This window comes from Martes martes (assembly GCF_963455335.1).
Source record: "Martes martes genome assembly, chromosome: 1".
Classification (NCBI taxonomy): domain Eukaryota; kingdom Metazoa; phylum Chordata; class Mammalia; order Carnivora; family Mustelidae; genus Martes; species Martes martes.
In genome coordinates, this window is record NC_137888.1 from 64,429,270 (window position 1) to 64,500,039 (window position 70,770).

Genomic DNA, 70,770 nt, shown 5'->3' on the forward strand with positions numbered 1-70,770 from the left:
ATGAACGAGCCACTGACGCCAACTCCAACCTAAACTGTCCCCAACAGTTCTAGCAAACAAAGCTGTGGTGGCACAAGCCTGGTGACATGCTCCGTTCTGGACTTGGGGGGTACAATGAGGCGGCTGGTGAGTCCCAGGTGAACCACACAGAATTAAGGAAGATGGGCCCCCAAAGGAAGGGATGTGAGACAAATCACATATATCCATTTAACATATATATCTACTTGTGGGCTTAATCCGTCCCAGACCCTGCACTCAGTGGCAAGGCAAGGGGAATCAGGAAGGTGGATATTAAAAGCTGATTTGACCGCCCATTCCTCTCCATCTGCTCATGCCTTAATCATTGCACCAGCGAGCTCAATTCCCACTCAGTTCCCACTCCCAATCTGCAGCACCTTTAACCAGCTTCTCCATGCCTGTGGCTGGATCCCTCCTTGCTAACCTGTGTGGGATTCCTGAGAACCTAACCAACCTTGTGCCTCCATTCAGTCCCGGGACCCTGGATTTTATTTTGACGGATTGCCTGTCGGTCTTTCCTTGCCGACGAGTGCCCAAGTCTGGAGCTTACATTTGTTCTGATGCTCCAGACCAGTATACTCAGGCTTGGCTTTTTCATGCAAGTCTCACTGCCCTTGAGGGGCAAATTCCGTCCTCCTGGCTCTCTCCTGACCACTGAACTCCAACAACAGCAGCAATTAGAAGAATAATCAGAAGAGACTGTGCGATACGGAGAATAATAGATTCAAATCCCAGCTCTGTGCCTTAGTGGCTCTGTGATGCTAAGCAAGTTAGTTAACCTTTCTATGCCTCAATTTCCTCATCTCCAAAATGCAGAAATAGGACCTACTCAGCAGGCTTGTGTTACAAATTAGATACGTAAATACACAAGACACGCCCAGAAGAATCTAAGAGTGTATCACGGAGGGTCCCATCAGGGAACCAGAACCATTATGACTGACGTGGAAGAGGGTTTTATTACGGGGATTAAAGCCTACACGATCGTGGGAAGAAATGGGTAAGTAAAGGTGAGCATGGGGAAAACTGAAGGATAGGACAGTGTTATCTAATCAGCAGCCACAGAGGGTTGCTGGTAAAGGCTACTGCAGAGGATACCGCCCCTGCATCGGCTGGTGGCCTGAAGCGCCAGGTGGGAAGAGCAGGCAGCTGGACCACAGCAGAGGAAAGCAAGGGAGACTGGAACCCACGACTCTCTCGAGCACGTTTAACTCACTCATTGCCGCTGACCCGGAAAAGGGGGTGCCCTCCTCGGGGCTGCACACGTGCCTTACAGGAACTCGGAGATCTCGCAGGGGCCTGAGGAGCCCCCGGCCCAGGCGCTGCTCCACTCAGACAACGTCGAAGCGGAAGAGCGACGGCAGCACGCGGCGCCCCACGCACCAGCCGCTGGGTCACGGTCACGTGCGCCCTGCAAGTCTCGCGTGAATCTCCCATGGCCAACCGCAGCCCAGAACCACGCCCGGAGGGATTCTGGGGGATACCCTCCCACTTGAGCGGAAGCGTGGGCGTGTGAAAGCCCCAAGTGTTAGCTAGGATTATTACCGCTGCCAATATTGGGCCTGTGTCTTGTGTCATTATCAGTTCTCGCCTATTTTCGGCGAGTGTAAGATCCGCGAGGATATCTGAGCATGACCTTTTACACAGTTTGCAAGCATTGTCATCTGTTACTTAACCCACATAACAACCCACTTGCTCAGCAAGTTACGTTTTATGACACACAGAAAGGTTACAGAGCTGAAAGGTGGCAGGGCACAACCGACTGTGGTCGCTTGATTGCAAGTCCAAGGCACCCCACTAGGCCCCGTTGCCTGTTAGGCCACACGGTGGCAGCACAGCGCACAGTGTGGGCGCTCAACCATATTTATTAACTCGCTTGTAATTTACACGTGTACATCAGTCAAACAAAAACGCAGTTATTTCGTGCCACAGTGAACCTGGTTTTCATGGGAGGTTTTCGGGATCAGTGTCCTTACTAGCCCGTCATGCCTCAGACGCCGGAGGAAACCCAAATGCTGAATTTTTAGGAGATACACTTCTTAGAATTTGCAGCAGGCGTCACCGTAGAGCTACTGAACAATCAATTCCTGATCATCTGAAAGCATCAAGGACAAACCGTGTAATGCACATCACGTAATGCAAGACACTGCCTACATTTTAACCTGGACAAAACAATAGAAAACAGAAAAGAAAGAAAAACCACTGCACCATTTCATGTTACTTTGCATATAACAACTTTTTAGTAGAGGATTTCTCTGCACCCTTCTTCACTTGACTATCAATCAGGAAGTGTCTATAGAACAACAGCTATATGCTAAATGCTAGGGGGTGGCAGAATTTGAAGTCGATTTTTCAAGCCCAGTTCTTGTTCTGTTATATTGTGATATCCACAAGTCCTTGTGATTATCACTCACAGTTAGGATCCTCTCCAATGCTATCCCTAGGAACACACAGTCCTCTCTCCCTGCCTCCTTTGCTCGTTTGCGGAATCAACAGTCCTGACGAACTCAGCTGTCCTTAGGTCTGAACAAGCCCTTTTAGACCCTTATAATATCATGGCAGATAATAAAAACATTATATTACTTTTAACCCTTGTACTTTTCAAAATATTTTTCACATCTGTAATCTCATTGAAATGTATAACCACCTTGTACAATGAGTACGGCAGTGGTTATTGTACTCATTTTAGAAAAGTGGAACTAGGCTGAAGAGTTTAAGGTAACTGGTCAAAGTTCCACAGCTGGTTAGCCAAGTACTGTGTAACCTGAATCTAAGTCCAGAACACAGTATGCTGTTATTATTGAAGAGGGACTAGAGCCTTGTGTGTACAAATTAGTATAACTTACACATGTTCCATCCTAGGTAGATTTATTTTTTTAAAGATTTTATTAATTTATTTGACAGACAGAGACCACACGTAGGCAGAGGCAGGCAGAGAGAGAGGAGGCAGCAGGCTCCCTGCCGAGCAGATGGCCTGATGCAGGGCTTGATCCCAGGACCCTGAGATCATGACCTGAGCTGAAGGCAGAGGCTTTAACCCACTGGGCCACCCAGGCGCCCCTAGCCTAGGTAGATTTTAAATGAAAGAGAATAATCAGCTTCAGTGTTCTCAGTAGCCATAAAACCATAACCTCCAGTTAATCAAGAATCTAAAATGATAAAGGATAGAACTTTCTGGTCAGTTCGGAGGGCCATGCATATCTACGATTTGTACTGCCAGGATGGCTTTCTTAATAGTTATTTCTGCTACAATTTCTGGAATGTAAATTTCTTTCAGGGACAAACTTCATTTTATTTACTGAAGCATCAAGAGCACCTAGAAGAATCCCTGGCACATAATAAGTACCTAATAAATATTTGGTGGGAAAAAATGATAATGAAATCTACTAAAAGCAAAGGTGGAAGGAACACAAGTGAAAATGTGTACTGTATGCTATTAAATAATTCAGCTTTTTTTTAGGCTTGTCTCAGTTATTTAGCATATGGAGGTAAATGTCTTCCATTTTATGTCTTAGTCTATTTGATAAACAAAACTACAGAACAAGAAACTGAGACTTTTAGCAGTAGGAAATCCTGCCTTTTCTCTGAGACTTAGTCATGTCCCCAGCACTCATAAATGCCATATTCAAATATTAAAGTTTTTCATGATATTTCTCCAAATCAGAATCTTGTATCCCAGATCAAAGATCCCACCCTGCAATGGTATTGATTTATAAGTTTTATTCATCACAAATGTCTTCCTGAGTTTTTGAGAAGGATGTAGTATGGTTAAAAAAAAAAAAAGTATGCTTCTTTCTGAATATAGGTCTCATGTCATCACTTCACTTTTCTGCTTTCAAACCTCATGGTACTACAGTTCCCAGAGAATAAAGACCAAAAACATAGTAAGGCATGTAAAACCCTTGAACTCTGGCCCCAAGCTATTTGACTAAATTCTTGCTTTTTTTCAATAACCATCCCTACACAATGCTACCTGCTATTTCCCTGTAATAATAGGCACTTATGGCATCCCCAGCCCAATTCCTTTGATTATTCTGTTTTCTCTACCAGGAATGTGCTTTCCTTCTTCACTGACTAGCTGGGAATGTTCATTACTCCAGGCCTAGCTCTAAAACATCACCTAAGAATACCATATGTTGCTTCTGGTATTACAGATTTCTATAATCTTTCTAGATACTAACTTGGCAAAAGATATCAAGAGGCTAAAGATTCATATTCTTTGACCCAGTTGTATGCCATCTCTATCTTTGCTAGGGAAGCAAACTCAAGAAATTATCCATGGAGAAATCCATTACAGTATCATTTACAATAGTAAAAAATGTTAGGTAACCTAAAATGTCCTGCTGTTGGAGGATGCTTAAAACAGGAGCTTTTGAACTTTTTTGACTATTGTATAAATATATTCACATACCAAACACACTTTTGCATATACATACACAGTGTGAAACAAGTTTCATGAGATAATATTCTTGCTGTATTCCTACTACATACAATGCATCCATTATACAGTGTCATTGCAACTCACTAAACCTACATATTAATAGATGAGGAGCTACAGTTGGAGAAACACGAGATCAAAAATATGGTAATCATATAATAGAATATTATTTAGCTACATAAATACTTCTTAAAATAACACCTAATAAAAATATATTAAAATGACATTAAGTGACAAAAGCCAGAGACCAATTCTCTAAAGAGCCTGATTTTAGTATTTTTTAAGTATGTATGCTTTGAGATGGCTCTCTAGGGCCACAGTGAAGAGATTGGGCACTCCACTGTATTTATAACTTGCTTAATATTTCCATGCACTCATTTCTTACAGAGGGCAGAAGAGCATGGAATTTAGACAGTTCTGCAGTTTTGTGTAACTTTGGGTTACCTGTGAAAAGTACATTCATTTTATTCAATAAACATTTATTAGCCATAATCATTATGTACTCAGGACTCAAAATGCATAGTGCCTCAACTCTATCATGGGAAGGCAGACATTTAAACAAATGAATGGACTGATGTTGCAAATGAACACCAGACGAACGTACTGCGGGGGCCCAAAAGAGAGAGTGTCCTCATTTCTCTGGGGAGGTGATTCCTGATCTGAGATTTAAGAGGAGTTCACCCCAAGAAGTCAAGGAGGAAAAGAAGAGCATTTCAAGTTGAAGGATGGAGCAGTGGGGTGCAGGGACAGGGAAGGGTGAAACTTCAGAATGAATGGGAGGTGTCAGGCATATTAGGTCAGGTCTCATGCATGACTGGAGCATGAAGCCAGGTAGGAATGGGGTGGGAAGTGAGGCTGGAGTGCTGAGCACAGCGGGATCACGGAGGGCCTGGTGTGCAGAGCTGAGGAGCCTGGAGGCTCCAGGCTGCTAACTGTTAACAAGAATGCACATTACCATCACCCACGCGGCTGTAAAAACTATAGATGCCCAGCTCACCCCCAGTAATACTGATTACTTGGCCCCTAATGAGATCTACCATTTCTGAATTTTTACTCCCCCTCTTTCTGTAGGCAACGAGGGCCTATTTGAGGCATGCAGTAAACATAAGTGTGATATCACATTTCCATCAGCAACAATGTGGAGATTGGACAGCAAGTGGACAGACCGAAGGCAGGGAGCTCAGCTAAAGAGACCATCGTGATAGTCCAAGTGAATATGGGGGGGGGGCAGGAAACACAGGGTAAAGGAAGAGTGGTTGGGAAGGAGAGGGGGAAAGGGTAATGAAATGTCAGGGCTCCAGCTTGTAGTCATGTGGAAGTAGTGGTGTCTGGTTGGGGTGCTGGGAGGTCTAGCTCTCCCATGATCTCCTGCAGCCCCCCTCAATAAACAGGTAAAGTAAAAACATTTGCTGTGCTAACAGAATTACAGGAAAAACCCTCCACCTTCCCTTCCTCCTCCTTGCCCACTTTCCAGTAGATTGGCACCCCTAAGTAGCTCCTCTTTCTGAAGCCGCAGCTAGCAACTGGGGGGGGGGGGGCGGAAAGGGGGACATGGAGGTGGAATGGAATGAAGAATGGCTGCTTTTTTTTCAACACATCAAGGAAAATAATACTTACCTCATGAATTCGAAGTGAGAATAAATAAGATAATGTATGGGCTGTGTCTGGCACATCGTGGGTTCTGGATAAATCATTTCCTTTCCCCACATGGGAGTGATTAAGACCTGAGTCCTCTCCCTGTCTGACCAAAAATGTCTACCCAACTCTGTTTTCTGCTATTAAACATATTTATAAGTTTTCTAGTGCAAGACTAAAATGACAAGTTTTCACTTTCTTTTTTAGAAAAGGCAGGGGAATTTTTTTCATCATATGGAATAATTAAAGTCAGAGCAAGGTGAAAGATTTTCCCCCTTTCGGCTGTGTTTCAACAACTGAGAAGAAATTCTCTTTCTTGATAATCCTCCCCAAAAAATAACATTCTTTTCACCCTTATACTCAATGGAAAAAAAAAAAAGTGCTAGCAGCAACACATCTGATGATTCCTTGTACCCATAGACAAGTTAATTCGTCTTCAGTGCTTCGCAAGTAACCAGAAACACTACACTTAAAAAGGGGGGGGGGGGACTGCAGAAGCCTCTGTTAAAGTTGTTCTTTTTATAAAAGTGCAGTTACAAATCCATGCATTGTTAATGCAGAAGTTTCCTCAATAGGCTTCTGGAGTTACATTGGGTTCAAGACTTGCTGAGGACTTCTTGCCCAGGGGGTGGGATGGGCTGGGATTTATACAATGGGGGCTTTCAGCTCCGTTTGTTCCAGAAGAACCTAGCCCAAAAAGTCACAGGCCAGAGCAGCCTCCTCCCTTCCTTTCCAAATGTTAAGCACAGATCCTTCTGAGAATTGGGGAGAGGGGTATACTAATCCAAATCTGCCAAAATCTTTCTCTTCATTTAAAAATGATCAGTAATGCAGCTTCTGTTCTTCTTGTGGAAGCCCAAATATCAGAAAATACTGTATGTCCGTGAAGATCCAGGTAGCCTACATTTTGAACCCCAGTCCCAGCTCTGCTGCCATGTAACCTTGGACTACTTCACTGTTTGCGCCTCGTTTCCTCATCTGTAAAATAAGATAGTAATAGCACCTGCCTCACCACATTGCTATGAGGCTGAAAATGAATTAATAGAGGTAAAGTGCACAGAAGAGTGGCTGGCATGTCATTTTCGGACTTCAGCAGAGGATAGCCCCAGACCGATCAACCCGCGGGGATGCTAGAAATAGGTCTCCTGTAACAGAGATCGTAGGCACTGGACCACTGGCCGACAAAGGCCCACAGTTAACTTGAACAGGGTTCAACTTAAAAAAAAAAAAAAAAATCGTTACCAACATCCACAATTCAGGAGACAGGCGAATCAACATTTCTGGCTTCTCTTGAGTGTTCAAGAGACCTGGCTGTCCCAGGCTCGAGCTCCGGTGGAAACTCGTGATGGTGCTTGAGTAGCTGCTAAACTCTGGGTGTGGCACTGAAAGGACTGGGGCTCAGAAAATCACAGCTTATTCTTACCTCATCATAAAGGAGGGGCTCTGTGACGTTGGAGGGGTCAACACAGCCCAGACTTCTTGATGATTGGGAAAAGGGATGAAGAAGAGGGAGGGGGATGAGCTGGTTGTGTAGGAGACTCAGACCTTCTGTGGACTCTCCAATGGAATGTTTCCCCTCCTTTTAAAATTTAAATAAAAGGCTTATCAAGTAAAACAACAACAGCTATAAATTATCCGGAACTGTGCCATTGTGCACATACTCACTCACTGAATCCTCAGAGCTGTGATGTAGGAATTAGGATCTTCACTTAAAGAAGAAAATGAGGCTCCAAGAGGCTGAACGAGCTGCCTACAGTCATCAGGGAGCCACGGAGCTGGACCAACACCCAGGTCCGGGTAATGTGAGGCCTCCTGCCCGTGAGCAGCTTCCTCCAGTCCCCGCATGCCTTGGGGGACTGCTGGTTCCTCTCAGAGCATCTCGCCTCAGAGAATTTTCCGCGCCTCACCCTCCTCTCACAAGACCTCTCTGACTGCCTCAGGCTAAGGGTGGGGAGGAAACTGTACTTTATGCAAACTGCTAATGCCCTAGGAAACTGATGAGAAAAAATTAAAAGGCTGTGAGACTCCCTAAAGTATGGGAATTAGGAAGGGAGACTTAAAAGCTTTGACTGTGTGAAGAAAATTATCCTAATTGTCTACTAGGTCAGAGATAGAAATTTTCTCCAATCAATTAAAAAATCACACTTGGACAAAGAATGACTAGAAGGATTTAATAATTCTGTCTATGCCATACCAAATTGGAGGCAGTGCCAAGACTTTTAATATTTATTAGCTATCTTAATGGAGGAGCAGTCTACGACAATACTCTTGGCTCTCTCTATAACTTACCAGCTTCGACCTTGGGCTAATTAATGAAATTTTGTAAGCCTTGGTTTCCTCATCTATAAAATCAGCATAATACTAACTTGGAAGTGTGTTGCGAGGACGGACAGGATACACACAGTGATTGGCATGCTGTCTGACACACAGCAGGCACTCTGTATGTGTTTTAATTTCCTCAAGTGATTTAAATTGACGGCAATCAGAACATAGATATGCTATTTTGGAATAAGTGTGGGAAAGCAGGAAACAAGGGACTATTTGGGCAGACAGACAATTATTACAATTATTATAAAGGTACTCTTCTTTCTCTTAAAGAAAAAGAGTCTCAGTGTGCTATGTGACATGGGCAGCACTCCAATACTACCTCTGGCAAGAAGAATTGGAATACTGAGTCCGTATAAATGACATGGTCAATGAAAAATTTAAGTTTCTGAACTACTAATAATGGCTAACATTGAGTGTTTACTATGGCCAGACCCTGTGCTACTCACCCTATGTGCCTTAGTTCATTTAGTCCTCAAAGAGAGCTACCATTGTCTCCATTTTGTAGATGAATTTGAGCCTTTGAGAATTCTGTGACTTGTCCAATATAATGGACAATTGCAGCTCATCCAAATACATACACGTGGTCCTATAATTTACTCAAAGCCCCACATGCAAAACTGCTATAAATCTGATGAACTTGGGGGAAAGGGGGCAATTGATGGATGTTGTGGAAATGTGCCTTCAGTGTAAAATATTTTAGGCTCAACTATCTAATGTAGTTACCCAGCCTGCCAAAAGTAATCAACTATCATCTGAGTCCACAGTGTTATATACACAGCTGGTACTTCCATGTATTGCTTTATCTAATAATTTTGTCCCTATTGTCAATGTCTTACGATTCAGTCAGAATTTTGTGCCCTGCCTTTACCTAAAATAGGGAAATAATACTTTATTCACAAGGGAGCTGTGAGGAAAAGCTATAAATAACTACATATGCACAGAATTTACAAGTTATCTTTTCTCTAGATTGCCTTTATCTTCTCAACATTTTTCTATAAACTTATTTTACTAAACATAAGCTATACAACTTGTCCAAAAGAGGGTTTTAGAAAGCAAACAACCCAGACCCCAGATCTCTGATTCAGACATTCAGATACTCTGACAGGAGTACCTACTGAGAAAAGCAATTGGCCAATACACACTAGTTGGCAAATTGCTTATCTACTCCTAGCCTCAGTTTCTTCACGTGTAAAATATGAGTAGTATCTTCCACACAAGGTTGTGATAAGGTAAAATGAATGAATGCTAAGTGCGTTTTTTAAAGTGCTGCCATTTAGTAAGCACAAAAAATAGCAATTATTATTTTTATGTAAAACACTTCAGAGCTACTCACCATGGGATTCTTCCAAATCCCTGCATTTCTTATACGATCTCTACCTTTTCCAAAGGACCCATCCCAAGGAGTTGGTACAGTTATTTGCCCCTTGGGTGAATAACTCTGATCCATCATTGCTTTGGGAATTTTCTGATAACTGACAGCTACTTTTAATAACTGAAATTAAGAGACCAATTGTCCATTTTCAATTTCATCAGTTTAACACATCCCTCAAGCACTTTCTCTGCACGAGGCACAGAGATGTTATGACCACATCTAAGGTATAGAAGACATCATCCCACCTAAACTTGTACAAACATCCATGTGTATACTTAGGACATTAATTGCAGTAATTGACTTATAAGTCTGTACTCCTGTCATATGAGCTCCTTAAGAATAGCTATTGTGGCTTTCTACTGTTTTTATCTCCAAACCTAGAGCAATACTTAGCACATAGTGTAGCATAAAAAAATGATTGTGGAATAACTTGAGCCAGTGGGGGAGATCAATCAGGTACACAAATACAGGAATGTAATACAGACTGTGACAATTCCCTTACATACAGTAAATGCTCTCACTTGTGAGAAGCTGCAACCACTTCTCACTAGATGGAAAAAGAGGATTTAGGACAGAGTATTTGGGTTAGACTTGTGGTACAGAAAGATTTGGGTAGAGATAGGTGGAAGGTATAGAAAAAAAGAGAGAAAAAGAGTTAGTTTGAGGGAAGTGAACAGGCCTAGAGCAGAGTTTTCATGTAGAGAAGCTGTGTAAGTTGAGGATGAAAAGAATACACCATTTGTGGAAGGAAATGAGTGAATCAAGTGAAGGAATAAGAATTTTATTTAATACACAACTGAGAATCTTCAGAATAGTAGAGTACTATAAGATATAACTGATTATTTTTTAAAATAATGTTCCAGGATTTCTAGTTCCAATCAAGATTGGATAGCCCCATTATAAGATAGCCTTCCCTCTTGCAATTATTTTTTAAAAACCTGGACATAACACAACAAGCACAGACACTCTGAACAGTGGAAAGAAGACGGATTTTAAGAGACCTTGGTACCCTCCCAGTGCGGGGAGCTGAACCTGTACTCACATCCAATATCAACAAGGTGGAAAGAAGTGGTGCAAGGCAGGGTAGCTGACACTCCACTTTCCTCCTACCCTGGTCTCAACAAGCCCAATGGGGAGGTAAGCCTACATCCTACCTTCCATCAGGGATGAAGGATAATGTGGCACTCCATCTTCCTTCCTTCTTCCCATCTACTGGGGTCGGATGGGCTGCATAGAGGTGAGTTTCTACTCTCATCCCATAGCAAGTGGTGTGAGTAAACACCCTCTTTCTTCCCTTCTGGGTCTCAGCAAGGTCCAGCCAAGAGCTGAGTTTATACCTCCTACTTGAAGGCAAGAACATGGTACAGATTGGTGCCCAACTTTCACCAAGAAGGTGTAAGCAGAGCCAAGAGGGAGCTATCCTTCTACTCCAGCCACCTGCAAAGAGACATCGTAAACACTCCACTATCTGTAGTGCAACCTGTAGTGTCCCCCAGAAAAGTAAACATATATACACATCTGGATCATGTGCTACACCTCAACAAGGGGAATAAGGGCTAAAATAAATGAATATTAAAAAGAGGTCCCAGGGACACCTGGGTGGCTCAGTGTGTTAAAGCCTCTGCCTTTGGCTCAGGTCATGATCTCAGGGCCCTGGGATCAAACCCCGCATCGGGCTCTCTGCTCAGCAAGGAGCCTACTTCCCCCTCTCTGCCTGCCTCTCTGCCTACTTGTGATCTCTGTCAAATAAAATCTTAAAAAAAAAAAAAAAAAGAGGTTCCAGAGTCTCATAATATAATTCCAAAATGTACAGGAGAAAATTAAAAAATTGCTCATAATCCCAAGAACCAAGAAAATCACATGGATAAGAAAAGACCACCAATAGATGCCAGTATTAAAATGAATTGGATGTTGAAATTATCTCACAAGATAATTATAATAAAATGTTTTAATAAGCAATTATGAATCCTCTTGAAACAGAAAAACTAGAAAATCTCAGTGAAGAAACAGGAATAAAGCAATAGCACAGCTAAAACATGGATGAATCTAAGAAAACATTATGCTAGGCAAAATAAGGCAGTCACAAAACACACACACACACACACACACCTATACTGTATGATACTATTTACATGAAATGTCCAGAGTAGACAAATCTATAGACAGAAAGTGAATCAGTTGTTGCCTGGAGTTGAAGGTGGTATAGAATAAGGAATGACTGTTAGTGGGTACAGGTTTCTTTGGAGCTGATGAAAATGTTCTAAAATTAGATTATAGGGGTGCCTGGGTGGCTCAGTGGGTTAAAGCCTCTGCCTTCGGGTCAGGTCATGAACCCAGGGTCCTGGGATTGAGCCCTGCATTGGGCTCTCTGCTCAGCAGGGAGCCTGCTTCCTTCTCTCTCTCTGCCTGCCTCTCTGCCTACTTGTGATCCTGTCTGTCAAATAAATAAATAAATAAATCTTTAAGAAATAAAATAAAATTAGATTATAGTGATGTTTGTGCAACAACTCTATAAACAAACTGAAAACTACTGAATTATACACCTCATATGGCTGAATTTTATGGTATATAAATTATATTTTAATATGATTTGATGTGAAATTATCACTAATGATTAAATTTTAAGAAGAATCAAATGTAAGTTGCCAAACTAAAAAATATAGTAACTGAAATAAAAATCTTGCTGATCTCACTAAGCAGAGTGGAAACAACAGAGGACAGAAATTAGTAAGTCTGAGGAAAGATCAATTGGATTTACCCTGAACAACAGAGAGAAAATAGACTGAGGAAATGAAGAGAGCCTCTGGAACCTGTACGACAATAAAAAAGATCCATCATCAGACTCCCAGAAAGATATGAGAAAGAGAGGGAAGCTGAAAGAGTGTTTTAAGAAGTAATGGTGGAACACTTCCCAAATTTTTCAAGTGCTGAAAGAAAAGAACTGTCAACCATGAATACTACATCCAGTGAGGAATGAAGGGGAAATAAAGACATTCTCAGACAGAAGAAAACTAATAGACTTCACTCCTAGCAGACCTACCTTGATAAATTGGCTAAAGGGAGTTCTTCAAACAGAGAAAAAAATGATCAAAGAAGGAATCCTGGACCATCAGAAACTAAGAAAGAACAAAGAAGCAGAAATATGAGTACATGTAATGCACTCCTTATCATAAGTTTTATAAATCTTTTGGATGATTAAAAAAATTACATACCATATTGTGATCAAGAAAAAGATATTTAAAAGGGGTGAAAGAAAAAGGATATATATGGAAGTAAGTTTTCACACTTCACTTAAAGTGGTAAAATGTTAATACAAGTAGACTGTGATATGTTCTATAGGCTTATTGTAATACTTGGAGTGAACACTAAAAAAAAAAACTATACAAAGCAGTATATTCAAAAACACTCTAAATAAATTAAGAAGGAATCCTAAAAACTATTCAAGTAACCCATAAGAAGGTAAGAGAAACAAATCATTTAAAAAGGGGGAACAACAGAAAACAAAAAATAAAATAGATTTTAGCCGTAAACATATCAATAATTGCCTTAAATGTAAATGATCTAAATATAATTAAAAGATGGATGTCTGCAGACTGGATACAAAAATATCAACAAGCTCAAATATGATGACATTGTTGTAAAGGATGAAAAAAGATATCCTATGCAAACAGTAGCTTAGAAATGCAGGGTGGTAAATTTAATGCCAATAAAAGAGCCTTCAGAGAAAGAAAATTCCTAGAAACAAAGAGGGACATTACATAATGATAAAAGAATCAATCCATCAGGAAGGCATGATGATTCTAAATACATCTCCACCAAAAAGAGACACTTAAAATACATGAAGCAAAAATTGATAAACTGAAAGAAGAAACAGATAAATCTACAATTACACTTGGGGATTACAACACTTCAGAAACTGATTGCTAGACAGAAAATCAGTAAGGATATAAAACTGACCAACGCAATCATCCAACAGGATCTAATTGTATACAGAACATTCTATCCAACAACAGCAGAATAAACATTTTTTTAAGAGCCCATAGAACATGTACCAACAGAGACTATGTCATAGGTCATAAAACAAACTTCAAAAAATGTAAAAGGATTAAAATAATACATATTTTTAACTTAAATAATACAGATTTCTTTGCTAACTTCAACCTAAAAATCACTAACAGAAAAATGACCAGAAAACTTCCAATAACTTGGAAATTAACACATTTCTGAATAATCCATGGATAAAGAGGAATTCTCACAGGAAATATAAAAACACATAGCACTCAATGAAAATGCAAAAGCTCAAAATATGTGGATGCAGCTAAAGAACTGAGGGAGAAGTTACAGCCCTAAATCCTTACGTCAAAAAAGAGGAACAGTTTGAAATCTGCTCCCACCTCAAAAAACTAGAAAAATGAAAGAAAGAAAAATCCATATCAAGCTGAAGGATGAAATTAATAAAACTGAAAACAGAAAAATAGAAAGAAAAAAAACAAACAAAAAAACTATTTCTTCAAAAAAAAATCTCTATAATTGACAAACTTCAAGCAAAATTGATAAAAATAAGTAAGACACAGATCACAAACACCAAGAATGAAACAGATATCAGTGTAGATCCAGCTTCCATTAGAAAGATAATAAGGGGAAAATACAAATAACTTTAGTCCATAAATACTGACACACTGGAGCAGATGGATCAATTCCTCAAACCCAGAAACTATTAAAACTCAATCAAGATGAAATAGAAAACCTGAATAACCCTATAACCATTAAAGAAATTGAATTGTTAATTTAAAAGCTAAAAATGAATTCTCTAGCCACAAATGACTTTACTAGAGAATTCTAGGCCATTAGATACAAAAGTCCTCAACAAAATATTAGCAAATCAAATATGGCAGTGTTTTAAAAAATTATACACCATGACCAAATGCAATTTTATTCCAGGTATGCAAGATTAATTCAGCATTTGAAAATCAGTCAGTGTAACCCAATATTATCAACAGACTAAAGCAAAAACAAAACAAACAAAAAAGTATGACTATACCAACTGATGGAGAAACATTTGACAAAATCCAACACCCATAAATGATATATCTTCCCAGCAAACTAATACTAGAGTGAAACTTCTTATTTGATAAAAAGCACCCAAAAAAACTTACAGCTAACACCATACTTAATGGTAAAAGAACGAATGCTTTCCCCCTATGACTAGAAATAAGCAAAGCATATCACACTAGCCATTTGTATTTACCATAGCTTTATGAAAAAGAAAAGGCACACATATTGAAGAGAAAGAAATAAAACTGTCCCTATTTGCAGATGATGTGATTCTGTACATAGAAAATCCCAAGGATCAACAAGAAAACAAAACACAAAACAAATAACCAGACTCTGAAAAAGTAATTTCAGCCAAGTTGCAGAATACAAAATCAACACAAAAAATCCAATCACATTTCTGTTTGCTGAAAACAAATATATAGAAACCAAAATTTAAAACACAGTTACATTTATAATTGCTTCAAAGAAAATTAAATACTTAGTGATAAATCCAACAAAACATGTACAGGATCTGTATCCTGAGAATTACAAAATGCTCAGGAAATAAATCAAAAAAGGTCTGAAGAAGTGTAGAAACATACCATGTTCATAGATCTGAAGACTCAAATAGTAAAGATGCCGGGTCCTCCCAAGGTGGTCATAGGTTTAACACAATCCCTGTTAAAACAACCCAGTGTTTTGCAGACAAAAACCTAAAATGTATATGGAAAGCCGCTAAGACCTGGAATAGTTAAAACAATTTCAAAACAGAAGAAGAAAGTCAGAGAAACCACTCCATCAGTTAAAGCTTATTAAATAGGGGGACACCTGGCTGGCTCAGTCAGTTAAGGGTCTATTTTCCGCTCAGGTCATAATCCCAGGGTCCTGGGATTGAGTCCCACATCAGGCTCCCTGCTCCGCAGGAAGCCTGCTTCTGTCTGTCACTCTGTCTATTTGTTCTCTACCTCTCTCTCTGTCAAACAAATAAATAAAATCTTTAATTAAAAAAAAAAAGCTTATTAAATAGGGACAGTGGTCCACCACAGTATTGGTGGAAGAACAGATACCAAGATCAGTGGAACAGCTAAAGAACTCAGACCCACACAAATATGCCTAAATGGTTTTTTTCAAAAGATGCAACAACAGTTCACTGGAAGGATAGACTTTTCAACAAATGGTGATGGAGCAAATGGTCCCTCAGGCATTTATCTCAGAGAAATAAAAACTTACGTTCACATAAAAGCCTACAAAACAAAAAAAATGCTCAGTTTTTTCAGCCAAAAATGGAAACAACTCAAATCTCATAGCCTTCAACAGGTAAGTGCTTAAACAAACTGGTCCATCTGTACCACGGATTACTACTCAGCAATAAAAAGGAATGAACTATTGATACATGCCACAATTTGGATGGATCTCAAAAAAGATATTCTCAGAAGCCAATCTGCAAATGTTACATAGTATCTGATTCCATTTAAGTACCACTCTTAGACAAAATTATAAAGATGAATAGCAAATTAGAGATTAGGAACTTGGGGAGCAGGGAAGCAGCTGTGACTATAGAAGGGTAGGTACAAGGGATCCTGTATCTGACTGTGGTGGTAGTCACATTGATCTACAAACATGACGAAGTTGCGCGTAACTAAATGCATGCCCTGCACATAGCAAGTGCATGTACAACTGTGGAAATATGAATAAGGTTGATGGACTGTATCCATGTCAATTGGTGATACTGTAAAACAGTTTTGCAAGATGTTTGGAAATTTTCCATTTGGAAAAATGAGGTGAAGAGTATATGGGAGTCTATTATTTCTTATAATGGGATATAAATATATACATGATCTCAAAATAAAAAGTTAAAATGGGAGGCGCCTGGGTGGCTCAGTGGGTTGGGGCCTCTGCCTTCGGCTCGGGTCATGAGCCTGTGTCCTGGGATCATCCCCCGCATGGGGCTCTCTGCTCGGTGGGGAGCCTGCTTCCTCTCCTTCTCTCTCTGCCTGCCTCTCTGCCTGCTTGTGATCTCTGTCAAATAAATAAATAAAAATATTAAAAAAAAAAAACAAAGTTAAAACGGGACACCTGGATGGCTCAGTTGGTGAGGGGTCCGACTTGATTTCAGCTCATTTCATGATCTCACAGCGTTGTGGGATTCAGCCCTGTGTGGGGATTCTCTCTCTCCCTCTCCTAACCCTGCCCCTTCCACTTATGTGCGTACACAATCTCTCTTTAAAAAAAAAGAAAGAAAAGAAAAGTTACAACAAAGGAATGATCCAGTATATACCAAGAGCTACAATCATGATCATAACTTTCCGGGCTGGAACTTGGCAACTTCAGTTTAGAAGTCATCAGTCATTCACCTACTCAATACCTATATTAGGCACTGTGCTAGGTGAGGGATTCAGAGTAGGGAAAAAAGCAGTCATGGACCTGGTCTCACGAACTTCAGACACAGAAAGAGGAAAATTCATTCAATGTATGAAAAGGTCATTACAACTTCAGTCATACACATGAGAACTGGACTCAAATTTCTAATAAGAAGATAAAGTAATTTCTAGAGTACTATTCGCTCATTAAAATTATTATGTATACTATTTAACAGAATGGAAAATTCTTATAACATTAAAAAGAACACAAAATATAAACTCATAAATTCATTAATATATGATAAGTAATGACAAGTTGTTTTTATATGAATAAACTTTTATTGAATTTTAGATAATTAGAAAGAATAAAGAAATGCAAGATAAATGCTTTCTAAATAGCATCTGATAGTATCTTTTCTGTCATGGTATTTTCACTCTTCTTTATAAAAAGTATAGACATTCATTTATTTAAATTTTTACAAAGTCAAGAACAATCACATGGAAAAAATAAGTAATGCTAACGTAAATTCAGCATTTCATCCATATCGAAATGGCTGCAATGGTTAGGTTCTGAGCTTAGCCCTCCCCGAACACGGTAAAAGCAGCAGCTGCTGGTTTCCACAAATTCAAAGGGTCTGAGAATCAGGAAGCCACTCCCTGTGACGACTATGCTTGCAGGAAAAGAGGGCAAAAGGCATGGTGCGAAGAGGGAGTGAGAGACAACATTGGGGAAAAAATGATGCTCTTATCGAACCACGAGGTCGGCCTCATAAATAATTCAGAGAACGATTCTGGGGCGAAATCATTTCTGTGCTGCTTAAAGTGTGATTAAGGCGAGATAGTCCCCGATACAAGTATGCCCAGATCCACACAGCACGAGAGTGGGGAGTTTGTAAATTATCTGGTGAACTCCAAGGCCAGCCAAGCCAGGTAATTAATCACAGAAGGAGTCTCTTTACAGTGGTGTAAAATGCATTTGGGCAAAACTGCAACCCTGAGCTGTGACAAACATAGGGCAGACCCTCCCAGGAGCATACCTGAAGGCATCCCTTTTGTCTTATTCTTATCTGTTTTGCAAAACGAATTATTTTCGAAACAACAACAGAACTCCTGCCCTCCCTGTAACAACCTACTAACCTCGACTTGTCAAACAAAGAGGAAGTTATTTCCCTCAGTGCAAAAGGCATCAGGTGCTGCCCTCATTAAGGGTAACCTGGTGTGATAGGCAGGGAGCCCCAGCCAGCCCTGCCGTGCCTGGAGGATGCCAGGAAGGCTCCTGTCCCTCACACCTGCCTTCCTTCTCCCCTGCGGCCCACACACTCCAGCTCTTTCTATCTGGGCATGGGCCTCCCACAGGGCTCCACAAACAGGATCACTGAATGTGCTGTTAGTAACAGTCTTTTCTTTCCTAGCCCTATGCCACTCATGTATTTAAAAAAAAAAAAGAAAGAAAGAAAGAAAGAAAAGAAAAAACAAAAAACCCCACAAGAGTTTTCTTTTAAAAAAATATTTTTCCAGGAAATAATGAACAGTAATTGTCATGGACCCAGAACAGACCCTAGAAAAATGCAGACAGGCAAGAATCTGTCATATAGCAATATTCCAAATATGAAATTCATGGTTTAGGAAGACATAAATAAATAAATAGGAAGGGGCTTCTCAGAGAAGTTTCTTTTGTTTTCCCCCATTTCTTACCAAATTTTGTTTGTGTAAAAAAGTTTTGATTCTAGGATACAAGAGCCAGCCCTTTTGGGACCGATATGAACCATTCATGCCATTAAGCCCTCTGGATAAAGAGGGAACCGTGATGATCCCAGGGATGCTCATTTTTTTTTTTTGAAAGATAACTATATTTTTAAATAATTTCATTATTTAAACTTCACCTGGCACTTGAGTCTCTTGAAAAATTATTAAGTTAGGCATGAATTAAAGAACAAGCCCATCTGGACTGCAGTTTGGGTTTTAAGTGCTAGTCTGCTCTTGTATCTTTTTCCTTGGCTTGGCACGTCTATGAGATCCAGTTTTTCGAATAGAATGCTGGGACATCTGCGGTGGGGAAATGAGTCTTCAAGATGAAGAATTCCAGTTCATTTCACAAATTTCACTGACCAGGTAACAAACAGCATTGTCTTTTCCTTTGTGCTTTTTTACTAGTATCCTTATAAGGAAAGCACTTCCTTCCCAGCACTTGCTCACCCTGCCCTCCCGCTGCATGGGGTACTCCACTGATTCTTTTCTGAACACTCTATCCACTCAGGTACTATACCAGGGAGCCAGCCCGACTCTGGGCTGGCACCATGACAGGGATAGCACCAATTCGCTCTAGTGTTGCTTGGCTGACAGTGTACGACTGTGTGTGTTGAGGCCGAGGCTTCCTGCTGACTGAGCCATTGCTCCTGGGCATGACCTGCGGGGATGACCCTCTGTTGGCTGTCACCACCAGAGTCTTATGTGGAGCTGGGCCCAGGTGGGTCCCATTAGCGTAGATGGACGGGATGTTGGCATTGCCTGAGTGGAGAGAGAAAGACTGGCGCAAGTCACTGAAGTGGTTGAATGACTCGGTGTTCCTGGGAACTTTTGGATTGTTGCTCCAGTATCGACTGTTGTAGGTATTGGAAGAGGTCAATGTGTTGTTCTCTGAGGAGGATATCTCGGTGTGAAATGCTTTGGCAGAAGAAGAACATTTAGGTGGAAGATCATCCTCTCTGAAAAGGAATAGAAATAAAATTGTTGTCAGGATTTACTTGAATGTCACCCTACCCTCCAGCCCAGGAATCTTTCTTCTTCCGCTAAAGCCATATGTCTGTGAGATACAAATCCTCAGGACAGACCATACTATCAAAAAAGCAAACACGGGGGGCCTGGGTGGCTCAGTGGGTTAAGCCTCTGACTTTGGCTCAGGTCATGATCCCAGGTCCTGGGATCGAGCCCCGCATCGGGCTCTCTGCTCAGCAGGGAGCCTGCTTCCTCCTCTCTCTCTGCCTGCCTCTCCGCCTGCTTGTGATCTCTGTCTGTCAAATAAATAAATAAAAATCTTAAAAAAAAAAAAGCAAATGCGTCAGCCCTGGTGTCCTTGGCTCTGGCACTCATTCCCTTTGAGACAATGCTCAAGAAAAATGTTCCCTCAGCTTCTCAATAGCCAAAGGTAGAAAAAGTAATGTCAAATCTTTCAGACTATACTTTCCAATATACCTGAAAAAAAAATATGTGTGAATATATATGTGTGGTATGTATATATGTATGTTTATATTTTTTTTTGCTCTAAATAGGAAAATAGACCTTGAAGAGAGCCACTGAGCTTGTTGTGTAAAGACAAGAGGCTAAGATAAGTCACTAATTTAACTTAAGATGTTAATTCATTCAACATTTGAGTACCAGGCACCCTACTAGATGTTTCATGTAAAAAAAAGACACAGCTCCTATAACCCAGAAGCCTATGGCCAAACGAGAGTGCCAATCAATGCAAGAACATCTCCAAGTTTGAAAGGCTGGACAGGGACTAGAGTCAACTTCTGTGAGGAGGTGATACCTGGACTTGTCTTGAATCAGATCAAGGAATTTATGGAAGAGATGGATGAAAAGGGAAGGAGTTTGGTGCCAGAAGAGGGTGGAGGCTTGAGCAAAGACCCTGAAGCACGAGAGGCTACAGAACAGACTGGAACACCAGTGACCATGGAAGTAGTGACAGAGGACTAGGGAAGCAGGGGAAGGTCAGTCCTGAAGGGCTGTGTGGATCACGCTAAGTAGACTGGAGTCATTAAAGCATTTTCAACAAGGATATTATGTGGTACAATGTGATAGGGATGGAGAGGGAGCTTGAACTCCCCTATCCTTATGCCAAGAGTCACTTTTCTTTAAAGATGATTTTCGTGCTGTGATAAGCACTGGGTGTTAAAGGTATAACTAATGAATAATTGAATACTACATCAAAAACTAATGGTGGTTAACTGAACATAATGAAAAAATTAAAAAGATAAAATAAAGATGATTTTCACATTGTTGTCTGAAGATGTTCATATCCTTGACTGAACCGTCTCTCAAACCAAGCCATATGGCTTTCGCCTGTGTGCACAGGAACTGGTATGCTCTTGGGGTGTTCCTTTTAGCTTCTGGTATAAATGCCAATGTCAAACACATTTCCTAAACTAACTTTTCTTCTGTGGCAGCCACCTTAACCCCACCTACCTTGGAATTATGGAAGGTGAAGGAATTCTTCACATGTGTCCTCCTAGTTGGGCACATATGGGACCCTCTTCCTCTTTCATGATCCAGTAAATGAGCAAAAGTGATATAACATACAAGAAAATATGACTTGGCACTTTAACTGTCTAGGCCATCATAGTTGGATTAGCAAAGAAGTCTTAGCTGCCAAAATTAATAGAAATACAGACACTGGCCATGTAGGACGAATTTTCTGACACACAAACCTTATTTCATTAGGAATTTCTTCTTCCTCCTCCTCTTTATTTTTGCTTCTCCAGTAAAAGAATGCCCCTAAAATTAGTGCAATGCAAAAAATGATAATAACTGCACCAGTGCCAATGGCTCCAGCTATTAGTCCAATGCTCCTGGGCTGGGCTGCAAAATATATTTAAGGTAGATTTAAAGAACAAAAAAAAGAGAGAGAGAGAAAGAGAAATAGCATACACTCATGCAACTTCATAAATATGTAAGTTTACCACAGAATCTTCTTAAAATGCATAGAATTGCCCAAAGTGTTACATTCTTATAAAATTAAACCTCAGTTAGTTTTCTGTGTCCTCAGTGGCTGGGACTCACACACAGGAGGCTCACAGACACTCGCTGAATGAATGAACATCATAGGACTCACCATGTCAGTAGAACAACACTTAGAGCAGAACAGGCCAAAGATGCTTACCTGTCTGATCGGCCCAGAGGAACCCTGGCAATCAGTGCGATAACAACCACCTCAGCCCAACAGGGTCACTACTTTTTGTAAGTGGAATTCAAATAACCCAGAACTCTCAAATAAAGGGAAAATTTCTGCACTGCTTATTTATGACCTGGCCACCTAGCAATTAAGCAGATATAAAGGGATTAGGAGAAAATAATAGAAGGTCTTGCCGTGGCCATGAGATCATCACAAGTTTTTGTAATGGCAATAGGACTAGGCAATCGCTTGAAGACAAGCAACTGACTTGATTCTATTGATCCTGAGGAGAAAGACATTCTGTCATAAAAAACATGTCATATTGCTGAGGCTGAAAAGTATACATTTATAAAAGTATACATTTATAAACATTTCAATAACTAATAAACCCAAGAAAATTTATACTTAATCTTCAAACAACCTAAAAAAAATTAAGAGAAACTCTTTATTCCCTGGTTTAACAAAGATCTTGGTGTTCCAGACACAGAGTCAACGTCAGAATTTTGTATACTTACGTGAAATAACCTGGAGATCTAACAGACAGGTGCTGGTTCCGATGGCATTTGAAGCCACGCACTGGTACAGGCCTGAAGACAGAGCACTGATGTTCCGAATGGTGACTGTCCCCTGGACCTGGTCTGTCACAAAAATCATAATCAAGTGAGGAGTTAGGGGGAAAAAAAAAGAAGAAAATAGAAGAAATCAGTAGGAAACTACAAAAATAAACATGGAAGAGCCCTCCATAGCCTTTGCCGAAGAGATTTTCTTGGTTCATGAAAACACTAAAATCACATCATATTAAAGACCCAGAGACATGGAGGGAGGGCTGTCCTAAGTGCAATCTTACATAATCTGCCGTTAGTCTGAGGTCCTAAATGTGAGTAGCCCTCCCCTGAGGAAGCAGTGGCTAAGGCCTGTGCTAGAGAAATTATGATCAGTACTATCAAACTTCGGTTCTGAGTAAATGCGATGCCATCAAGATGAAGCTAAACTCATTAACATTCACTTTATACTTGATGGAGAAAACGTCCACTCTGTGCTCAAGGGTGTTGATTGTTACTTCCAACAACTATTGTAACTGTAAGTCCAGATGCTCCATGAAGCCGACACCAAGATAAGCCAAAGGTTTAGTGGAAGAAATATCAGTTCAGGAAATGGAGAGGAAGGTGGGGAGGGTGGGAGAGCCTCCGAGGGCAGTGCAGGTCTGGACCCTGTGAAGGGGAGAGACAAGGAAGGAGGGCCAGGCAGGGGGCATCTCTGATTGAGGCCTCAGGTTAGGGAAGTCTCCATCAGGCTGCAGGGGAGGCCCTGCACTAAAGTCACCTGTTAAAGGAGTCCCACCCCCTGGAGGACTATATTCGCAGGCCCACTGTGCCCATTCCCTGGTTGAGGGCAGCCTCGGTGAAACCTGGTCTGGGTGCAAAGCAGTGGCAGAGTCTAGAGGGAGCAGTTGGGGCTGGCTGTCAACTGTACTCCCCACAGCAGGAGATAAGCAGTGCCATGTTCAAGTCCCCCACATTGACATTATCCAGAAATGTTTCAGTTGTCCGTATTTTATTAATTCATCAACATTAGCATAGATTATTTATTCCTTGTAAATAAAATGCAGATTACAGTAATAATAAAAAAAAAACTAAGATTAGTAGTTGCTATTACTATGTGCCAAGCATTGGTTAAGCTTTTATAGTATTATCTTAATCTTTACGATGACGCTATGAGGTATTTTTACTCATCTCACTGAACAGGTAAGGAGACTGCAGCTCTGAGTAATACGGTTATACAACTACACACCCAAAATTGGAAGTAGATGGGGGGCTGTCTTACATCTAAGCTCTAGGCTTCCCTGCCTCCCTTAGGCAAAATATAACACATCCAATCATCTCAACCACTCAGAATAGCTGCAAATTTAGAAGTAGAAAACGTCCTGATGGCACATTTCTGGCACCAAGTCCATGTGTTCCTAGGGCAACACCTGGAGCTCCCCCTACCCTGGGCTATTTTTACATGAAACTAACATTATCTTGTTTCTGCTAGCAGTCTTCATTTCTATCTAGAGCAAAGGCAGAAGCAGAGAACACGGGTCAGCAAAAGCAAACCTAACCACAGCACTGCATGCATTTATTGGTTAAGTCATTTAAGAAATAAATACATAGTGAGCACCTTTTGGAAATAACTTAAACAAGCTAAAGAAAGGACATTTTTTTTTTGCTTTTGTTTTTTTAATCTGAACATTTTTTTTTCTTTTTAAAGATTGTATTTATTTATTCATGAGAGACAGAGGGAGGGAGAGAGGCAGAGAAAGAAGGAGAAGCAGGCTTCCCATGAAGCAGGGAGCCCAACGTGTGGCTCGATCCCAGGACCCTGGGATCATGACCTGAGCCGAAGGCAGAGGCTTAACAGGCTGAGTCACCCAGGTGCCCCCATTGGGAACATTTAAAGGGTCAAATCCACATTAGAAGGGTAGCTTATTTATTCAGAACATGATGCTCAAAGAATTTGGACATTAGAATTGTACTGGACAAGGTCAATATATTTGGTGGTTACTTTGTTTGCACTTTTGTATTATTTCCTTTTCCTTGACAAACAACTCCGAGGGCTACTAATGTGTGTGAGCCTTTCAGTGAATGCACTCAGGAGCTGGGCCAGTCTAGGAGGAAACTGTTTTCTCCTGTGTTTGCATCTTGCTCTCCCAGGCGGTCATGAAGTGCCCCTTCTGTGTGCTCTTCAGCACCATGTGTTCTCTCATGCGGGCACTTAACCCCATTTGATGTCATTTCCTGCCTACTTGTATCATTAAAAGAAGTGGGGGGGTGAGGGGGTGGGGTGCCTGTGTGGCCCAGTCAGTTGAGACTTCGACTCTTGATTTCGGCTCAGGTCATGATCTCAGGGTGGTGGGATCAAGCCCCAAGTCAGGCTCTGTGCTCAGCAAGGAGTCTGCTCGAGATTCTTTCCCTCTGCCTCTCCCCTGCTCGCTCTCTCTAAAAAAGGTGGCGGGGGGGTGGGGGGGAGCTGGGTTTGTCTTGTTCATCACTGCATCATCCTCCTCAGAAACTCTTCAGTGTCTGCTGTGTACCATATGTGCTGTACTAAGAGTTTTACATCTGTATCATCTAATCGTCAAAAACCTAGGTTTTATACGGAGAACAAACTGAGGGTCACCAGACGGGAAGTAGGTGGGGGATGGGTGAAATAGATGAAGGGAAGTAAAGAGCACACTTAACATGGTGAGCACTGGGTGATGCATGGAATTGTGGAATAACTGTATTGTACACCTGAAACGAATATAACACTGGATGTTAACTATACTGGAATTCAAATAAAAAAACAAACAAACAAAAATCCTAGGTTTTATATTCCTTACTTTTCAAAGATGAAAAAGTTCAGAGAAGCTACACAATTTGTTCAGGATCACACAGTACAGAGGCAGTAACAATCTGTAAAATCAGCTCTCTCCATATCCAAAGCTTATAGGCACCATACAAATGCTTGGTTTTTTAAACCACAGTATTCTATAGGGTGCATCTGCAGGGTATTTCCTCACCATGCAATGTTACACCGCTGCTGTTAAACTAAGCCATCTGCCCCACTCCATCTTCAATACATTACCAGATGTCACGAGGCAAGAAAACCATAATCTCTGGGCAACTAGCCCTGCAATTCCAAACACTGTGCTGCCGTTTTCCTAAGCCCTGAAGCTCTAGGAATTTGATCAGCTCACACCAAACCAGTAATGTTGTCGACATTTTCATAGAGATCATCGGGGAAACTTTTAACAGCTGAACGAAGCAGCCTTACGGCATGTAGAAAGAGGTAAAATAAAGATTCTTGCTTTACAAGGTTATTTTTAGAAGGGGAAGTCACTGTTCTTCCTCTTATCTCCATCAACAGGGATAGCGCATGCAGACTGATAGAACAAATGCTTCCTAACGGAGGCTGACATGGCATGCTAGAGCTAACTCAGAATGTAAGCAGGGAAGGAGGCACATTGATAAGAGAGGATTAGCCAGAAGCAGGACCCCGCTGTTTGCGTAGTCAAGGCAAAGAGCAGACGGGAGCCCCTCCTTAGCAAGCAGGGGGCTGCTTCCAGCCACAAGCACAGGGCTCTTTCTCAAGTGAAAAGGACTAATTCTTCAACTCAGTCTGTCATTTCACTTGGCCTGCTCTGGTACAGAAGTAATTTGTTGAACTGAAGTTAGAAAACAAAAGTTCTTATGGTCTTCTTTCTTTTAAGAAGAGGTGAAGTTCAACTGTGTGGAACCACAGTTTGGAAAACACAGGGATCTTCCCTACCACCGACCAGCTGGTTTCCTCACGTGTGACACAGAGCTACCAACCTAACCTCCATATTGCTGTGAGGACGAAATGAGGTAATGCATGCAACAGGCACAGTATAGTGCCTGGTAAAGCTTCCCTGTAGGAATTCCATCCCAGCATCACTTGGGAAACTTACATAATTTTCTGAATCATAGGAAAAATCAGTCAAGAAATTGGGAAAATGTTGGATGTCTCCAAATCCCCAACAGATATTAATACTTAGGATCTGAGGTTGAGAGACAGGAATTCCTCAGTCGTGAATTATTCTATACTTTCATATGATTTATGTACTTTGGAATAATAAGTGGCCATAATAATAAACAGTCAGTCATTTCCCAAATAAAAGTTCCAGAAGTATCCTGTAAGAAAAAAATAATAATGCATACATGGTTTATTGTTACTTGAACCAATTATTATTACAAAACTATATATTTCAATACTATGTAAAAAAATTATCTTAACCCGATACATTTGATAATTAGTCAAAAGAAGAACAATATCACAAAATACATGTCAAATTAAAATCTATTTAAAAATTCAAAGATAACATCACAAATACTTAATATTTAAATAGTCATTCTAAAAGAAAATTTTAAAACACTATGTAGCATTAAGTACACTATCCAATAATCTTGATCTTTTTATGCCAAATTTTCTAGACACTGAAAATTTTATTTCATTTTTGTGTTGATATTTGTTGAATTAAGATATAGATGAAGAAAGCACAGGGAAAGAATCTGTTCCCATTAAGATACTATCTAAAGTATCTTTGAGACACACATTAAGATACACACTGCTTCCTATTAGCTTTTTTTTTTTAATTTCATGATGAAAATATTTTGTCTGTTTGCTCAGCTTTGGCTTCGCCATTGAAACAGATACTCCTATTGCCAATTCAGATTTTAAATTCATTTCTGATTTCATGTCAGTGTATTTCCAAACCAACATTCCCATCTTCTTCTCTTTGCATTTCTCCTATTTGAGTATTTACAAAGCATTGAAATCCACAGCAAATATTCAAACACTGGAAAAAAATGATGAACATTACTGGGCAATATTTGAATAACGAAAAATTTGGAACCCCCAGTATTAACGCCATTACATAGAATCACACATCAAAATTACCAAGCTAAGGACTTTGGCTTTTAAAACTTGTTATTTCCAGAATACCACTCACACAGCATGTGTATGAAATATATTATGTATATAAACTTATTAATATTTATTTGCAAGAGTGACTCACCATGAGCAACAGACTGACAGACTGGGGCACAACTACATACTCACAACATGGCAACAGCTACAAGCAAGACTGATTAGATCGTGACTGCTTCTCTCCTACTCACTTCTGTCCAGGTTCCCAGAAATGTTGACTCTGAGTGTTCTTGCTTTTAATTTGACATCAGTGGATTCTTTTGAATCAGTATGTCTCTATGTTGACTGTTAAGCTTTAATTCTCAAAGAATAGTACTTAATGCTCAAGAAATGTTACCTGTTATCATTATTTTGGCCCTCAGAGGACCACTCACTCACTCACTACCTTCCTTAAGCAAATCTCTAAGTATTCCTTCCCTGAGCTAACACAGTTGGTATTCCTTCAATGGGCCTAAGACAGAAATATGAGTTAATTCTGACTCTTTTCGGAGTACCATGTCTTGTTGATTTTTGTCTTCCGTCTCTCCTGAATCCCACCCCCCACCGCTCCCCGTCCCTTCTCCATCCCCATCACAAGGGTCTTAGTTCCAGACCTCTTCCTTTCATGATGGAGCTATTATCAAAGTCTCACATCTATGACCAGGCTATCAATCTTACACCCTGACTGCTTCAGCTGTTTCTAAAATGCAGATCTGGATATCTTTTCTTGCTTTATAAATAGCCTGGGAACACCCACAGTCTCAAAGAAAACGTCCAAACTCCCTGAATGCTATACAATGCCTTTCACAATCTGGACCTGAACCTTCCAAACTCCTCCCTCACCAAACCCTCATGAATATGTCAGCTTCATAGATTTTCTCACATTAAAGCATCAAACTTTTACACTTGCAAGATTTTGCATGCATGACTCCCTCTACTAATTGTAGCCCCTTTTACCTGGTAAAACAACTACTTATCCTTTAAGATCCTTTTCTGTTCAGGAAACTCTTTCCTTATAATGTTCTTCCTAGACTCTTTGGGGGAGAATAAAGGTTAACAGTAAACGTATTTATAGCATTCAATATTCAGTAGTACTAAAATTATCTATCTCTGTTTCCATTAGACGGTGAGCTCTAGAATAAAGAAACATTTCTATGTTTCTATTTCTCTACTTTCTCAAACACCCTACCCTGAAGTAGTTACAGAGAATAAGGGTTGTGTCTGTGTGTGTACATATGAATACACAGGCACACATATATTCAAAGAATGGACAACTGTATAAACAAATCCATACAGTTTGACAATTGCTGGCATTTAATTTTTAAAGAGGGAGGACTGAACATTGCACGGGACCTGCTTCTTTATGTCAGAATGTGGCAAAAGAACGGGAGTGCTTTCTATGTAGACCCTAGACAAACCTGGTATCCTCTCTGGGCCTCAGGCTTCACCCTGGTAATGTGACAGTGTCGGACTACAGTACAGACACAGACACAGACGGACTACAGTACAGTACAGACACTCTCCTGCTCTATCCTAGTTTCCATACTAAGCTCTGCAGGGTTCTCAAGGAAGCAGCAAGCAGAAGAGTTAATCACTGCTCCTTACTGTATTAAATTATGAAAGGATAAGGACAACAGAGGATTTGTTAGGAACAATGAAGGAAAAATGCATGATTTTAAAAAACCACACTGAAATAATCAGTAGACAGTATGGAGAAAGGGTAAAAGAAAAAGCTTGGTAGATGAAAAACATAAAATATTAGAAATTAATCAAACTAGTCGCTTCTCGACCTTTTGGCTAAGATCAAGTGTAGAAATTAATCGAGCTATATCTATTATCACAATTAATGTAAATAGAGCCAATCAAAGAACAAGGCTCTCAGACTGTAGACTGAAATCCAAATTAAGTCCAAACACGTGCTGCTTATAAGCAAAACAAAACTAAAACTTAAAACATGGAAACCTGAAAGTAAATGAACCATAAAATAGAAACATACCAGCAAGAACTAACCAAAGAAACCTACTGAGGTATTTTAATAACAATTAAAATAAGGCAAAAATGCATATTAAGCATAGAAAATCAGGGAGACATAACACCCTGGAAGCAGATAATGACACAAACTAAGGGTACATCAAAAAAATTGGCATAACTGCAGGGACAAAGTGACAAATCCACATTCCTACTGTGTGATTTTGAAACACATCTCTCTCATAAAATAATAACTGAAACAAATAAAATATTGGTAAGGATAAAGAATATTTAAACAATACAATTAAGAAATTTCTCATCATCTATACAGCCATACCTTGTTTTATTGTACCTCACAGATAACTGCACTTTTTACGAATTGATAGTTTGTGGCAACCTTGGGTTGAACAAGTCTATTGGTACCGTTCTCCAAGAGCATCTGCTCACTTTGTATCTCTGTGTCACCTTGTGGTAATTCTCACGGTATTTCAAACTTTTCCATTATTATTATATAGGTTATGATGATCTTTGATATTATTGTAATTGTTTGGGAGTGCCACAAAATGTACCCCTGTAAGACAGCAAACTTAATGGACAAAGGTTTTGTGTGTGTTGACCGCTCCAGTGACTAGCCATTCTCCCATCTCTCTCCCTCACCCCAGGTCTCCCTTTTCCCTAAGACAGGCTAATTAATAACCCTACAATGACTTCTAAGTGTTCAAGTAAAAGCAAGAGTCACACATCTCTATTTTAAATCGAAAGCTAGAAATGATTAAACTTAGCAAAAAAGGCATGTTGAAAGCGGAGATAGGTTAAAAGTTAGGCCTCTTGCACCAACAGTTGGCCAAGTTGTTAATACAAAGGGAAAACTCTTGGGGAAAATTATAAGTGCTCCTCCAGCGAACACAGGAGTGACAAGAAAGTGAAACAGCTTTATTGCTGATACTGAGAAAGTTTCAGAGTTCTGGAGAGAAGATCAAACCAGCAACAACAACCCCTTAAGCCAAAGCCTAATCCAAAGCATAGCCCTAACTCTCTTCATTTCTAGGAAGGCTGAGAGAGGTGAGGAAGCTGCAGAAGAAAATTTGGAAGCCAGCAGAGGTGGGTTCATGAGGGTTAAGGAAAGAAGCCATCTCCGTAACGTGAAAGTGCAAGGGGAAGCAGCAGGCGCTGATGGAGAAGCTGCAGATATTCTCCGGAAGACACAGCTCAGATAATCCATGTGGCCACACTAAACAACAGATTTTCAATGTAACGAAAATAGTCTTCTCCTGGAAGAAGATGCCCATCTAGGACTTTCATAATGAGAGAGAAGTCAATGCCTGGCTTCAAAGCTTCAAAGGACAAGCTGACTCTTTCATTAGGGGCTAGTGCAGCTGATGACTTTAAGTGGAAACCAAAACTCATTTACCATTCTGAAAACCCTAGGACCTTTAGGAATTATGCTAAATCTACCATGCCTGTGCCCTATAAAGGGAACAACAAAGCCTGGATGATAGTATGTCTGTTTACAACATGTTTTTTTTTTTTTTTTAAAGATTTATTTATTTATTTATTTATTTGTCAGAGAGAGAGAGCGAGAGCGAGCACAGGCAAACAGAGTGAGAAGCAGGCTCCCTGCCGAGCAAGGAGCCCGATGTGGGACTCGATCCCAGGACGCTGGGATCATGACCTGAGCTGAAGGCAGCTGCTTAACCAACTGAGCCACCCAGGCGTCCCTACAACATTTACTGAGTCTTTTAAGCTCACTGTTGAGACCTACTGCTCAGAATAAAGGAAGATTTCTTTCAAAATATCACTGCTCAGTGACAATGTATCTGGTCATCCAAGAGCTCTGAAGGAGGTGGACAACATGGTTAATGTTTCTGTGCCTGCTAATACAACATCCATCCTGCCTCCCATGGATTAAGGAGCAATTTTGACGTTCAAATCTTACTATTTAAGAAATACATTTCCTAAGGCTACCATTGCCATAGGTAGTGATTCCTCTGATGGACCTGAGTCTGGAAAGGACTTACCATTCTCGATGCCATTAAAAACATTCATGATTCATAGGAAGAAGTCAAATAGCTTAAGAGGAGTTTAGAATAAGTTGGGTCCAACCCTCAAGGATGACCTTGAGGGGCTCAAGACCTCAGTGGAGGAAGTAAGTGCAGATGTGGTAGAAATAGTAAGAGAACTAGAATTAGAAATGGAGCCTGAAGAGGTGACTGAATTGGGGCAATCTCATGATAGAACGCTTAAAGGATGAGCAGCTGCTTCCTATGGATCAGCAAAGAAAATGGTTTCTTGAGATAGAATCTACTCCTGGTGAAGATGCTGTGAAGACTGTTGAAAAAATGACAAAGGATTCAGAACATGACATAAACTTACATGATAAAACAGTGGCAGGGTTTGAGAGGACTGATTCCAATTTTGAAGGAAGTTCTACTGTGGGAAAATCCTATCAAAGAGCACCCCATGTTACAGAGACATTCATGAAAGGAAGAGTCAATCAATGCGGCTAACTTCATTGCTGTCTTATTGTGAGCAATGGCCAGTCACACTAACCCGCAACAACCATCGAGAGGGAGCCAAGACCTTCCCCAAGGCAAAATGACTGTAACTCACAGAAAGCGCAGATGATGGTTGGCATGTTTTAGAAATAAAGTACTTTGAAATTAAGGTACATACATTGTTTTTTCAGACGTGATGCTATTGCACCCTTGACAGACTACCGTATAGTGCAAACATAATTTTTACAGGCACTGGGAAACCAGAGAATTCACTTGACTTGCTTTACTGTGATATTCACTTCATTATGGTGGTCTGCACCTACACCCGCAGAATCTGTGAGGTGCCTGTATCTCCATCCTAGCACCTGTAACTGGACATCTGATTCCAGGATTCAATTCCTGATTCAATATTCTGATTCCAGGATTCAACTCCTTTAATCAAGATGCCACAAGTTTAAAAATAAAAGTTAAGACACTAACACTAAGGTAAAGGATTTGTTCATTTTGTTGAAATTCATTAAACTGGAAATTCATTCAACTAGAGGTTTTACTTACAGACTCATTTAAATGTAGGTCCAACCAATAATTTCTTCTTCTCCCCTTCCCCCAATTAACATTCAACACTTAAAGCTGTTTAAAGCTTGCCGTCAGCATTATTCCGGTAGGGTTGTCAGTGTTAAAACTGTTTGTTTTTGACAGCTTTTTAAAGACCAGTTTAAGGTAGTTCTTACTCTCCTCTTACTCTCCTCTGCCTCACTTGCTCCACTCCAAACACACTGGCCTCTTTGCTGTTCATCCCAAACACCAGGCACATTCCGGCCTCAGGGCGGTCAGATGGCTGTTCCTTCTGCCTGGTATACTCTCCAGCTCCCATATTCACAAAGTTCATTTGTTCAACATGTTTACATCATTTTCAGAGTATCATCCTCTTGGTGAGATTTACCCTAAGCACTTTATTCAACACTGCAGCAACTCATGCCCCAACGATTCCATTTTATCTTCCTCCATATTTTTCCCCACAGAAGGCATCATATGGTAACAAACTGCAATCTACTGATTTGTTATATTCAATCTGCATCCACTAGAAAGTAAGTTCTATCAAGGGAAGAAGCATTTCCGTTCTCTTCTCCACTGTATCTCCAGTAGCTAGAATAGTGTCTGGAACCTAGTAGGTGCCTAACATATATTTGTTGAATGAATAAAAGAACAACAGAGTTAATATCAGTATACAAAAAGATAAAATCAAAAGCTTGAATTAACAAGATTGATCCAAAAAATAAAGATGAAAAAGCATAAATAAACAAAATTAATAATGAAAAAGGAAATATAATAGAGTTTTAAAATATGCAAGAAAATAAAACTAAGGATAATAAAAAAACATTAGTATTAAGTGCTTATTCATGCCAGATGCTGTTTTACAAATGTTTTCATTTAATCTTTATTCCATCCCTGTGAGGGAATTACTGTTAATGTGTCCATTTTACACGTAAGAAAACTAAGGTACAGGGTCACATAACCAGTTACTCCTGGAGCCAGGATTCCAAATCATGTCCTCTGACTCCAGAACCTGCACTCTTAAATACATTCTCCTGACTTCATAGAATATATGAACAACTTGATGCCATTATGTATAAACTCATACAAAAAAAAGATGTTTTCTATAAAAATAGAGAAGAGTGGTGTCTGGGTGGCTCAGGTGGTTAAACATCTGCGTTCAGCTCAGGTCATGATCTCAGGGTCCTGGGATTGAGACCCAGATAGGGCTCCCTGCTCAGTGGAGGGTTTGTTTCTCCCTTTCCCTCTGCCCAGCACCACTCCGACTCCAGTCATGCACGCACTCCTTTTTTCTCTCTCAAATAAATAAATAAAATCTTAAAAAAAAAAAAAGGAAAATAGAGAAGATACAGAAAATCTAAGTAAACTTATATCACTAGAAAAATAGTCAGGAGTCAAAAATCTACCAACAAAACGTAACAGCAAGGCAAAGCTTTTATAGGCAAATTTACAAAATCATCAAATAATCTCCATCTTATTCATACCATTTCAGAGTATAGAAAAAGAAGGACAAGTACCTAACTCATTTTATAATACCCTTATGTAATCTGATACTAAAACTGAATGAGGGCAATGGAAGACAGAAAAAAAATCATAGGCCATTCTCACTTAAGATCACAAATGTAAAAATTCTATTAAAATGTTAGCATACCGAATGGGGCAGTTTATTAAAAAGTAATCACAATCATAGAGACTTTATTCCAGAAATGCATGGATATTTAACATTAGAAAATATATTAAGGTCATTCACTCATTAGCATTTTGGGCCAGATAATTCTTTTTTATCTTTTTAAAATTTTTATTTATTTGAGAGAAAGAGAATGAGTTGTGGGGGGTGGGGGGAGGAAGCAGAGGGAGAGGGATAAGCAGACTCTGTGCTGAGTGCTGAGCCTGAAATAGGGTTCGATCTCACAACCCATGAGATCATGACCTGAGCTGAAATCAAGAGTTGGATCTCAACTAACTGAGTCACCCAGGTGCCCCACAGGCCAGATAATTCTTTATTGTGGGGGTATCCCTGGTCCCTACCCACTAGCTGCTGGTAGCACCCTCTTATGTCAGCTGTGATAACCAAAAATGTCTCCAAATATTGCCAAATGAAATTGTCCCAGTTGAGAACCACTGAGGCAGGGGCTGGTGAACTGTGACACAGGTCCAGACACTTAATGAAATCTGGGCCAGTTGTGCAGACCTTAGAAGCACCAGTCAAACGTACTTCATATTTCCTAAGAATGAAGACATTCTTTACATATCACAGTACAAGCTCCAAAGTGAAGGAATTGAATGTCAATACAATACTATTATCCATTCTACAGTTTATACTCAGATTCCAACAACTGTACCAGTAATGTCCTTTATGGCTCTTTCTTCCCCTATCCAGATTCTAATCCAGGATTATGCATTCTATTTTCTTAACTCCTGAGTCTCTCTCAATCTGGAATAGTTTTGCCTTCACCTCTGTTTGATGTTTCCTCATCACTGGATACAGATTTTGTGTTTGTGACAAGAATACCACAGATATGATGTTGTGTCCTCCTCAAATCATACATATATTAGCAGGCATAAGGTATCAGTTTGTAACAGTACTGGTAATGTTCACTTTGATCACTCGGTTACATGTTATCAACCAGGTATCTCCACTATAAAGTTATCTTTAAAATTAATAAGAAATATGTAGGGGCACACTTTGGTACTATGTAAATATCTTGTTCCTCATCAAACTTTTGCCCACTATTTTGACATCAATGGTAATTTTCAAACTCCACTATTCCTTCTGCAGTGGGGAAGGAACATTCCACTCTGAGAAAATGCTTTTCCTTCTCTCCCATTTATTTATGCATATTAGCAAAGATTCAGGGATTTTTATTTTATTCAACAGATTGTATATTGATTTTAATTTTCAAATTGTCCCAGATTTGTCCAGAAGGAGCTCCTTCATGCTAGGCCCTACACACAAGGACAATTCTAATCCCCTAAATATTATGTCCCTGTCACTAATCTGACTTCTAGAGTGTCCTTCCCTGGTGTCAAATATTTTTTTTTCTCACAGAATACATTTTGAATTTAAATTAAACAACTGTCGGGGCGCCTGGATGGCTCAGTGGGTTAAAGCCATTGCCTTCAGCTCAGGTCATGATCCTAGGGTCTTGGGATGGAGCCCCACATCGGGCTCTCTGCTCAGCAGGGAGCCGGCTTCCTCCTCTCTCTCTGCCTGCCTCTCTGCCTACTTGTGATCTCTGTCTGTCAAATAAATAAATAAAATCTTTAAAAATTAATTAATTAATTAAACAACTGCAAACATATTAGTGAAGTGCTTTTGAAATCTAAGTTATTTTGGGATTATAAACTATTTTGAGATCTATTATTATTATCAGTACCAAGAGATAAATTTAAATAAAAAATCTGATTCACTTAATGTGCATTATTATGATAAATGAAGTTATTCAAAGTAATTCTGATAATTAATCCAGAGTTTGAATTACAAAAGCCAACATTTTCTTCTTTAGCATTCAAGCTCACTTTCATACCTAAAGTACTAAAAAATATTTAAGTTGCTAAGAAGATACCAAAAAACTTGACTGACACATATATTCAGAGACAAAGAGGTGTGATAGGCTCTTTCTACATTGTATTTCTCAACTTACATACAAACCACCACTTTCAAGCATTCATTTGTAATTCCAAACTCAGCCCAATATTTCACAGAAATGTTTTTAATATAAATCATAGACTCTTAGTGCCGATACAAAGAACCTTGGAAATGATTATCTAATCCCTTTATTAAAAAAAGGCAACACAGGCCCAGAGAGGTGAACTGTCAACTGAAATAGATACTGGAAAAATTTGGAATTTAAATATGGTTTTCAGGATTTCAACACAAGAGCTAGATTAAACACGCCACTTACATGTAAATAGTGAGATTAACAAGTTAGTTCACAAAAAAAAACTATTTACCCCATAGTGCAGCTGAAACATTTAGCAATTTAGCAATCCATGGGGAACAATGGTACAGCAGTAATCATTATCAGAGTAAGCCAGAAGTTATTATTCCCCATCACTAAGAAGTGTTTTTTTTTTAAATAATTAATTTAGGGCTGAGTAAATTAAAAAATGATGGAAAGGTCCATTAATATTTCTGAGATTCTTATAGGAAACTTACAGGCTCTTACAGGGCTGATGGCCCTGGTTCTTTCACATGCTACCTTTACCACACGAGTTAGGACTTTGTGTTTTGATGACAGCCATAGACTATCAATATGATTCAAAGCTTCTCAGGCATAATTCAGGTTGTCTGGGGCCCCTGCATTAACTGCCAACTCTTTAACTTAGGATTTGTATACCTGCCCTGAGAACGCTACAAGAAACATAACCCCATATTACAGACGATGCAACACTCAAGGCCACCAAATTTTATTTTCTTGAAATAGAAAATTTGTATATAATTCTATAATTTTCCCCTTGTTCTATTTGATCAGCTTTCCTCAAATCTTCTAGAGTGTTTCTTTTATTATCCAATTTAAATCACTGGTTTACATGTAGGAAATAATCGATAACACTCATGTCTCCTCCATCTTTACCTGTTTGGTGTGATCAACTCCTGGTTCTCCCATGATCTGAGGCCTTTTCCTGTTCTCTTTCCCATCTTCTTCCTCTAATTAGACTTGAGGCTGAAAACAGGATGATTGACCCCCTCATGATCATGCTGATGCTTCTCACACTAAAACAGGCAACTGTGCCTCAAGGAGGAAGTGGCTTCTCAGTTATCAACAACAAGGGGTATCTTATAGTTAACAATATAAAGAAGCTACCATTTAGCCATTTTAAGTCCTCACCGTAATAGAATGGAATTTCCATTTATAGTTACCACTGGATGAGATATAAAAAGGCAGCACACGAGAAAGAAAATGTTTTATTCTCTTTAAAGTTGGAAACGGAAAATGATTCAGGTAGCTTTTTCAGCAGACAGTGTGTTATTTTTCAAAATCTATTAAAGTTAATTACTTCATGAGTCTTAGAATTTGAATTTTGCGTGGTAACTGATTAAATGGGTAAAGCAACACTGTACGTACCCTGAGTGGCGGTTGGAGGTAGTTTGAGGGTATTGTCTAACTTCTCCCAAAGGTAAGTTGGCCGAGGGATGCCTTCCTCTGAGCTACAGAGCAGGATGACATCGCTGCCGATATCCTGGGATCCTTGGATTTGGCAGTGTGGGGCAGAAGGGGGAACTACAATAGGAAGAATAAGGAATAAAGTATGCATTTACTGTAAGCCAACTGATGATACAGGAGACAGAAACATTCAGTGCACTGGAACCCCAGATGACAATGTTTGTAGGACACACACCAGAAGACTATCTAGCGAGTGAAGCCCGTGGCTAGTCCTAGGTACTATTCAGGGTCTTGGGTGCAGGTGCAGGGCCCACAGCCTCAGCTGGCAGGGGGCGATCATATAAAAGAGGCTACACACCTTCATTATATTTTCAAGGAATCTTATGGTCTTGTTTTCACTCTCCTTCCTCTAAAGAAGAATGTTTAAGGTCCTTGATGCCCACAGACTACCTTTAGAGATGTGAGTGAGAGCACCCATGCACGCGGCAGCGTGATTCCCAGTAGCTCAAGGCTGGAAACAGCCCAAGTATCCATGGATGGATGAATGGATGAACAAAATGTGGTACGTACATACTATGAAATATTATTCAGCTTTGAATAGGAAACATGCTACGGTCATGGATGAACCTTGAGAATATTACGCTAAGTGAAATAAGGCAGTCATAAAAAGAAAATGATTCTACTTTTATGAGGCACCTAGAGTAGTCAAATCCATAGAAACAGAAAATGGAAAAATGGTTACCCACAGCTGGTAGGAGAATGAAACACTGTTTAATGAGCACAGAGTTTTAGTTTTGCAAGATGCAAAGAGTGCTGGAGATCAGCCTCCCCGCAACATGAACACGAAACACCACAAAACTGTAGACTTGAAAACTGGCCAAGATGGCAAATTTCACGGTATGCGTCTTTTACCACAATCAAAAAATATTTTTAATTACTGCAAGAAGCCACTTTTAGAAAAGATATTTCAAGAAAGAGCAACCACTGGCCCTGGCGGCTACTCTCCGCACAGGGCTCTTTGTTACTTTACTAACAAAACCCAGACAGGCCTAAATTCTCCTTTATGCAGGGGGAAGTTAGAGGAAGGTTCAAGTATGTCTACTACTTGGTCATAATGCAGTGGACATTTTAAGGCAGATAAGGACACAAAGGACACAAAATAAAAAATTACCCAAAAAGAGCACTAAATGAAAAAATGTGGTGCCTTGCAGTAAGAATGCAAATAAATAAAAATATACACTAAGCCCATGGCCTGGAGCCTCATGCTGGGGTACATAGGAATTAAAGTTGAAATCTAAGTGACGATGTACTTAAAATGCTAATGACTATTCAATAAATGTGTTCAACCTTTTAAAAATTGAATGTAAGAATACATAAAAGATAAGTGCAGTAGACAGAGGAACCAGGAAAGACAGCGGGTGGGGGAGAGAGAACAACGAAAAGGTATAAGGTAGGAAGAGTGAAAAATCTCAGAGAATCCTAGTTGCTGTGATGGGGAAACCAATGTCCTCCATTACTACCTTTGACGTTGCCACCATGAGACTGTAAAGGAAACCCAAAACAATTCTCTGGAGGTAGCATTAACTATAAGATAAATTAAGGTTTTTTTTCTTCCTTTAAAAATTGAAAAAATAAACTTAGATAATGTGGGAAGACAGTTACCTAGCTTAGAGGTATAAACATCAGAAAAACATTGAAATTCTATTAGTACTCTGTATTTAGTACTCAAGCATTTTTAAATCTCCATATTTCATAAAAATTTCTGTATAATTAAAAATTCTATTTAACATAAATATAAAATATATAAAAATATGTATTTATATATAATATGTATTTTTATATAAAATATAAAAACAATATAATTAAAACTCTACAATTTTAAACAGATTACTGTATTTCTAGGATAGAAATCTCCAACCTGGTCCTTAGCTTTCTTATTTCGTTTGAAGGCTAGGAAAACAAGACATCGAGGCTATAGCATATTGTCACCCACAGAGGGAAAATAGCAAAAAGCCCCATTACTGATATTCTCAAGTAACTCAACAACAGGAGGGAAAAGGAAGGGCAAGAATTTGCCAAGGAATAAGGGAGTAGATTCTGAGACATGGCTAGGATGGAGAAGAATCAAGAGCATTAGTCCAAATGAACTGAACTGAGCTGCTTCTCCCACAAGCATGCATTTAGGAAGCAGGGTTTTATTTCAGAGGCAGCAGAAGTGAGAAATACAACATGTTTAGAACGGACTTAATTTAGTATGAGATAGTCTAACTCTATGGTATAATGGGAGAAGCACCCATTTGAAACAAGACATCTACATTTTAATCTAAGCTTTATCGTTCATTATCTACGCCACCTCGAAAAGGTGCCAGATCTGTACGGTCTCAGTATTAAGACCAAATTGATCATATAACTTATCATTCTCAGACTTTTGAGAGTAAAAGGGGGTATTACTGAAATTATACCAGGACATGAGATATAAGCCGAGAACTGTGGGGAGCCTACTCAGTGTTATGTAGACATGAAGTAATTATTTTCTCACATGAGCTGAAACTTCTGCTTTGTACTCAAAATAAATGATTCTTGATTTAAGTGGCTCTAAATGGTAAGTGCTATCATTTAGTCCTATCATATCACAAGTGAGAGGCCACTCGTGACGGTATTTTACACCACCTTTCTCCACCTTCAGAGCAAATCATTTAAGAAGCTTCAGAGAACCACCAGAAGGAGAAAGGGACGGGAAGATCATGTGTAAAAAACCAGAGAGAAGCAGAGTCCAGACAGGGCAGACAGGAGAGGAGACAGGAAAAGGACACGAGCATAGAGAAAGTGCAGAAGGATGGGCAGAAATAAATGTACTCAAGAAGAGAAACATACCGTAAACAAAGCCAAGTTGCCTGGAACATCCTGTCACTCACCTAAAACTGTGAGACCGGTGACCCCAATGTTTCTGCCCCCTCTATCTGGAAGGTTGTTGACCAAACACTGGTAGGTGCCTGTATCTGAGAGCTGAGTGTTATTAATGAAGATAGAGACGTTGGTGGTTGGCATGGTGCCTGTAAATCCAACCCTACCATGGAACCGGGGGGCACCATCAAACATCTGTCCACCCTGATACAGGATGACCTGAAAAAGAAAGCAAAATAAATAAACAGGCCACTACAACCCCTTCTAGACACATGGTACATAACAGTAACTATCTGCTAGACAGCAGACTGCACCAAACATCGGAAAACTTTATTTCTCATCTTAACAGTTGTCACCCACTTTTTACTATAGCACCAGTGCATAGGTATATTCTGGGATTCTAAATTCTCATATCTCAAGTTGGAATAACACTGTTTCCTTGTCGAACTCATCACAATATAGAAAATAACTTGAGTACAATCTTACTATCAGCCCATAAATATTTTTATCCAAATAATTCCAGAATAAAAAGTTTAAAAAATCAGCACTGCCATTCTCATGCTTACTAGGTGACAAAATGATAGATCATAGTTATAGCCTGAACATAAATGAATATCCTGAAAGGAAGAAGAGTTGCAGGTCTGTGATTGCTCTTCTTTCATCAATTCCTATTATCAAAGTTAACTATTCACGAGACAGGACTCAGAATGATGTTACAAAAAGCCCTGTGGGCTGAGAATGAGAAACTTGGTTCTACTTCAGCTCCATCCGTAAATGTTTGGGTAACTACAGACAAGTCTTTCTTTGCCTTCTAAAGTGAAAAGGCTGAATAAAATGATCTTAAAGACTCAGTCTAATTATAATAAGTTCCATGGTTTGAAGAAGCAAAAAAAGCTTCTATTAAATATACATATTTGAATTCATATCAAAAAATTTACCTTATAGATATTTTTAGGCAGTAATAAGCTTACTACTGAAGCAGAAAAGCTTCATAACAGTAATAAATTATCCTTGGGAAAAAAGGTATAATAATGATTATTAATCATTAATTTTCTGAACATCATTTTCTGCAATGGTTAATACAAATTATGAATCTTTTACCTGTAATTGGGTAGTAGCTTCTGTTTCCATGTACCCTAATTTATTTGAGACTTTTTGAGGCTGGCTAGTATGCCTGGCTGTGTTTATTTTAAAACACTTGTGAAATAAGCCAAATAAATCAAGTACTACTATCTAATTTTACTTCCTTAACATTATCACTGTCTCTCAAACATACTCTCATCCACCTGTGTCAGTGTCAGTCCCTTCCTGTCAAAGTATACTTTGCTTTTTCTGTCTTGGTATTTCCTATCAGCAATGCCTTTTGGAAAAATTCCAGGTTCCTACATAAAATTCTCAGGAGTCCCTTGACATCTGTTAAAAAACAACAACAACAGTCTCTTAAAAAGAGGATAACCTCTTCTGATAGTTGACTAATAACACAGAAGTAGGATTTAAAACAGCACAGGCTCACCGAAAGCACTACCTTATTCTAGAAATCAAATATGTACTCAGGATGCTTTTTGACCCATGTCTTCTGAAAAAATGAATGGTTGAGAGGTAGCATGGAATGGAACAGAAGTACCTGCTCAGGTTGGTTCGCATTGGAGAGAGGAATGACCATCCAAATGACATTGAGGTTAATAAGGGCAGCGCTGGTAGTGAAGGTACAGGGCAGGACTGCTGTCTGGCCCCGGGCCACCTGGATACTCCCAGGACTCTCAGAGACTTCCAGGGAAGCTGCGACACCTGCAGAGGGAAGAAGAAAGGTTATGTTCTCACACTTTGCCAACAGACCAAACCTCTTGAGAAAAGTTTGGCGTGTTACACTATTCGGAACGTAAGCAGACTAACATGACAGTCTTACTGAACAACTACTGACCAATCACTGACTCAAAATAATAAAAACTGTTCACCCCTTTATCTCTTAGAAATCACAAATGAAAAATTTCAGCAGCGACTTACTTTATTTTGTAAGAAAGTAAGTAGCTGCTATTTGGCCAGATTCAAATACAAGATGGGAAAAGAAGACTGATAGGGTTTGAGCAAAACTAGCAATGCTGAAGAGGGATGAGAAACCAATTTTTTTAAAGAGCATCATTATAATAGCACATTTGAAATTAAATGTTTACACATAAATCTAACAAATTCTATGTAAGATTTATATAATAAAAATCATAAAATGCTAATGAAAGGAATAAAATAAGACCAAAGATGGACAGATATGCAATGTTCATGGATTAACAAATTCCATTCTGTCTAAACTGATCTACAGAGTCAGAGCAATCCCATCTAAAATCCCAGCAGCTACTTTTTGTAGCTATTGATGAACAAATTCTAAAACACATGGAAAGGCAAAGAACTAGAATAGCCAAAATAATATTGAAAAATAAGAAAAAATTTGGAGAATTCACACTATCTGATTTCAAAACTTGCTACAGAGCTATAGTCATCAAGACAGTGTGGAACTAGGATTAAGGATAGATCACCAGGAAAATGGCACAGGATTGAGAGTTCTGAAGTAAACCGTTATATTTTTAGTAAAATGCTTTTCAACAAAGGTATAAGACAGTTAAATGGGGGGAAATAGTCTTCAATAAATGGTGTTGGAACAATTCGATACTAATATGCAACAAAATAACTCAGACCCTTACCTCAAGCATACACAAAAATCAACTCAAAATGTTATCACAGACCTAAAGGTAACAGCTAAAGCCATAAAACTTCTAGAAATAAACAAAGGAGAAAATCTTTGTGACTTTGGTTTAGTCAAAGAAGTCTCAGATAAGTCACCAGGACCATAAATCATGAAAGACAACAATTAAAAACCTGGATTTCATTAAAATTTTAAAAACTTCTGTGCTTCAAAAGATTTAATTAAGAAAATAAAAAGCCAGGGTACAGGCTGGGAATAAGTATCTCTAATTCACACATCTGATAAAGGACTCAAATATAGAAAATATAGAGAACTATTATAGCTCAATAATGAAAAGACAACCCAATATTAAAATGAGTAAAATATTGGAGTAAATGTTTCAAAAAAGTAATAAGCACATGGAAAAATGCTCAACATTATTACTCACATTAGGAAACTGCATATTAAACCACAATAAGATGTCGTTACACAGCACTGGAATGGCTGTCATCAAGACAAAACCAAGTTGTTACGAGGAGGTAGAGTAACTAGAATCCTCATTCTCTGCTGGTGAGACTGTAACATAACAACCCAGAAATTTCACCCCTAGGGATCTACCAAGTACAGTGAAAATACACATCACACTAAGACCATTAATGTTCATGGTAGCATTACTGAACAGAAATAATACAAAAATCCATCACCTGTTTAGTGGACAAACAAAGTGAGGTATACCCATAAAATGAAACATCACTTGGGGGGGAAAGAAAACCACAAGCTACTGATACAACATGGTTGAGCTTCTCAAAACCGTTTTGCTAAATGTTAAGAAGCCAGATGCAAAAGACTATACACTGTATGACTCTATTTACATGAAATGTCCAGGAAAAGCACATCTAAAAAGACAGGAAGCAAATCAGTGGTTGCATGGGGCTAGAGAGGAGGGATGAGGGATTGATGCAAATACGTTGCATGGAACTTTTCTAGGGTGATGGAAAACTTCCAAAACTGGATTGTTAGATGGTTGTACAACTCAATAAATTTCCAAAAAAATAACTGAATTTTAAATGTGTGAATTTTGTGGAATGTAGATTATACCTCAATAACACTGTTAAAATTCAAAAAAGAAAATAGTGATCTACCAGAGCCAAATCTTGGGAAGTGAAAATCAACCACTATCTCTTCTAAAAAGAATGCCTGTGCCCCTGGGACTACAGAACAGTATGGGACTAACAGGAGATTAAAATAGGTCAGGGATATCCAACAGAGAAGCTACTCTAATCATGAAAAATACATTAAGCCCATGGTGATATCTCAAACTGTTTTACTTTGAAGTGATATTATCTTAATTCTCCAAAAAAAGTAACACAATAACATACTGGTATAATTACAATTAGTTTAAAAAAATAAACTACATAACACCTTCCTTCTATAGAACCTCATGTTCTTCACATATAGTCTGGTGATTTCTCAGGAGTTAAATTTACAGGATAAAACATTTCATAAAATAAGCCATCTGTAATAGGATATAAAGCAGTTGATAGCATCAGGAAAAGTCCCTAAGGAAAATAATATTAGGGAAAGTCTCAAAGTTTCCAAAAGGAAAACTGAAAGAACCTCAAGCATTAAGAGGCAGACAGGGGAGGTTTATCACGGAACAGGCAAGAAACCAGGGAATAAGGCATCTTAAAGGGTAGAAGAGGGTTAAGGGAGTCTGTCTGTTACTACGATTAAATAAATGCCACTGGAGATGTTTTTAAGAATAAGTGTAGAAGCCAAACTGGCAATCTTCTCCAGCTAATACTCTAAGAAATGAAGGGAATATGTCCCCTTTAAACCAGACAGGATACTGTGTATCCTCAATTCACTAATTTCAAGCTCAACTCATGCAATCTTTCATACAAACGTTAAAAAGAAAAAAATGGCTAATATAAACTGAGAATGAAAGAGAAAGATGCTGATGGGAAAACTACCAAAATTAGACAGGAGTAAGTAAAGGAAGAGCAATTTCCTAGGCCAGGGTGGGAGCTGAGGGGAGCAGGTCTGCCGGCAGAGAGCAGGCCCCGGGGTGGAAGAAGCTAGCCAACACTGACTTTGTCTACTTCACGTTTCACAGAAGATTAACTCTGAAATCTCAAGTACTGAGACGGGTATAGAAGAAATAGTCTAGATGAGAGAAATGTACAGGGCTAACTGCACCCACCACATCACCGAGAGGGTATGATAAGGGCAGTACCAGATGCCTACAGCTGATGACAGCTAGCACTGCAACCACAGCTACTAGCACACAGATGCCAAGCCCCACAGTAAGCACTACTTACAAACATACAAGCATGACGCACACACTCATTTAGTCCACGCCCCAATTCCTTTCCTTAGTAACCTCCTACTCATCCTTCCAATCAGCTCAAGTGTTACTTTTCACAAAAGAGCCTTTCCTGGCCCCCCAGCCTAGGTCAGGGTCTCATAAGGCAATGTTCCTTCCATTCTGAGCACTATCCAAACTTGCAACCATACTTTCCTTAGTTTTTATATACATTTCATTTCATTATTTAACATATCTTTACCAGTATACTGTTAGGTCTATTGAGAACTCCATTACTTTTTAAATTAATATTATGTTCAGTTAGCAAGCATATAGTACATCATTAGTCTCAGATGTAGTGTTCAACGATTCATTAGTTGTGTATAACATATTATGCCTAGTGCTCATCACAACACGTGCCCTCCTTAGTACCCATCACCTTCTGTAACCCTCAGTTTGTTTCCTGGAATCCAGAGTCTCTCATGCTTTGTCTCCCTCTCTAATTTCTTCCCATTCAGTATTCCCTCCCTTCCCTGTGGTCCTCCACACTATTCCTTATGTCCACATTAGAGTGAAACTATATCATTGTCTTTCTCTGCTTGACTTATTTCACTTACAATAATCCCCTCCAGTTCCATCCATGTCCATGCAAATGGAAGGTATTCATCCTTTCTGATGGCTGAGTAATATTCCATTGTATATGTGAACCACATCTTTCTCCATTCATGTATTGAAGGACTTCTTGGCTCCTTCCACAGTTTAGCTATTGTGGACACCGCTACTATGAACATTGGGGCACATGTGCCCTTTCTATGTGTGGTATAAATACCTAGTAGTGCAATTGCTGGGTTGTAGAGTAGCTCTATTTTTAACATCTTGAGGAACCTCCATACTGTTTTCCAGAGTGGCTGTACCAGCTTGCATTCCCACCAACACTACGAGAGGGTTCCCCTTTCTCCACATCCTCACTAATATTTGTTGTTTCCTGCCTTGTTAATTTTTGTTATTCTAACTGGTGTAAGGTGGTATCTTGTTGTGGTTTTGATTTGTATTTCCCTGATGGCTAAGGATATTGAACACTTTTTCATGTATCTTAGCCATTTGTATGCCTTCTTTGGAGAAATGTCTGTTCAGGTATTTTGCCCATTTCTTTCTTTTTTTTTTTTTAAAGATTTTATTTATTTGTCAGAGAGAGAGAGAGAGAGAGAGCGAGCACTGGCAGACAGAGGCAGAGGGAGAAGCAGGCTCCCTGCCGAGCAAGGGGCCCAATGTGGGACTCGATCCCAGGATGATGGGATCATGACCTGAGCCGAAGGCAGCTGCTTAACCAACTGAGCCACCCAGGCGTCCCTATTTTGCCCATTTCTTGACTGGATTATTTGGTTTTTGGGTGTTGAGTTTGATAAGTTCTTTATAAACCTTTATAGATACAGCCCTTTATCTATAATGTCATTTGCAAATATCTTCTCCCATTTCATGGGTTGCCTCTTAGTTTTGTTAATTATTTCTTTTGCTGTACAGAAGCTTTGTATCCTTACAAATTCCCAAAAGTTCATTTTTGCTACTGCTAACCTTGCCTTTGGAGACGTGTCTTAAAAGAACTTGCTGTAGCTGAGGTCGAAGAGGTTACTGCCTATATTCTCCTCTAGGATTTTGATGGATTCCTGCCTCACGTTGAAGTCTTTTATCCATTTTTAGCTTATCTCTGTGTATAGTGTAAGAGAATGATCCAGTTTCATTCTTCTGCATTGGCTGTCCCAACTTTCCCAGCACCATTTATTGAAGAGACTGTCTTTTTTCCATTGGATATTCTTTCCTACTTTGTTGAAGATTAGTCAACCATAGAGTTGAGGGTCCATTTCTGGGGTCTCTACTCTGTTCCATTGATCTGTGTCTGTTTTTGTGCCAACACCATGTTGTCTTGATGATCACAGCTTTGTAATCTAGCTTGAAGTCAGGCATCATGATGCCCCCGGTTTTGTTTTGTTTTTTTCAACACTCCCCTGGTGATTCAGGGTCTTTTCTGGTTCCACACAAATTTTAGGACTGTTTGTTCCAGCTCTGTGAAAAATGTTGATGGTATTTTGATAGGGATTGCACTGAAAGTATAGATTGCTCTGGGCAACATAGACATTTTCACGTTTATTCTTCCAATCCATGAGCATGGAGTGTTTTTCCATCTCTTTGTGTCTTCCTCAATTTCTTTCAGAAGTGTTCTGTAGTTTCTTGAGTATAGATCCTTAACCTCTTTGGTTAGATTTATTCCCAGGTATCTTATGGTTTTTGGTGTTATTGTAAATGGAGTCAATTCCTTAATTTCTATTTCTTCAGTTACATTGCTAGTATATAGAAATGCAACTGATTTCTGCACATTGATTTTGTATCCTGCCATGTTGCTGAACTGCCATATGAGTTCTAGTAATTTGGGGGTGGAGTCTTTTGGATTTCCACATAAAGTATCATGTCATCTGTGAAGAGAGAGTTTAACTTCTTCTTTGCCAATTTGAATGCCTTTTATTTCTTTTTGTTGTCTGATTGTGGTGGCTAGGACTTTTAGTACTATGTTGAAAAATAATGGTGAGATGGGCATCCCTGTCATGCTCCTGACCTTAAAGGAAAAGCTCTCAGTTTTCTCCATTGAGAATGATATCTCTGGTAGGCTCTTCATGGATGGCTTTTATGATATTGAGATATATTCTCTCTATCTCTATACTTTGAAGAATTTTAATCAGGAAAGGATGCTGTATTTTGTCAAATGCTTTTTCTGCATCAATTAAGAGGATCATATGGTTCTTGTCTTTTTCTTTATTAATGTGCTCTATCAGGTTGATTGATTTCCAAATGTTGAACCACCCTTGTATCCCAGGAATAAATCCCACCTGGTCATGATGAATAATCCTTTTAAGGTACTGTTGGTTCCTATTGCCTAGGATCTTATTGAGTATTTTGGCATCCATGTACATCAGGGATATTGGTCTGTAAATCTCCTTTCTGATGGGGTCTTTGCCTGGTTTGGGGATCAGGGTAATGCTAGCCTGATAGGACCGAGTTTGGAAGTTTTCCTTTCATTTGTACTTTTTGAAACAGCTTCAGTAGAATAGGTATTATTTCTTCTTTAATGTTTGGTAGAATTCCCCTGGGAAGCCATTTAGCCCTAGGCTCTTTGTTTTTTGGAGGTTTTTGATTACTGATTCAATTTCTTTACTGGTTATTGGTCTATTCAGATTGTCTATTTCTTCCTGTTTCAGTCTTGGTAGTTTCTAAGTTTCCAGGAATGCGTCCATTTCTTCCAGATTGCTTAATTTGTTTGCATATAGTTGCTGGTAATAATTTTTAATAGTTGTTTCTATTTCCTTGGTGTTAGTCATGATCTGTCCCCTTTCATGCATGATCTTATTGATTTGGGTCCTTTCCCTTTTCTTTTGGATAAGTCTGGCAAGAGGTTTATCGATTTGAATTCTTTCAAAGAACCAGCTTCTAGTTTCATTGATCTATTCTTCTGTTTTTCTGGTTTTTATTTCATTGAGTTCTGCTTTAATCTTTATTATTTCTCTCTCCTACTTGGCTCAGGCTTTATTTGCTGTTCTTTCTCCAAGTCCTTCAGGTGTAAAGTTAGCTTGTACTTTTGTGATTTTTCTAAGTTTTTGAGAGAGGCTTGGATGGCTATGTACTTCGCTCTTAGGACAGCCTTTGCAGTATCCCATAGGTTTGGGACCGATGTACTTTCATTCTCATTAGTTTCAATGAATTGCTTAAGTTCTTCTTTAATTTCCTGACTGACCCAATCATTCTGTAGCAGGATGCGCTTTAACTTCCAAGGGTTTGCGTTCCTTCCAAATTTCTTCTTGTGGTTGAGTTCCAGGTTCAAAGCATTGTGGTCTGAAAACATGCAGAGAATAATCTCAATCTTTTGGTATCAGCTGAGACCTGATTTGTGACCCAGTATGTGGTCTATTCTGGAGAAAGTTCAATGTGTACTGGAGAAGAATGAGTATTTTGTTGTTTTAGGGGGTAATGTTCTGTATATATCTATGAATTCCATCTGGTTCAATGTGTGCTTCAAAGCTCTTGTTTCTTTGTTGATCTTCTGCTTAGATGATCTGTTCATTGCTGTGAGTGGAGTGTTGAGATCTCCTACTATTAATGCATTATTATCAATATGTTTCTTTATTTTGTTTATTAATTGGTTTATATAATTGGCTGTTCCCATGTTGTGGGCATAGATATCTACAATTGTTAGATTTTGTTAGACAGATTTTTTCTTTAAGTACGATATAGTGTCCCTCTACATCTCTCACTATGTTCTTTGGTTTAAAATCTAATTTGTCTGATATGAGGATTGCTACCCTAGCTTTCTTTTGAGGTCCATTATTGTATTAAATTGATCTCCATCCCCTCACTTTCAATCTGGAGGTGTCTTTAGGTTCAAAATGAGTCTTGTAGATAGCATATGGATGCTCCTGGTTTTTCATCCAATCTGAAACCCCGTGTCTTTTCATGGGATCACTCAGCCCATTTACATTCAGGGTAACTATTGAAAGATGTGAATTTAGTACCATTATATTGCCTGTAAAGTCCCTGTTTCTATAGATTTTCTCTGTTTCTTTCTGATCTACGTGACTCTTGGCATCTCTCTTCACTTAATGACTCCCCCTTAATAGTTCTTGCAGGGCTGTCTTGCTGGCTGGTTACACATTCTTTTAGCCTCTGCCTGTCCTGAAAGCTCTTTATCGCTCCATCTATTCTGAACAACAGCCTTGCTGGATAGAGTATTCTTGGCTGCATATTGTTTTCATTTAGTACCCTGCATATGTCTTGCCAGCCCTTTCTGGCTTGCTAGGTTTTTGTGGACACATCTCTTGTTACTCTGATGTTCCCCTTCCATATGTAAGGAACCTCCTCTCCTGGCTAGTCTCAGAATAGTTTCTTTGGCTGTAAAATTTGCAAGCTTCACTATTATATGTCAGGGTGTTGATCTATTTTATTGATTTTGGAAGGGGTGCTCTCTGCTGCTTGGACTCAAATTCTTGTTTCCATCACCAGATTAGGGAAGTTCTCAGCTATGATTTGCTGAAATATACCTTCTAGCCCTCCCTCTCTCCACCCCCTCAGGGATCCCAATAATTCTGACACTGGAACGTTTCATGCATCATTAATTGCTCCAATCCTTTTCTCGTGTGCTACTAGCAGCCTATCTCTGTTTTCCTCAATTTCCTTCCTTTCCATCAGCTTACCTTCTAGAACACTAATTCTTCTGCCTCATTTACCCTGGCTGTTAGAGTATCCAGTTTAGACTGCATTTCATTCATAGCATTTTTTAGTTCAGCCTGATTAGATCTCATTTCTGCTCTTAGAGATTCTGTATTGTCACTAATGCTTTTTTCAAGCCTAGCTATTGACTTTATAATTGCTAGCCTGAATTCTACCTCTGATAGCTTCTCATATCCATATCCATTAGTTGTGTAGCAGAGGACATTGTCTCTGGTTCTTTTCTTTGTTGAGAGTTCCTCCTCCTAGTCATTCTGTCGAGGGATAGTTGGGTGAATGAGCGGAGTCCAAAATATCAACCAACACCCAAGCAAGATGCATCCTAGCAAAATCCAAAGTGTTCAGAAGCCAACACCATAAAACAAAGCCAAAATGAAACACAGGAATAAAATTTAAAAATTAAAACAATTTTTATAAAGGAAGGGAGAGACGGGGCTACAATCTCTCTCAGTGTTGACAAAGCAGTCTTCAGTTGTCCTTGGGTGTATTTTGGTCTGTGTGTTAGAGGACACTATGTCCCAAAATTACAATGAAAGTAAAGCTTGTATGTATAAAGGTAAAATTGAACAGAGTGAAAAAAAGGACTAAAATAAATCATCTATCTATAAAAGTATATGTGTGTGAAAAAAACAGAAGTTAAAAAGCGACTATGAAATATAAGTTGACATAATAAACATCTAATTGTAATGAGAAGGTAGAAAGAAAAACAGAAAGAGCGTAAGAAAAAGAAAAAAAGAATTTCATCTGCAAATAAACAAGTCGTGAAGCCACACCTAGGGCTCAATATACAATTTCCCTTGGTGTTAGGATTTTACAAGATTATGGGATCCATAGGATTGTCATCCACCTTTTCTTCCAGCCTGTCTTCTGCGGGAGGGGCCTGAGCACTGTTTCTCAGGTAACCCTGCCTGTATAGAGTTGCCCCACCCCCTATCAGGGGGATAGGCTCAGTGGAAACTGGTCCTCTGTTGTGGCTTTTGTTCCCTGGGGTGCTTTCCATGGCTCTTCAGAGGTCAGAGCAAAACGCCACAGCCAACCCTCCGGCCCAGAGCAGAAAATTCTTCCCTTTTTAATAAACCTTCCGGGACAAACAGTCTCCACCTCTATATGCTCCACTGAAAACCATAAGCCACCAGCGGACCATGCCCACAGCAATTCTCTCAAGGTTGTCCCAGGGCCCCCCGAGTACCACTGCCTTTTATGACTCCAAAATCACGAGGAGCCACCGGCTCTTGCACATCCCCAAAGCTCCTGGATCATGTCTGGGTGCCACTTTATTTTATTTATTTTTTTAAAAATTCTTTTTTTTTTATTTGACACAGAGAGAGAGAGAGAGATCACAAGTAGGCAGAGAGGCAGGCGGGGGTGGGGGGGAAGCAGGCTCCCTGCTGAGCAGAGAACCCGATGTGGGGCTCGATCGCAGGACCCTGGGATCATGACCTGAGCCGAAGGCAGAGGCTTATCAACCCACTGAGCTACCCAGGCACCCCTGGGTGCCACTTTAAAGCCCATTCTGGGGCACTACCACTCTGTGCTCTTTTGCCTGGTCACAGGCACTCAGATTTTTTCAGGCTGCTCAAGAGAACAATTCTCAACCACCCAGCTTATGGTTTATGGAGATGAGTCCCTTCCTGGGCTCACTGACCATAACTTGCTTCTGTCTCCACTGCTCAGGCACTCTACCAGGTCAGGAACCCCCTTTGGCTCTGTGGTAGCTCCTATCAATACCACAATGCCCTACCTAGAATTCTGCATTTTCATTTCCAGAGTCCCTTTCAGAGAGAGACATCTCTCACTGGAGCAGATTTCAAAGTGTTCCAATTTAAGCTCTGGTGTTACATCACTTTCCAGGAGGCTTATGGAGGCTCCCTCCCCCTTCTGTTTATCTTCTGATATCTCCCCGCAGATTCACGACTCCACACATCCTACCCTGCAAAAAGCAGCCACTTTTCTGCTTATAGAGATCCAGATGTATATTCTTACATCTCAGGCTGATTTCATGGGTGTTCAAAATGGTTTGATATCCAGCTAAACTCAGGGGACCAGTTGAAACAGGGTCCCCTACTTCTCCACCATCTTGCTTCCTCTGAGAACTCCATTACTTTAAGCACTGAATTAAGAACTCAATAAATACATGTTACTGAATTGATATAATTCAATTCCTTTAGTTTCCACATAAAAGCCTACATACTGTATCTGTCTAGACTGCCAAAGGTCTTAAGATCAGGATCTGTGTCTTCTGAATTCTAATACAGTATGTTTTCTACTATGTCAAATTCTTCCACAGATCATATCTTAGAAAATAAATTATATTGTTATCACATCTATTAAGATTAGAGTGAGAGGTTACTTCCTTACCAATAAAACTGATACTGAACAACAGAAGCTCAATTTACCTATAAATATCTCTCTCTCTTCTACTCTCAGTCTCTTTTAGATAGAAACATTTAACATAAAAAGGCTGTTACATTCTTCAGCTACTAGGAATCTCTATGGAACAGAATTTTAAAAGATAGTCATCCAAGACCATACAACATTATCTATTAAGATATAAGATGCCAAAGCATGTAGTACAATAAACTGCCCTAAAGGACACGTAAAGAAAATGACTGAAAACTGGCTGCCTAACTTTCAGAACTACACGGGGAATAAATAGGTTAAGAGTAAACATCTATAGAGAGACTCTGAGGAAGTTTCCTTGTAGAACTTGGTGAGCTACAAGTCCCAGCCCTTTCCTACCCAAACAACAGGGCCTACATTCCTGGAATATGTCAGGGACAAGGACATCTGAGAGCTCCCAATGATGAGATGTGAACACAAGAACAGCCGGTGCAGGGTCACCTTCGATTCTGTCCTAAGAGGGCTCGCTGATGAGACCTCACTAGAAGGAAGCTGGGGGTAGACCTCTGAACTCATAGAGGGTGGTTCACTGGTTTTGCTAGTTGAGATTTTTCTGGTTTTGCTTTATTTCTAAACTCAGAGTGATCAGAAAAGTTGTGTAACCTGCTTAAGTTTTCATGTAGGAAAAGGAAAACTGGATCTTAAATAAACTTAAAGAGATCTGGAAGACAATGCTGCTTTGGGATTGTGTCTCAGAATTCCTATTTAACATACTTGCTAAACTGAGTACAGTTGAAAATTTCTTAGAAAGAGTAAGAAGGAGGGAAATGGGTATTTTTCACATTTTAAATGATTAAATTTTTTTCTATCTTATTAAAGAAACAGCTAAAAACCCTATTTCCTTTTAGAGTGTATTTCCATGTTTGAAATTCTAGGCAGGAATTTAAACTTTAATGCTAAATATTAGATTAAAAATTCATTTAAAATACCTTAGAATTTGCAATATTTACATGAGAAATGCATAATTTAGGAGCTGGTTTGGCAGCATTTTGCAAGCTTGAATCTTTTCTTAGCACTTTCACCCAAGAAAAATTAAGTAAACTCATGAATTCTGAATGACGCTAAGCAATTAAATAAGAAAGACATAAAGCACATGGCCCTGTTTCCTCTGAGGAGCCGAAATCATAAATAACAGTTGTCTATACTCTTTCTTTAGGCCCCTGTTTCCCAAAATTTAAAGCCAAAAGAAATTCACACTTTTCTCAGACCAAGAATTACCCATCAGAGGAGAAGAAACTGGCAGCAGAGAATCCTCAGAAGTCTTCAGAGGGACCATCCACACTACACAGTAGCCAAGAGAACAGACAAAAGACATTTTACAGTGACCTGCAGACTGAAGGAACATGAAATGTCCCTTGCAAATCCATCAGAGCCAGAACACCTGAAGAACACAGAAGAAGGACAGGCACAAGCAATCCAACTGAGATTTTATAACAGAGTATTCACTGATGTCTGAAGCATGTACTCCTGTTTCAGGATCAGCCCAACTGCCAGACTACTTCCCTCTGGGAGTACAGTCAACAAAGAACCAAAAAAATGTGATGGTAATTTGGGAGGACTATGTTGCCCTGTCACCCCAAATATTAATATCAGCACTCACAAAATGCTAATTGGCTGATATGATTCCCCTATGATTTCATAAGTGCTGTTTCCTACATATAAAAAATGTAAAATTCATTTAACCTATGCAAATTCAGTTCTGTATTTCCATGAGACTAAAATAAATTTCAAAAAATAAAAATTCTACACTCCTTGTTTTCTAAAGGTAGCTATGGAATACCACAGATCTTAAATATTATAATGATTTTTAAAACAAACAAATCACTTTCTTTTCACACTGTAAGCAAATTCTAATTAGGTGAAAAAACCTACTATTATAATTTTATTATATGATTTTTTTAAACTGCCATCTGAACTAAAAAATAATGTTTGTGCTAGTTGACATTAAATTATATTTTGGCCATCAAAACAGTACTAAACTAAATGAAGAGTAAATATCTGGTTAATTTGATCAATGTAGATGGCTTTATTACGTGCTGGTCATCTACATTAATCAATTTGTAGGATCAGTGCCAAATCTCTACTTCATTTGATACCATATTAAACGATAAACTTGATTGTTGGTATACAAAAGCAAGCTACTGTAAAATTATATCCTTAACTGCTGGCTAAAGCAGGGAATACTCCCACACAGTCTATGACTCATGGTATTGCAGTCTTATATTTCCATGGTTTTATGGTTCTCTCCTTCAGGTCTTACTACAGTGCTTCTCATTAACTTCTCCTTTTCAACCACAAACATTCCTCGGGAACCACACCAAGGGCAAACAGCATGGCAGGAGACCTAGGTATTGAGATTATTTCCTCAGAGCAGACCCCAAGATGATACAGAGGGAGCCCAAAGCCCTGTACCCAACCAATGCTCATGGTCTACATTATCACTCCCCTTTGTCACTTCTCAAACAATCAAAAAGTATATACATCTGCATATTTGGCCCCTTCATGCCAAGCCATAACTGTTATGTGAGTGATTTACTCAACAATAGCTCCTAGCACTTGAGGTGAACTTGATCACAATCCTCTACAGCAAGTCTCCCATTATTACTGACCCCTCCTGATTACATATCTGGATTCAGCAATAGGTATTTAAGAATTCTCTTACAGGGGTGACCACAGCCTGACAAGGTGACAGATCATTCACATACATACTTTGTTTGGCCCATATTATATGACTCACTTGAACTCTTTAAATATTTTGAATAACTTACAATTAAATAACATAAAATTCTAACAGATTACCACTTGTCTTGAAAAACTATAAACGTTAGTTAACATTGGACCTGCATTTCACATTACAATTAGTGCTGCCCCTATTAGACAAAGCATGAACTCTCCATATTGCCAGAATCCCCACAATCCCCAAACCCCTATTACTCTACAATATGGCCCACTTTACGCAGTTAGGACATCCACCCAACTCTTGTGGGCATCTGGCTTTGCAAACCCTTTTGTAAAACTAAGTGAGTTATGTGATTATAATTAAGTATTTAAAGAAGCAAGACACAAAACCAGAACCAGGTTTTGCAATTATGATGGGACATGATATTATGACAGCTACCAAGACAACACAATTCCCTTCAGAGAAAGCAAATGAGACAATTCCTTACATGGGTTACCATGGTTTGTGACACAGGATCTCATTCACATCCTGGCTACAAGTGTTTGCACCAGGAATGGGCACCTGACCAAAACTGTCACCTACAGACTGGACAGTTGTTTGAGACATAATTGTCAGAAGATCTTTGTCAAAAGATACTACACTACCAAATACAATGGTGCCTGGCAAATCCAATAGGACTTTCCTTCTTGGTGGGGAGTTTGAAAAAGCAGCAGCATGTGAAGAGAGAAGAGCTAGGTCACTAAAGTAGGAATAAAGAAGGACATTAAATAATGGTAAAGGGGTCAATTCATCAAGGACATAATGGTCCTGTGTATATACCTAATAACAGGGCCTCAGAGTACATAAAGCAAAAACTGATAGAATTGAAAGGAGAAAAAGAAAAATACCAATCATAGCTGGAGATTGGAACACTCTTCTGTCATTAACAATGACATAGAACAAATTCATAGAATGGATAAAAGTCAGTAAAAAAAAAAAAATCAGTAAAATACAAAAGACCTAAACAACATTACTAATAAATAATTTAACATAACTGAGATTTTTAGGACACTCTACTCAACATCTTGGAATACACATTATTTTCTAGCATACAAAAAATATTCACCAAGATAGACCATATTCTGAGTTACAAAATAAACTTTAACAAATTTAAGGGAGTTAAAATCATACAAAGAATGTGAATCAAATTAAAAATTCAATGATAGGAAGAAACCTAGAAAATTATCAAATAGTCATGAAAATGCACTTCTAAATACTTCACTTCAAAGATGAAATTACAAGGAAAATCATAAAATACTTTGAATTACATAAAATGAACATGGAACATATCAAAATTTATGATTAGCAAGGACTACTTAGAGAAAAAGTAGTAGCATCTAAATGCTCATATAAAAAGAAGGCTTATAATCAACAACCAAAACATCCATTTTAAGAAAGAACAAGGGAAGCCTGGGTGGCTCAGCTGGTTAAGCATCTGCCTTTGGCTCAGATTATGATTCCAGGGTTCTGGGATCAAGTCCTGCATCAGGATCCTTGCTCAGCAGGGAGCTTGCTTCTCCCTCTGTCACTCCCCCCTGTCATGCTCTCTATCTCTGACAAATAAATAACTAAAATCTTTTTTAAAAAGAAAGTAGAGCAAATTAAATCAAAAGCAAGTTGAAAGAAGAAAAGAGTAGAATTCAATGAAAATGATAAATCAATGAAATCAAAAGCTACTTCTCTGAGAAGGTCAATAAAATTGATATATCTCTAACCAAACTGTTCAGGAATGAAAAAGAGAAGATAAAGTATTAAAGAAGGGACATAACTACAGATACTAAAGACAGTGAAAGAATAATGAAAGGATACTATAAATAACTTTATGCTAACATATTTGATAACAAAGATGAAATAAACAAATGCCCTTAAAGACACAAAATACCAAAGCTCACTCTAACAGACAGAGATAGCCTGAAGAGCCCTTTGACCATTAAAGAAAATTAATTTTATCTGCAGTTAAGCAACTGCCTTTGGCTCAGGTCGTGATCCCAGTGACCTGGGATCCAGCCCCACCTGGAGCTCCTTGCTCAGTGGGGAGTCTGCTTCTTCCTCTCCCATGCATACACAGGTTCTCTCTCTCTCTCTCTCTCTCAAATAAACAAAATCTTTTTTAAAAAATGAGTATTCATTATAGAATATTAATTTTAAAAATTCTTCAAACAAGGAAGAGAAGGAACTTCTCTGGTAACAAGCATCTACAAAACAAAACAAAACAACAGCTAACATCATATTAATGATACAAAGACAACTTATATTAAATGGATAAGTTGTTTTCTTCTTACGATCAGAAACAAGGTAAGGATGCCTGCTCTCGCCAGGTCTATTCAACAAGGGAGGTCCTGGCCATTGCAGTTAAGGAAAGAATAAGTGGGAAAAGGCATATAAAGTGGAAAGAATGAAAAGTAAAATTGTATTTATCTGTAGATAACACAACCATCTACATTAAAAATTCTATTAAGGGGCGCCTGGGTGGCTCAGTGGGATAAAGCCTCTGCTTTCGGCTCAGGTCATGATCCCAGGGTCATGGGATCGAGCCCCGCATCGGGCTCTCTGCTCAGCAGGGAGCCTGCATCCTCCTCTCTCTCTCTGCCTGCTTCTCTGCCTACTTGTGATCTCTGTCAAATAAATAAATAAAATCTTAAAAAAAAAAATTCTATTAAATCAGGACGCCTGGGTGGTTCAGTCAATTAAGAGCCTGCTTCTCTCTCTGAGAGTGAGCTTGTGCTCACTCGCTCTTTCTCTCTCTCTGACAAATAAATAAATAAAATCTTTTTTAAAAATTCTATTAAATCTACAGAAAAGCAACTAATTTTAATTAATAAATTTGTTTAGCAAGGTTGCAGAAGTCAAGATCAATATACAAAAAAACACAAAAATATTTTTATACAATAGCAAAGAAATTTTGAAAATTAAAAATTTTAAATAATACCATTTATAATGGCATCAAAAAGACAAAACATTTAAGGATAACTTTAATGAAATATCTGTAAGATCTATATAATGAAAGTTACAAAACTTTTCTGAGAGAAATTAAAGGGCCTAAATAAAAGATAAACCACAGCCATTAATCAAAGACTTAATACTGTTAGATATTAAGTCTCCCCAAAGTCATCTACTGATTTAGTACATTCTAATCAAAATTGCAGGAGCTATTTTGTAGAGATAGTCAAAGTGCTTATAAAATATATGTGTAAAAGCAAAGATTAAAATAGCAAAATTTTGAAGGGCACCTCGTGGCTCAGTTGGTTAAGCATCCAATTCTTGATTTCAGCTCAGATCATGATCTCAGGGTTATGAGATGGACCCCCACACTCAGTGGGGAGTAGGCTAGAGGATTCTCTTCCTCTGCGCCTCCCTCTACTCACACTCACTCCCTACAATAATAAATAATTTTTTTTAAATAGCAAAATTATAAAAAGGAAAAAAAAGTTTGAGGACTTGTCATACCCAATTTTAAAATGTACTATAATGCTAAGGTAGTCAAGATAGTGTGAGATTATCATAAGATCAAATTTAGTCCAGAAATAGATCTACATGTATATGGCCAATTTATTTCCAACAAAGATTGCAAAGATGTTCAGTGGAAAAGGATATTCTTTTCAAAATATAGTGCTAGAACAATGGACCTCCAAATACAAAAATATTAACTTACCTTTGTCTTATACCTTTATATAAAAGTTAATCTGAAATGGAGCAAACAGTTACATATGAGAGTAAAAACTATAAAATTTCTAGAAGGAAATACAGGAAAAGTTTCTATGACTCTGAATTAGGAAAATACTTCTTAGGATACAAAATGCATGAGTTATTTTTAAAAATAAAAAACTAGACATTCAAAATTAATAATTTCTTGTTTTCAAAAGACATTATTAAAAAAACAAACATATCACCCTTATTTTGGTAGAAATTAATTTCAAAACACATCAAAGTTGGGGGCCTGAGTGGCTCAGTCAGTTAAGTGTCAGCCTGTGGCTCAGGTCAGCATCTCAGGGTCCTGAAATGGAGCCCTGCTTTGGGCTCCCTGCTCAGTGGGGAGTCTGTTTCTTTCTCTCCTTCTGTGTGCTCTCTCTCTCTCTCTCAAATAAATAAATAAATAAGTAAATCTTAATACACACACACAACCGTCAAGGACTTGTATTTATAATACAGAAACAGCTCCTACAATTCAATAAGAACCTAATTTTTTTTTTGAGAGGAGGAGAGAAAGTGAGAAAGAAAGGGAGAGAAAGAAGGGGAGCATGCTTGTGAATGGTGAGGGGCAGAAGGAAAGGGAGAGAGAGAATCCCAAGCAGCCTCCACAGCCAGCACAGAGCCTGACATGGGACTCAATCTCATGAACCTGAGATCATGACCTGAACAAGAATCAAGAGTGGGATGCTTAACCAACTGAGCTATCCAGGCACTCCCAGAACCCAGTTTTTTTTTTTTTTTTTTTTTTTATTTATTTGTTAAGAGAGAGCGCGAGCGAGCACAGGCAGACAGAGTGGTAGGCAGAGGCAGAGGGAGAAGCAGGCTCCCTGCTGAGCAAGGAGCCCGATGTGGGACTCGATCCCAGGACGCTGGGATCATGACCTGAGCTGAAGGCAGCTGCTTAACCAACTGAGCCACCCAGGCGTCCCCCAGAACCCAGTTTTTTATAGGCACCACAGAAAACATATAAATGAGTAATAAGAACATGAAAAGATGTGCAACTTCATTAGTCAATAGAGAAATTAAAACCACTTTGAGATACATAACTACAATGAGTTAAATTAAACTGACTGACAACACCAAGTGTGAACAAGAATGCAGACCAACTCAAACTTCTATAGCTTTCTAGAGGGACTGCGAAGTGGCACAGATCTTTGGGGATATTTTCAGTTTCTTTTTTTTTTTTAATTTTTTATTTATTTTCAGCATAACAGTATTCATTGTTTTTTCACCACACCCAGTGCTCCATGCAATCTGTGCCCTCCCTAATACCCACCACCTGGTTCCCCCAACCTCCCACCCCCCCCCGCCCCTTCAAAACCCTCAGGTTGTTTTTCAGAGTCCATAGTCTCTCATGGTTCACCTCCCCTTCCAATTTCCCTCAAGTCCCTTCTCCTCTCCATCTACCCTTGTCCTCCATATTATTTGTTATGCTCCACAAATAAGTGAAACCATATGATACTTGACTCTCTCTGCTTGACTTATTTCACTCAGCATAATCTCTTCCAGTCCTGTCCATGTTGCTACAAAAGTTGGGTATTCGTCCTTTCTGATCGAGGCATAATACTCCATAGTGTATATAGACCACATCTTCCTTATCCATTCATCCGTTGAAGGGCATCTTGGTTCTTTCCACAGTTTGGCGACCGTGGCCATTGCTGCTATAAACATTGGGGTACAGATGGCCCTTCTTTTCAGTACATCTGTATCTTTGGGGTAAATACCCAGTAGTGCAATTGCAGCCACTTTGGAGAACAGTGTGGAGATTCCTCAAGAAGTTAAAAATAGAGCTTCCCTATGACCCTGCAATTGCACTATTTTCACAGTTTCTAATGAGGACAGCTCTCTATCTGGCACTCAGCCTTGCAACACCATTACGCCCCCCAAAGCTATACTCTTCTGCAGCTATCCATGGGGCCTAGCACAGAGCCTGTTTCTCACACTGTCTTCTTCCAAAGCATGGTCACACCTCCATGCAGATGACTGGAAAGTCAAAGTCCAAGCTACACAAGAGGCTGGAAATTTGAGCTTACACTTCAAATGGTGGGAAGAGGACTCACAATGTGAGAATTTCTCCAAATATAGGACTACTACTCAAAATATGATGGCCGGACATTAACAGGACAAATAGCAAGTGAAAACATTAAAAGCTGTTTCTTTCGTTCATCTCCCCTTCCCCTTTTGAGCCTATCTTTGTCAAGCCCTCTCTCATTCCTTCCCTCACAGACTTCTGCAAGGTGGAAAGTTGAAACTACCAAAGACAATAGGCTTCCTGTCTCTAGTGAAAGCCTGCGCTCAGGGAGGAAACCACACTGGGGCAGAAGAGCAGAAAGGGCCCCGCTCTGTGCTTGCAGAAAGGAGAAAGAGGGCTCCTGGGAAGGGCATGGAAGCTGGCCAAGTTCCTGGAGAAGAGGGCCAAAGGAAACAGCAGTGCTTCAAAGAGGATGGCTGCTCTGGACACCAGGGCTCTGTGATTCTAAGACTCCTTCTGTTCTATGAGGTCCAGAAGCTGCAGGGCAAGACTTCAAAGGATCCTGGAGGCTCCAACATGGGGAATGTAGTAGTTACTCTATGGAAGACCAGAGGGCTCCCCCAGTGTTTTGGTTCTGTAAGAGACCTTGCTGTGTGTGGATGGGGGAGCCCCAATAACAACCGATACTAAATTTCTTGACACAATGGTAAGAAGAATCTCAGATTTGTATTCAACTGGAAATAGATGGACAGAACTTGTAAACCTCTGTGGGTCCTAGGAATGATAAGTATAATTTTAAAATAAATCTAATGCCCTAAGGATAATATGAAGGACTTTAAAGAAAAAAAATCTCTGTACTTTCAAATTCAGAAACCCCTGTTCAGAGACAGGGCAAGGGCATGGGGAGAGAAAACTGACATTCCGTGGGCTATGTTTTCAGTGTTTCAGGACTGCCATTTATTATAGGGGAAACCCTCTGGCCAAATCTCAACTTGCCATTGACTAGCCATTTTTAGGAGGAAAAAAATCAAAATTCCTTGCTGTTTAGTTTTCTGAAGAACTTCTGAATACCAGGTTTTTAACCTGGACAATGACTAGGGTAAAAAGAATGTACCTGCCTTCCCTGGCTTCAGTTTGGCTTTGTTTTCTAAAGAAATTACAGAGTAGTTTATATTCTGGTAGGCCTTTCTGGCGTCATGATACTATAGGTGAATGCCAGTATCAGTCTGGTTAGCAGACTGAAGATTCACACTGGGAAATAATAACTAGAGCTTCCAGATGGCAAAAGGCCAAACAAATGGCCTCTACTGTTAAATACAGCCATGTACTCTCCATTTCACCACCTGGCTGCACACAGCCCCACTCGGCGCTAACGAGCAAGCGCCAGTTGTTTAATGAAGCATTCATGTGATCAAAGAGGCTGAATCAACAAGTAGAGTTATTTATGAATAAATAAAGCCATCTGAAGCCATCAGGAAGGATGTTATATTCTGAAACCAATTAAGTTCTTTTTAAAAAAAAATGGCTCTACTGAAATATTTTATTCTCATTCACCAATAACACTGCCTCCTTCCAAAACTAAATACTATTTTTTTAAAATTTCTTGATCTTGTGAATTTGTCATTACTAGTTTAACTTTTAACTAGTTTAAAGCATTCTTCAGTGTATACATTCTTCAGTGTCTACAAGACAAAAAAGAAAAGATCTGGAATAGGGAAAGAGGATCAACAAAATGAAAGGACAACCTCCTGAATTGGAGAAAATATTTGTAAATCACGTATCTGATAAGGAGCTAACATCCAAAATACATAATGAACTCATACCACTCAAGAGCAAAAACACAAGCAATCCAATTTAAAAATGGACAGGGGCAAAAGGGTGGGTCAGTTGGTTAAGCGTCCGACTTCTGGTTTCAGCTCAGGTCATGGTCTCAGGGTTATGGGATGGAGCCCCACATCGGGCTCTGCACTCAGCATGGAGTCTGCTCAAGACTCTCTCCCTCTGCCTCTTCTTCCACTTGTGTTCTCTCCCTCCACCCCTCCCTTCCTCTAAAATAAATAAATGTTGTTTTTTTTTTAAATGGGCAGAGGATCTGAATAGACATTTTTGCAAAGAAAGAAGAAGACCAACAGGTACATGAAAAGATGTTCAACATCACTGATAGTGGGAAATGCAAATCAAAACCACCAGGAGAGGGACACCTGGGTGGTTCAGTCATTAAGCATCTGCCTTCAGCTCAAGTCACAATCCCAGCATCCTGGGATCGAGCCCTACATCAGGCTCCCTGCTTGGTGGAGAGCCTGTTTCTCCCTCTTGCTCTGCCTGCCGCTCTGTCTACTTGTACTCTCTCTCTGTCAAATAAATAAATAAAATTTTAAAAAAAACAAACAAATAAACAAGGAGATATTACCTCACACCTGTTAGAATGGCTATTACCATGAACACAAATAATAAGTGTTGGCCAAGATGTTGGGGGGTGGGGAGGAAACACTTGTGCACTGTTGGTAGGAATGTAAGTAGGTGCAGCCACATGGAAAATAGTATGGAGTTTCCTCAAAAATATTAGAAATAATCTAGCAATTTCACTTCTGTGTATTTATCCAAGGAAAATGAAAACACTAGTTTGAAAAGATACGTGCAACCCCCATGTTCACAGTAGCATTGCTTGTAAGAGCCAAGACATGGAAACAAATGTCCATCAAATGATGAATGGATAAAGAAAAAGTGGTGTGTGTGTGTGTGTGTGTGTGTGTGTGTGTGTGTGTGTAATGGAATAGTATTTGGCCATAAAAAAGAACTATATTTTGGGGTGCCTGAGTGGTTCTGTCAGTTGAGCATCCAACTCTTGGTTTTGGCTCAGGTCATGATCTCGGGGTAGTGAAATAGAGCCCTGCATCAGGCTCTGTGATGGGCATGGAGTCTGCTTGGAATTCTTTCCCTCTCCCTCTGCACCATTTGTGCTCTCTTTCTCTCTAAAGTATGTAGATAGACACATAGGTAGATAGATACATACATACATACACAGATATAGATAAATACAGACAGATAGAAAGAATGAAATCTTGCCATTTAGACAACATACATGGACGCTGAGAACATCAAGAACATCATGCTAAGTTAAATAAGTCAGAGAGAAAAAGATAAATACCATATGATCTCATCTATATGTGGAAATTAAAAACAAACAAACAAAAAATTGAGCCCATGGATGTAGAGAACAGACTGGTGGTTACCTGAGGTGGTGGGGGCAAGAGAGGAGTAGATGAGCAAAAATGGATGAAAGGGTGACAGAAGGCACAAATTTCCAGTTATAAAATGAATGCCATGGCGTTGTAATATACAGCATGGTGACTATGGTTAATAATATTGTACTGCATATTTCAAATAATGAGAGTGAATTTTGGAAGTTCTCAACTCTAGAAAAAAAATCACAACTATATGTGGTAAGAGATAATAACTGGACTCACTGTGGTGATCATTTGGCAATATACAAATATCCAACCACTACATTGTACACCTGAAACTAATATAATGTTATGTCAATTACACTTCAATTTTTAAAAATGTGGAAATAGGAAGTTTGTTAGCTATTCTGTTAGAAGCTCTTACTAATCTGAGAAAGCAGAGAGATAATAGGGCCTCATAATTATACACTGACCCAATGTTCTGGAGTACTTTCCATGACCTTCCAAACTCTGCTTAACCTGGTCTCTGCCTTTCTCTCTAGTCAGTCTTACATGACTTCCTCCCATAGTGGACCTTTCTCAGGTCCGAGAATACACTGGGCTCTCCTGGATTGATAGCTGTTTCTCCAGCTTGAAGTTCTCTCCCCTGTTAGATGCACACACCCTTCTAATTCCTACCTATCCTTCAGACTTCAAAATTTCCCTGATCCAAAACAGGTTACATTTCTCCTTTATATGCCTCCACATACTTCCTTTAAACTGTGATAAGACTTTATAGTCTCTTGGCATAGGTCTTTGTCACCAGATTCTAAGTATGCCCAGGTCCCTGCACACAGTGACCATAATGCAGTAAATGTCCAATATGTATTGGATAATATTCATCAAGAATTTATATAACAAATATACTTCTAAGCACACTCTTTTAATTTAGTAACAAACATGACTGGAAGGTGATATGATGATTAATCATATTTTATACATGAGAACACCAAGGCCCAGGTGTTTAAAAAAAAATGTTCCTAAATAAAACTGGGATTCAAACCAATGTCCAGCCTGACCCAGGACCTTGCGAACATTTACCCTATACAGCTTTCTAATTATAGTGGAAAGGGCTCAGGACTTGGAATCCAGGGACCACTACTTACTACTTGTGTAACCTTGTGTAAACTTGTACACACTACCTAAACCCTTGGATCTTTTATATTTTGGCATTTTTATAGAAATAATAAAAACATCTACCTCCCAAGATTGTTGAAAATGTATACATTCATATTGCATGGAGCACTGGGTGTTATATGTAAATAAGGAATCCTGGAACGCTACATCAAAAACTAATGTACTGTATGGTGACTAACATAACATAATAAAAATAATAATAGAAAAATTTTTACTGAATGAAAGCAAAAAAGAACTATACATGTATACATTCAATGCCTGGCAAAAAGAAATTTTTAAAGAAGAGTAATTAAATCTGATCTCAGGGAAATAACCCAAAACAGTACTAAATAAGAAACAGAGAAGAAAAGAAAGCAGTTAGTATGTATTCACCTACATTCCTATAATTGTGCCAGTGGCAGGAAACTTCTCAGGAAAATTATGGTCATACACTTATTTTGATGCATACCCACAGCTCTGACTTTTTAAAAAATGGTCTATGGAGTTCAGCATATGTTTAAGTTAAGAGAAAACTTTAGGTATGTGGGTGAGTACATGACTATACTCTCCACGCCCCCACCATGTAAAAGGCCAAAAGACTTTCCCACGACAAAGCAGAAGCAAAATTCAAAAATGAAATGTGAAGGAAAAATATAAAAGAAACATTAGAAAACAAATAACTGATAAGAAATGAAAATATAAATCTAAATGACACCAAAGATAGTACAGGAAGAATAAGCAAGAAAAGAATGGGGACCATAATGGGGATAGAAGGCCCTGTATTGTTGACAGCATCTGATCCACCGATTAACGTTATTTCTAAGCAGATTAACCAAATCCCAACTGTTCTACAGCAGGTCTTTTCTCTAAGCTTTACCTCCCTCCTATCAGCAAATAAAGAATACAAATTTTAAACACACAAACAAAACAGAAGGAAAAAACCCACTCCCACAAACCAGAAATGTTCTGAGTTGATGATCACCTGAGTACGTCTACATCTTTCCTTCCGTTCTGTGCCCATACTAAGATGATAAAGTGACAAAGCTGAAAAGCAAAAGAGGAGAATCAGCTCCTCTGTATGTTTTAAATAGTGCATCAAGCCGCCCTCCCTTCAGCGCGCCACTGCTGTAGGGAGACTGTCACATGAGGGGCGAGCGAGTAAAGAGATGCTGGTGTGTGTGTCGGGGGAACTGTTATTTCCGTCCCAGACGCAGGAAGACTTTTAACCTTCTGATGCTTGTCCCTACCATAACCTTCTCCATAGCAACCATCAAACTGCAGTGGCAAGAAACAGAAGGGAAGATTAAAAAATATACATGTCATACATACACTCACTTAAATATAAATCCTGCAAAACTGAACTCAGTGATGTTTTGGGTTTTTTTTTTTTAAGATTTTTATTTATTTATCTGACAGACAGAGATCACAAGTAGGCAGAGAGGCAGGCAAAGAGAAGGGGAAGCAGGCTCCCTGCTGAGCAGAGAGCCCGAAGCAGGGCTCGATCCCAGGACCCTGGGATCATGACCTGAGATGAAGGCAGAGGCTTTAACCCACTGAGCCACTCAGGTGCCCCTGAACTCAGTAATGTTTTTTTAATCACATATTCCTCTGAAATCTTATATCGCTGTTGAAGACTAACTCACTAAAAACCAGAACGAAACAAGCATAGTACATTTGTTATTTTTCTATAACACTAACATTTGTTAACAATTATATAGCACTTTACAATAGATTCAATGTACCTTTTGAAGCCTACCAGATTTCACAGTGTTTGCTGCAGAAGAGCTCTTTACAATAGTAATGTTACAAGATTACAACCTTGTGCCCATTGTATGTTATACTTCTGGGGAAAAGTTTAAAACTAGAAAAACTAGAAAGGGCCATTCCACCCACAAGGAATCTTCTTCCAGGTAAAAGCAGCAGGAAAGGACTACAGTCTCTTTTCAGATACTATTTACCCTAGTTTTTGGTCACTGTTCCCTTGTTTTGTCTTAACTTTGATGTGTAACTATAGGATCAACAAATATGCATAAAACATACATTTCCAAATGAAGAGGTTCCTCGACCAGACAGGCATGAGGGAACACAGTTTCGTGAGGAAAGCACAGTACCCCACAGCACCGCTTTACAGAAAGGAAAAGTGCCTCTTAGGGTTCAGATGGCCATGACATCAGATGAATGAGTGTTCCCCGCCAAGACTTGCTCTTGTGAGGGAACAAGTATTACAGATACCACTGTTTCCATTCCTAACCTCTGGGTGCCTAGTCACTACCTCAGAAGGTGCTAAATACCTGTTAGAAGCTTACACCAGAAGTTAGAAGGCCTCCCCAGTGGGCAATTTTGTGATGTTCACTGCTGAATTATTTATTACACATTATGGTGGCCTCAGTTCTCTTACTAAATGGTGAAATGTTGTTATGGCCTGAATTTGTTTATTTACATCTAGTAATTTGAAGTCACACGAAGATACATTTTTATGGCTCCCTTTATTAAAATACAGGGAAACAACAGGCAATAAGGAATATGGGTACAATGGGTTTTAAGTGGAGGAGAAATGGGGTAAAATATTTTGATGACAAGTATATTGCTAATAACTAAATGAAAAAGAATATACTTCTTTTCAGGAACAGGAAGGGAAGTGAGGCCAGAGTACTGGTGTGTGTGTAGTGGGCAGGGGAGGATAGGTGGGAAGACAGAAGGAAGAGGCAATGGCTGGGGTGGGGGCTGGGGAGCACTGAGACTCTCACTCTTTGCTTCTGCCTCAGGCTACAGGCTTATATGTGCCCAGGTCTACTGGATTTTACATTCTTTAATCCAGGCAGCTTAACAAAGGCCAGGCCAGGGTAAGAGGGGCAAACATAAGTGCCATAGTTTCTACCCTTATGGAACCAATAATCTAATGGAAATAGAGCTATTAATCAATTAAACACAACAGTGATAAATGTTATGCAAGAGATACCCACTTCTACTTCTCTCAGGGTGAAGTGCTTTAGATTGTGAAGTTTGGCTTTAATTTGAGAGGCATTTCTCTAATACATTTGGTTACTTCAGATACCACTGACCTGTCAACAGACAGGTGAGTCTTCCTCAAGTCTCGGGGAAAATAACATGGAGTTCAGGCTAGCTAGCAGTTTGTGACTGAGCCACTGGGCTCAGGGGGCGAATGGACGAGGCAAGTCTGCCCTGGAGCCCCAGGGCTCTGTTATCTGAAGGGCTGGAGGGTCTGTTTCTCCCATTTGCTTATGAGTCTTTCCAAAATGGTCTCAGGTTCAGAGAGTATATCAGTTGAGTTTTGATCAAACTGATGTTCAGAAGAAGCCCAGACAGACTGGTAGAGGGATGTTTTCTTTGGCACAAAAAAAAATGGCAATGAACTGGAGACACCAGGCAGGACAGATAGAACTTTCCACATAGCTGCCACTTTTGTGCAAAATATTAGCAGCTTCCCACAAGCGTCTAACTGATGGTCCCAGAATGAATCTTACCCAGCCCCACTCTAGCCACAATGAAAACAAAAGCTGTATACGATAAAATATGTGTTTCCAGCAACTTCTGAGTTAAAGGGCTTTGAAAAGTGTAAAGCACTATCAGATTTAAGGTATAACAACTTATACAGTATCAATAAGATGTTCCTTACAAATGACTTTTAAAGTTCAATCCTTTTCTCCTCTCCCCAAATATCTTCCAACTAGAGACCAGAAGCAGCAGGAGCCATAGACTCTGACTACTGTTCTTTGTACAACGCAGGCCATCTCATGTCCTGATCCCCAGAAGGCCACTCTCCCAGCACCCTATGAACTAGAGAGAGAATCTCATAACATCCCGATTTATTCTCTTCAGACAATTCCATGGCTCTTCAAAGCTGTCTGTAGTTTTCAGACTCAGCCAGATGAAAAGAGACTACTAGGTGCAAAATGGCTTCCAAAGAATAAACTACCAACATCAAATATTATCTATATCTATATCTACGTACAATCTGAATATCTGGCAACAAAACCAGCTACCCACACCGGACATCAATGAGAGAACAGCATTAATAAAGTCTTAATGAAGAAAGCAGCTGTTGAGCTGAGGACTATGAGAACAGTAAGATAACCACATTACCCTTGATTTTCAAAGGGTTAAGTATTTTTTTTCATGTTTTCATTTTTCCCCCCCAAAAGAAGAAGTGAGAGGTCACAGGTATGTTCTCTTTATCCCAGTTTCCTGATGAAAATATCCTCAAAGTAACAATCTGCTTCCCTCACCTCCCCTTCTCAGTTGAAGCCAGATTTCAGTGGGGACCACCACCTCATCTTCTATAGAAGTGATCAATATAGAGGAAGATGACATTGAAGACAGAGGTTTAAACTATCCAGAAATGGGAGTAATGCACTCCTCAGTTATGAGGACTCTCCCACACTATTAATGACCATTCTAACACTACATCTCAAGGTATGGGTATATGCATGTAAAACACACAGAAATGACTGAAGATGAGATTGAATCAGATAAGCAGTTCAATTTAAAATTCACTAGTTGTTCTACTTAAAATAAACATTTCCTACTTTTGATTAGGAGCTGGCAGGAATAGTCTCTCCAGATGCTCACATACCAATATCTCATGGCAAGCACTATTAGACAAAGCTGTATCTCTGTCGGCTCTGTGGCAGAGATGCAACTATGGTCCGAAAATACATGCGTGCATGAGCACACACACCCAATTCAGTAAATATCTATGAGTTTTGACAAAAAGTAAAGTGATATCCTCTATCCAATCCAGTAGTCAGGTGGTGCATTTAGTGACTTAGCTTCCAAATAAAATAGTGGTCTACAACAAGTTTCTCTGTTTTATAAACCAAAGCCTTAAGG

The 70,770-nt window shown here is 39.3% G+C and overlaps 1 protein-coding gene across 1 annotated transcript; it reads right to left on the bottom strand.

Moving 5' to 3' along the window:
• Nucleotides 1–19,020: 19,020 nt before the first annotated feature.
• On the bottom strand, nt 19,021–42,334 carry IGSF11 (immunoglobulin superfamily member 11). Its single transcript, XM_080828040.1, has 6 exons — nt 42,176–42,334; nt 40,563–40,770; nt 37,609–37,764; nt 22,589–22,711; nt 21,610–21,760; nt 19,021–19,887 (listed from the first exon to the last, which is right to left on the bottom strand). Exons 1-6 carry the CDS (start codon nt 42,212–42,214, stop codon nt 19,443–19,445), a joined length of 1,122 nt encoding a protein of 373 aa, XP_080684166.1. The 5' UTR covers nt 42,215–42,334; the 3' UTR covers nt 19,021–19,442.
• Between the last annotated feature and the right edge of the window lie 28,436 nt (nt 42,335–70,770).

What these genes read in the sequence shown, in the direction of transcription:
- IGSF11 (XM_080828040.1), bottom strand. Translation starts at nt 42,214, where the DNA reads ATGGTCATTCCTCTCTCCAATGCGAACCAACCTGAGCAG. An exon ending in CACCGGTCTCACAGTTTTAG is followed by an intron (nt 37,765 to 40,562) that starts GTGAGTGACAGG and finishes TTCCTATTGTAG; the next exon opens with TTCCCCCTTCTGCCCCACAC. An exon ending in GAAATTCCTAATGAAATAAG is followed by an intron (nt 19,888 to 21,609) that starts GTTTGTGTGTCA and finishes ATTCCTTTTCAG; the next exon opens with AGAGGATGATCTTCCACCTA.